Raw genomic sequence first — 71,672 nt, forward strand, 5'->3', positions numbered from 1 at the left:
CATTGAACTTGTTTCTTTCTTTGTAAAGAAAAAAAAAAAAAAAAAAAAAAAAAAAGAAGTAGTTGGGCCTGTGTGCAGTGAAGAAGCCCCCACATTCCCTTCAGGACATTGAAGACAATACCGGACTCCCTCACATAGCACTGCCTATCCTTTTGTCTCAGAGGATCACTGAGTAAAAGACTGCCAGTGCAACTGTCAAATTCCAATGGGTTGCTACCATCAAAGAGGAAATACTATTTTGTATCAAAGAAGCACAGTGCTTGGATTGGAAGAGTAAACTACTAACAACTGCACCAACGACTGGTGATATATTGAGTGATGATTGATGATATATGTGGTGGCTGACAGTGAGTGAGGGAGTTAAACAATTTTGTAAACTTGATTTCTATGATTTGCAATGTTTGAGGGCTGATAGGTGATCATTTTTCCCATAAAGCGATTGGCCTTTCAAAATTAGCCAAATTTGCCTGCATATCTACTCCTTTTTCCTCGGAGACCAGACCAGCCACTTTAGTTACTAAACACAAATCTACATAAAATACTCTAATTCTCTTTCTCTGTTTGTTCTTCAAAAGCAGTGCACTATATAGTTCTCCCTTGCTCAGTCTGAGACTGGGACAGTTAATTAGAATCAGGAGAAGGATGGAAGGACTTAGGGCAGGACTACCTCAACAGCTAGAAGGAGAAAGTTATCCACTTCACAGAAAAGCCATGATGATCATGATGATGATGAAGACTCTGATGCCTAGTACAGACTCAGCTCTATGGACTGGAGGGAGGTGCGTTGATTTGGGAAATGCTGCTGAGTGTATGTTTACTGCATTGATTGCTCAAACGTGAAACTCCCCTTTATGCTCTTGCTCTGCCTCTCAGGCTCCTTGACACACCCCTGACTACTCATGAAGGGTACCTTGCTTCCTTTTGTCATTCTCTTTTACTCTGTAACAGTTACTGTTTTTCAATACAGAGACCTTCTCCTAGTCCTCTACTGCACAAATAAAACTTGATGAAAGCTCAACACTCAGCTTAACTACTGGACAGGTTCAGTCAGTCAAACAAGAGAGACTGGCATTCTAAGAAGAAAGGAGATGCACCGCCCAATTTGCCAATACAGTATCAATTTCCTTTTAAAAATCATAATTGTTTAAAACTGGGTAGTTTAATTCATTCCTCCATAAATTTGTACTTTTTAAACCTAAAAGGCATAACATTTAGAGATATACTATCTTGGGTCTCTCTGGGGTAGAAAAACTGTTCACAATCCATTTATCTGCCCTATGTCTTACTTATCCCGTCATTGATCCCTTCCACAACAGACTCATGATGTGCTGCTCAGATCCCCAATGAATAATGCCATGGTTTCTTTTATGTAGTGTTTGTCTTTATCACATCGTTCCCCAGATCCCATTTCCCATCCATTTATCGGTCCCCTAACCCTCTTCCCCTGCGCTGTGTAATTTTACACCATAAATGAATTACACACTTGTTGCGGCGGATGTGGTGAAAATGACACCAACTCACTGCATGACCTTCTATTACCTCAGCAATATTCCAAACCAGCCCCATCAACATCATCATGAAGGCCTTGTGTTGTGTGTTGGGTAAACGTTTAACCTTGTCCAACCACTCCTGACTATTAGTCCACTTCTCTTGAATCAAGGATTTCATTTCCTAAGTTTAGTTTTTAAATACTACCTCCCCATTGCTCAGAAGAAGTTGATACTGATAGTTTTTATTATCATATCAGCTCTTCTTTGTTGTGTGTCAAATACTGTCATTGTGGTAGTCTGGTTTCAGTTTTCCTAAAGTTATAACATATGACCCACTAACTCTCTATTTTCTTTACTCTATTTGGCAGTGGTGGATAACCCTTTGATTAACCCTGCAGGTGGAGTTTGCATAGGTGGGAATGGCACCTTGTGTCTTACCTGTTAGCATGCTAGCCTGCTATCCCTCCTACCACCCCCTTAAGTTAAGATGCCACCTTTGGGAAATCCTGCAGAAAGAAGATGGAGGTATCAGCCGTCACTTCATCTATTCAGGTAAGAGAAGAAGAATGGATTTAAGTGAACTTGTTTAGTTAGTAATTAACTTCTACAGAAGAAGATGTTTGTCTGTATCTACGTTTTTGCAGACAGAATAGGCAATGTAAGCATCCCCGATTGTCAATATAGTTACAGAGGGCAGTAGAGCAAGGGTATAAGTAAATGACATACACTTTTTTTTTTTTTAGCAGATTTGAAACACAGGATACAAAAAAAGCCAGTAGTGCAAACTAAAGCACCAAAATAATAATCTGAGACATAACTGAAGTAAAATAAATATTTCCCTTTTATTATTAACAAATAAAAAATAAACACTCTTTCCACCCACAACTGGTCCACGCTTCTCCCCAAATAGCCTTGTCCCCAAAAAGACCAAGGAAACTCATAAGTGAAACCTGCTCCTAAATCCCTTTCCACCCTCTCCACACACAAGTCCCTCCCACGAAAACAAAAAATCAAACAAGCATTGGCAAAGCCAATAGTTTTCGCTTTTGTCTTTTTTCTATCTAACTGCCCTAAAAATATTTGGAAAATGTTATAATAATGTCTGTTGTATATTTTGTAAAACAAACATTATTATAACATTTTTCTAATATTTGTAAGCCAGTTAGATTTAAAAAAAAAGTCAACGACATCTACTGGTTGTGGCATAAAAGAAAGAAGAGAAAGGACAGCATGCAGGACAGAAAACAGGATATGGAAGGAAAGACAGAAGACAAGCGAAGACAGGAATGAAGAGAGAAGAAGGCATGCGGTAAAGAAGACAGCAAAGAAAGAAGACTGAATAAGGCATGTGGTAAAGAAGAAAGAAGACACAGAAGACGGCATGCAGAAAGAAAAAAAAAGACAGAAGGCAATGGCAGTGAAGACAGAAGGCATGCGGTACAGAAGAAAGGAGGCAGCAAAGAAAGAAGACAGAAGACGGCATGTGGTAAAGAAGAAAGAAGACACTGAAGACAGAAGACGGCATGCAGAAAGAAAAAATGAAGACGGAAGGCAACAACAGTGAAGCCAGAAGAAGGCATGCAGTTAAGAAGAAAAAAAAGAAAGACACAAGACGGCATGCGGTAATGAAGAAAGAAGACAGCATGCAGAAAGAAAAAAAGAAGATGGATGGCAATAGAAACGAAGACAGAAGTATCGGTAGAGAAGAAAGAAGACAGTGAAGAAAGAAGACGGCATGCAGTAAAGAAGAAAGAAGACAGACAATGGCATGCAGAAGAAAGAAAGACGAACGGAAAAGGCAGTGAAGACAGAAGAAGGCATGAGGTAATGAAGAAAGAAGGAAGGAGACAGCGAAGACAGAAGACGGCATGCAGTAACGAAGACACCAAAGACAGAAGACGGCATGCAGAAAGAAAAAAAAGAAGACGGACGGCAACAGCAGTGAAGACAGAAGAAGGCATGCGGTACAGAAGAAAGAAGAAAAGAGACAGCGAAGACAGGAGACAGAAGACTGCATTGGTAAAGAAGAAAGAAGACACCAAAGAGAAGATGGCATGCAGAAAGAAAAAAAGAAAACTGACGGCAATAAAGAAAGAAAACATCAGTGAAGTAAGAACACAGCATGCAGGAAGAAAAAAGAAGACAGCATTGAAGAAATAAAAGAGGGAAGACAGCAGAAAAGAAAGAAGACATCAACGAAGACAGAAGATAGCATGCAAGAAGAAAAAAAGACGTATCTTCAGCATCGCAGCCAGCAGGAAGGACACTGGCCAGTGTCCAATACAAAGTGACCGGAAGGAGTATTGAGTCCACAGGCAACTCGACGGAAAGATTGGCAAAGAAGATGACGAAGTGACATGAAGACGACGTGCTGGCCAAGCCGAAGCGTGTAAATCAGAGCGACGTTGGAGTAAGCCAATGGTAAGTTCAGGTAAGCAACTGGTTCCAAACCCCTTTTAAGTTTTTTAATAAGAAAAGATTTTGCAAGTGTGCGCATAAGCTCACTTGGAGGCGAGACCTAAAAAGGACTCAGAAAAGGGACTGTGTATTTTTGTCTGGGGCTGATCCAGACTCTGCTCGATCCTGACGAGCCGGCTCTCCATACTGTCCATCCACTGCAGGATACGGTGGAATAATGCCCTGTCAGAGGCAGAGGGGGCAGCAGCAGGTGCAGTCAGTGCCCATGACAGTTGGAAACGGCGTCGGTGATGTGATGGCTGACAAGTTGGGATTGGTGTGCTGCTGATGGCCTGGATCCTGGATCAGAGGCAGCTATTTCAGCCTTTTTATCCTCCAGGATTACCAGCTGCCGGCATTCGGCCTGGATGTTCTTTAACCTGTGCAGCCGCCGATGGGCCATTATCACCTGCCTGGTTGGTGGTGCTGGTCGACCAGCAGAACTAGCTATATTGAGAAAAAACAAAACAAAAAGGGACAAATTGTTAACAATACTCTGAGAAAACACTTTTTCAAAAGCAAATAGTGGGTAGTACAGTAGCAGTATATTGCGGGTCCCCTACGGACACTGGAATTTGATGTGATTATGATTAGGAGAGTCACAGTGCCAATTTTATTTCTTTACCAACATATACCTCACATAAAAGCGTTCACTGTCTGGTAGAAAATAATTAAGGCAGATTAACATCAGATAAAAAAAAAAAAACTGTGGTTTAATATTTTTCTTTTAAAGACTTTTCTCGTTACTAAACAGACACTTTTAGCGAAAAAAAATTACCTCTCATTTATGAGTATAGTATTATGCGTTAAAAAGTACAAAAATGTAGGCATGCTAGCTAATGCTTTGGGTACTTTGCTACTGTCCGCAGTTGGGGCAGCTGTAGTTGACAATTATCTATCTTTAATTCCAAGAGTAATAAACATGATACTACACCACACATGTTGTGTATAAAATGCAGATATATTGTAGATGGTGGGGAAAATGATGCACTGGACTACAAGGAAAGAAATGGGCTAGATTATATTTGACACATTCATCATTGAGTATCTCTTACACCAAACTTGAAATCAAACCAGACACTTACTACTTCCACTTTAATCATTGGCCTCGCCCACCACCACAAATTATTTCCAACAAATTCATTCACTGGGCAGTAAGGCAGGGAAGCTTGCCATACTTTACTGCATGATAGGGCAAAGGGATTAGGCCTGCTGGTAGAGCTTTTGCTATAGAATAGAGAGGGTGTCAATGACCATAGATTCATCATGTGCCTAAGCTTTGGCTTATTTGGTCATTGTAATAGATGCAGGGGACCACTTGGAAAAGTTCTGCAAAGTTGATTTTAAAGATGGATCCTGGGTGCCCTCTTGGAAGGGCGAAGTTGCAAGGGATGGGGAACGCACAGCTGGTTCCTCAATGCAAGCCATAGAACGGCCGAGTACAGAGCGAGTTGGTGATCCAGGAGCTGTGCGCAAAGATGCCCTCAGAAGAAGGATGTATTTCGGAACAAGAGTCGACTGTATGACAACAGGGGCAATCTAGGGGGAAGTCCGGGTTGTTTCTTGAGTCCCTCAACTGGGGCTTTTTCCTGGTCCTTTTACAGTCCAGGGTGGGCTGTTTTTCTCGGTGTTAGACGTCAGATGACCAATACACAGGGTATTGGTACAGTTCCGGCGCTAGAGAGCGCATTGTCACCAAAATTAGCGCACAATGGCAGGGTGTGTTCTCAGGGTGAAGTTTGGACAGGCTGTGGCATCCGGTTCCAGAGTTAGCAACCGGTCAGTGAAGTGGACCTCACTGGCTTGTTGGTTTCTTGTGGGTTTAGAGTGGTACCTCCCCTCTGGAGGGAGTTCTCTGGTGATTTGTGGAACCTGAACATCCTCTGGGGTTTTTGCAGAGTTTTCCAGTGGTCTAGCAGCTCCTCTTTGGCGATTGTCGGTCCTGGGTGCAGCAGGCAGGGTTTGGCTCCTTTTCTTTGTGCAGCAGGTCCACGTGCCTTTGAATCTTCTTGTTGGTCTTCTTCTGTTCGTCAACTCTGATTTCTTTGTCTAGGGATGCCCACTAAATACTGTATTTAGTGGGTGTTTTAGGGGGAACCCGGCAGTGGCCAATGGGCCAACAACTTTAGGGTGGCTACACACATTAAGTGACCACTTCCTGTGGGCAGAGGTCACGTCCCTACACCCAATTGGCTAGTCTCCTTCCATCCAAGATGGAGGAAAATGAAATGTAAATGTAAATGTTGCATGCAACACCTTAGTGCATTCTAGGAGGGGCCACTCCTCCTGTTCCTTGTTTAATTTCCCAGCCGTTGCTTCTGCCAAAAGTGGTGTGTTTGAAACTAGGCAGCCATCTGCTGCTAGCAGCAGGCCTGGGGGTTGAGTTTTCAGGGTGGTAAGCCCTTTGAAGCTCACAAGCAGGAAGGTGCACATACCTGCAGGAGGGGGAGTTGGCACCTCCACCCACGAAGGGCTTTGTTCTGAATCCCACAGGACAGACATCGTCACCCCTGGGATGCAGACTTGGGTCTGCAGGTGGCAGGCTGGATGTGACCGTCCAGCAACCATGTCAGGGTACTAGTGTTTGCAGGGGGCACCTCTAAGGTGACCCATGGATATATTTTTATATTAAATCCAACAGTAGTACCAGTTTGGATTTATCATTCTGAGTTGTTTGATACCAAACAACCCAGTGTTCGGAGTGGCTATCATGTGGCTGTGAAACTCATATTGACCAGTGTCCAGCACACGTATTTAAAATGGTGCTCTGTTCGCTCACTATGTCCAAGGTTTGGTAAGGACACAGTTGGGGCAAATTGTTCATGAAACTATGTTCTCACATACAGTATAGTGCACCCTGCCTTAGGGCTGGAAACCCTGCCATAGTGGGGTCTTACCTATTTTGCATGCAGTGTATAGTGAACAGGGCACACAGGTAGAGTGCCATGTCGAGTTTGCCATTGGAGGCCTCCAATGGCAGTGCTGGAGGCACCTGAATGCATGGCCCTAGAGGGTGGCACTGTTTCTGCCCGACTGCCACCGTGACGCTGGCGGTCTCAAGACAGCCAGGGTCATAATGACCCCCAATGTGAGCTTTCGCTAAGTTGTGGATAGAAGAGGCCAGAACTCTACCACCACTGTAGCTGGTAAAGCGCGGGGGGAAATCACTCGTCACAATGATGCCCTTGTAGTATAATAGTAATTGTCAATAAGCAAGCGGCAGCAGGTACAAGCAGTGGTAAGTGACACCACTGCACGGCCCTGCTGCGGCTTCTACCCCTGCTCCTTCTGCTCCTGCAGGGGAACTGAGTCCGCAGCACTCTATGTGGCTAGAAAGAAACATTATACAAGTTTTACATGCCAGATACCCCTCCACAACACAACCACAATACATTACTACAGTCTGTTTCCACTGCAGTATCTCCTATCAAAAATATCATTTGGGAAATTTTTTTGGTTCACAATGTTAGAAAAGCCAGGTAGTCAGCCAAACTTTTCGGAATGCAGGGGCAGAGCTGTATGGCCTGTGATGATGATGAGTCAATCACTGAAGCCCAATAAAGGGTTGGAATAATAATGGTCAATGAAAGGCAGATGGTGTTGGCTGGCAAATGCAATGGGACCTCATATTTTCCAGCCATGCTGCACTGCCATGGGAACTGCTGGTATACTGTATAAATGAACTACACAGCACTGGGGTTTTGGGAGTGGGGGGGGTTCAAGACCAAGGCCACTCTCTCGTTGAGCATGAGCAAGAAAAAGAAAGTGTTCTCAACAACCAAACATGGTGATTATTATTAATAATACTAGCTTACTTGAGCCTGCAATCTTCTCAGTAGACAGTAGAGTACCAAAAATCTGTTCTTAGTCTTACAATACAAGATATATAGGGGAGTGGGAAAGATTACTAACAAAGAAGAAATCTGAAGACTAGTACAGACCGAAAAAAGTCAGCTACCAAAAAAACAAAAAATAACAACAACAAAACATGAAATAAGAAACAAAAACTATATTGCAGGAATAACAGGAATTAAACAGAAATTGGATAGGGGAGCTAGAAAAAAAAAAGGAGACAGTATAAAAAAAAAAAAAATAAACAAGGCAAAATGAAAAGCATTATAATAGTGGGCAGAGATAAAAGTTAGGAAAATATCAATAATAATAGGACTTACTGGGGTGAGCAGAGCCCTCAGCAGAGGTGCTGAGGTCGGTGCCTCATCCCTAGCTCTTCTAGGACCCGCCTTGTTGCTGCCCCTCTTCTTGCCCTTGGGTTCTAATGTAAGAAATAAAGAAGATATAAAAAGTAGAATAGCGGTACAGCTAATCTCCACAAAATTATTATAACAGACAAACAGAGTAACAATGTACTCATCTAAATCAGATCGCCTATGGTATTGGTATCGACTATCGTTGAGTTGGCCATACTAATCCTAAAGATCCTATCCCAAATTTCCTTAACAAAAAGTACATATGGAACTAATGCATTGCAGTGAATAATCTTTGATTATATTCTCATTTCTCAACCCCCTTGATGGACCAATTCAGTCTCCCTTTTTCACAATGCATACTAGTACTACACATCACTATAAAATTGCCTGGTACAGAGAACACTAATTTGCTGATATCACTAAAGCAGATAGTGACAGGAGGACAGAGGAGTCTGCATTGCAATGACTATTTGAATAATCAGCCAAAGTGAGCATCGATGAGTGCGATGAGGTAGCGTTGAGCACCTGCCTAGTTCTAACTGGATCACATAATAATATTCTTAAACATAAACTAAACATAATTTACCTCCGAGTGTGAGCAGCATATACCTCGGGAAAATAAAGTTAACATTATAGAACACAAACACAATAATATAGTTAATACTCACCGAGCCCCGGAATCTCTATGCCTTGCAGATCAAGCAGGTCCTGCTCGTGTTCGATGATACCCACCCAGCAGAGAGTCAGCGGCTGGGTGGGGTGCGGGACATGGGTGGTGTGCTGAAGGCACCTGCGCTGAAGGCACCCGCGCAACCTCCCTCAATGCAGATGATGCTCCTTCAGGGGGTAATTGATGCCTAACCTACTGCCTGTTGCCAGCAGGAGGTGGTGCTGTACAGAAAAAACCAGTGCTCGCACCTCTGCCTAACAGAAGATGTGCCAGGGCTGCACTCCTTGGTGTTGCTGCTGACCCACAGATAGACAGGGGGCCTGGAGCTGACGCTCCCCTATTTGCCGGTGCCACCCTGCTCTACCATGGCGCTGGGGAGAAGAAAAAAGCAATAGAAGGAAGAAATAACTGAGAAGTTAAAAGGAACTATAAACAAAAATACAAAAAGTCACACAAAGCACAAAAAAATTAAAACAACATAAAAATACGCAGACACAAAAAGACACACTAATACAATAAACACAAATGAGGGGTAGGTGAACTAGAAGGGTGGAAGATTGAAAAGATTATCAAGGGATTAAAAAAAAACAGGCCTGCACCATAAACACAGTAAAAAAAACAAGATGGCCAGGCCCATGCGAATCGTGTGGGGCAGTTTGCACACAATTTTAAATGTGAGAACGTTGCGTTTGATGTACAATGCAACGCAAATGGGTGCGATGGGGAAACTCCACCCACCCGTGGAACTCCGCATAGTGCGGCAGAGTATTTTTACCACTTTGCGGCATTCCACATAGCGCAACTCCACCTACCCCTAATATTGATAACTATGCTTCATTTTGAGTTTTGTGATGACCATCTACCTCTGGATGGCAAGGAGCTGCCTTCTTGTTGCTGTCTCTAAACTGCAATGTGACTGACTTAAAAGTTAGATACAACCAATATTCAAGCATTATTTAGTTTAGTAGTTTGCAGTCTTTAATGCTTTTTAAGTTTTATAATTATAATATTAGTGTGGGTAAAATGTTAAACTAACTAAAACTGCATTCAATCATGAATGAGTTATTGGAGAATAGTGCCTCCCATGAAAGTAACATTTCCTGTATCATATTAGGGAATGTTTTTACCATTAAGTTAGGTGATTTCCAAAATGAATGTGCTCTCTTGACTAAAACTTGATTCATTAATACTACATTGAGCTCAGTCGCAGCACTGAGGCATAGAAAAAAGTGGAGCTCCACCTATAACTGTAATCATGAATATTGTGTGCACACATGTAATATATATAAAACACACACTATATATATATATATATATATATATATGGAAAATGTCACTTACCCAGTGTACATCTGTTCGTGGCATTAGTCGCTGCAGATTCACATGCTGTGCACAGTCCGCCTTCTGGTGTTGGGCTCGGAGTGTTACAAATTGTTTTTCTTCGAAGAAGTCTTTTCGAGTCACGAGACCGAGGGACTCCTCCCATTTCGGTTCCATTGCGCATGGGCGTCGACTCCATCTTAGATTGTTTTCCCCGCAGAGGGTGAGGTAGGAGTTGTGTATGTTAGTAATAGTGCCCATGCATTGGAATGAATACGTATGTACAAAATAAAGGTTAAAGTAATATATTTACAAATGTACAAATGTTCAAGATCTACTTCTAAACGGCTACAGGCTCCCGGGGAGGCGGGTGGGCGCATGTGAATCTGCAGCGACTAATGCCACGAACAGATGTACACTGGGTAAGTGACATTTTCCGTTCGATGGCATGTGTAGCTGCAGATACACATGCTGTGCATAGACTAGTTAGCAGTTATCTCCCCAAAAGCGGTGGTTCAGCCTGTAGGAGTTGAAGTAGTTTGAAATAATGTTCTTAGTACAGCTTGACCTACTGTGGCTTGTTGTGCAGTTAACACATCTACACAGTAGTGCTTAGTAAATGTATGAGGCGTAGACCATGTGGCTGCCTTACATATTTCGTTCATTGGAATATTTCCTAGAAAGGCCATGGTAGTACCTTTCTTTCTGGTTGAGTGTGCCCTTGGTGTAATAGGCAGCTCTCTCTTTGCTTTTAGATAGCAGGTTTGAATACACCTAACTATCCACCTAGCAATGCCTTGTTTTGAAATTGGATTTCCTGTATGAGGTTTTTGAAAGGCAATAAATAGTTGTTTTGTTTTTCTAATTAGTTTTGTTCTGTCAATGTAGTACATTAGTGCGCTTTTGATGTCTAATGTATGTAGTGCTCTTTCAGCTACAGAATCTGGCTGTGGGAAGAACACTGGTAATTCTACTGTTTGATTTAAGTGGAACGGTGAGATAACCTATGGTAAAAATTTTGGATTTGTCCTTAGAACTACGTTATTCTTATGTATTTGAATAAATGGTTCTTGTATGGTAAATGCCTGAATCTCACTCACTCTTCTAAGAGATGTGATGGCAATCAAAAATGGAACTTTCCACGTTAAGTATTGCATTTCACAAGAATGCATGGGCTCGAAAGGTGGACCCATGAGTCTTGTTAAGACAATGTTGAGGTTCCATGAAGGAACAGGTGGTGTTCTTGGTGATATAATTCTCTTTAGGCCTTCCATAAACGCTTTAATGACTGGTATTCTAAATAGTGAAGTTGAATGAGTAATTTGCAGGTAAGCTGATATTGCGGTGAGATGTATCTTTATGGAAGAGAAAGCTAGATTTGATTTTTGCAAATGTAGTAAATATTCTACTATATCTTTTGGAGATGCATGTAATGGTTGAATTTGATTATTATGGCAGTAATAAACAAATCTTTTCCATTTATTTGCATAGCAGTGTCTAGTGGTAGGTTTCCTAGCTTGTCTTATGACCTCCGTACATTCTTGTGTGAGGTTTAAGTGTCCGAATTCTATGATTTCAGGAGCCAAATTGCTAATTTCAGAGATGCTGGATTTGGATGTCTGATCTGTTGTTTGTGTTGTGTTAACAGATCTGGTCTGTTGGGTAGTTTGACATGAGGTACTACTGAAAGGTCTAGTAGTGTTGTGTACGAAGGTTGCCTTGCCCATGTTGGTGCTATTAGTATGAGTTTGAGTTTGTTTTGACTCAACATGTTTACTAGATATGGAAGGAGAGGGAGAGGGGGAAAAGCGTACGCAAATATCCCTGACCAGTTCATCCATAGAGCATTGCCTTGGGATTGATCTTGTGGGTACCTGGATGCGAAGTTTTGGCATTTTGAGTTTTCCTTTGTTGCAAATAGATCTATTTGAGGTGTTCCCCAAATTTGAAAGTAAGTGTTTAGTATTTGGGGGTGAATTTCCCATTCGTGGGTTTGTTGGTGATCTCGAGAGAGATTGTCTGCTAACTGGTTCTGAATCCCTGGAATAAATTGTGCTATTAGGCGAATGTGGTTGTGAATCGCCCAATGCCATATTTTTTGTGTTAGGAGGCACAACTGTGTCGAGTGTGTCCCTCCTTGTTTGTTTAGATAATACATTGTTGTCATGTTGTCTGTTTTGACAAGAATGTATTTTTGGGTTATTATGGGTTGAAATGCTTTCAGCGCTAGAAATACTGCTAACAGTTCTAAGTGATTTATGTGAAACTGCCTCTGATGTATGTCCCATTGTCCTTGGATGCTGTGTTGATTGAGGTGTGCTCCCCACCCTGTCATGGAAGCATCCGTCGTTATGACGTATTGTGGCACTGGGTCTTGGAAAGGCCGCCCTTTGTTTAAATTTGTACTGTTCCACCATAGAAGCGAGATGTATGTTTGGCGGTCTATCAACACCAGATCTAGAAGTTGACCCTGTGCTTGTGACCATTGTGATGCTAGGCACTGTTGTAAGGGCCGCATGTGCAATCTTGCGTTTGGGACAATGGCTATGCATGAAGACATCATGCCTAGGAGTTTCATTACCATTTTGACTTGTATCTTTTGTGTTGGATACATGGTCTGTAATACCTTGTGAAATGTTTGAACTCTTTGTGGACTTGGAGTGGCAATCCCTTCTGCTGTGTTGATTGTCGCTCCTAAGTATTGCTGTGTTTGACACGGCAATAGGTGTGACTTTGCGTAGTTGATGGAGAAACCTAGCTCGTGAAGGGTCTGTATGACATATTTTGTGTGCTGTGAACACCTTCTTATCGTGTTGGTTTTGATTACCAGTTGTCTAAGTACGGGAACACATGTATTTGCTGCCTTCTGATATGTGCAGCTACTACTGCCAGGCATTTTGTAAAAACTCTTGGCGCAGTTGTTATTCCGAATGGCAACACTTTGAATTGGTAATGTATTGTAGTGGGATTACGTCTTGTAACGTGACCATGTGAAAGTGGTCTGATTTGATGTAGGTATTTAGTGTTCTGAGATCTAGTATTGGTCTTAGAGTTTTGTCTTTTTTCGGTATTAGAAAGTACAGTGAGTAAACTCCTGTGTTTTTCTGTAGACTTGGTACTAATTCTATTGCGTCCTTTTGTAGTAATGCTTGAACTTCTAGTCCTAGAAGATCTATATGTTGTTTTGACATATTGTGTGTTTTCGGTGGGACGTTTGGAGGGAATTGGAGAAATTCTATGCAATAACCATGCTGGATAATTGCTAAGACCCAAGTGTCTGTTGTTATTTCCTCCCAAAGTTTGTAAAATTAGCTTAGTCTTCCCCCCACAGGTGTTATGTGACGGGGTTGTGTGACTTGTGAGTCACTGTTTATTTTGAGGAGTTTTGGGGCCTTGGAATTTTCCTCGATTTCTTGGGAATTGGCCCCCTCTATATTGTCCCCGAAAACCTCCCCTCTGATATTGACCCTGGTAAGTAGGTGGTCTTGTTTGTGAAGTGTTGGTTTCTGTGGGTTGACCTCGAAACCCTCCCCTAAAAGGTGTTTTCCGAAATGTGCCTCTGCTCTGCGGGGAGTAGAGTGCGCCCACGGCTTTGGCTGTGTCGGTGTCCTTTTTGAGTTTTTCAATGGCAGTGTCTACCTCCGGCCCAAACAATTGCTGTTCATTAAACGGCATGTTGAGCACAGCCTGCTGGATTTCAGGTTTGAACCCAGAAGTGCGCAGCCATGCGTGCCTTCGTATTGTGACTGCAGTGTTTATTGTCCTTGCAGCTGTATCTGCTGCATCCATGGAAGACCGTATCTGATTGTTTGAGATACTTTGTACCTCTTCCACCACCTGTTGCGCTCTTTTTTGGAACTCCTTGGGTAAGTGTTCGATGAAATGTTGCATTTCATCCCAATGAGCCCTGTCGTATCTTGCCAAAAGTGCTTGTGAATTGGCAATACGCCACTGATTTGCTGCTTGTGCTGCGACCCTTTTTCCCGCAGCATCAAATTTGCGGCTCTCCTTGTCTGGAGGTGGTGCGTCGCCTGAGGTATGAGAGTTGGCTCTCTTACGAGCTGCCCCCACAACTACTGAGTCTGGTGTTAGTTGTGTTGTAATATATATTGGATCTGTGGGCAGTGGCTTATATTTTTTCTCCACCCTTGGAGTTATGGCTCTGCCTTTAACTGGATCCTGAAATATTTGTTTTGAATGCCTTAGCATTCCTGGGAGCATGGGAAGGCTTTGGTACTGGCTATGGGTGGAGGATTGGGTGTTAAAGAGAAAGTAATCTTCAATTGGTTCCGAATGTAGTGAGACATTGTGAAACTCGGCTGCCCTTGCGACCACCTGTGTATATGATGTACTGTCCTCAGGTGGTGACGGTTTAGTAGGATACGAGTCTGGGCTATTGTCAGACGCTGGAGCATCGTAGAGGTCCCATGCATCAGGTCATCCTGACTCATTGTGGTATGAGCTGGTGAGTGCATTAGCGGTGGAGTTGGCGCTGGTGATGCATGTGTTGGTGGTGGAGAAGGTGGTGAGGTTGCTTTCTTTGCCACCTTTGCGTGTGGTTGCTTGTCCCCTTGTTGAAAGGCAAGTTTCCTTTTAATCTTGATTGGGGGAAGAGTGGTTATCTTCCCTGTGTCTTCATGAATATGAAGCCTTCTCTGCGTGTAGTCAGTCTCTACAGCTTGAAGCTCCTCTCCAAATTTATGTAATTGGGTGGTTAACCCTTGTTCCTCTGTATAGGAACTAGTTTTCGGCTCCGAGGCTGGATGTTTCGGGACCGAAACCTTTTCGGAAGTCTTTTTCGGCTCCGAAGAAATTTTCTTTGATTTTGGCGCGGTGTCTCGGTGCCGAATCTCTTCGGTGCCGCTGTCTCTGTGCCGAAGTTTCTCGGAGCCGCTGTCTCGGCTCAGAGGTTGCTGTGTGGCGGTATCACGACCGGAGTCGGATGACCTCGACACCAGCATGCCCTTTTTTGGTGCCTTGGGTCGGTCACCTAGTTTTTGGGTTAAGCCATGGCCTGTTGGCAGTGGCGTCCCCTGGGCTTTTGTGGACTTTTCGTGAGTCCTTATTTTCGACGTCTTACTCACGGTTGTTATTTCTTCGGCGTCGAGTTCTTCTGAATCCGACTCGTGGATGGAGAAAGCTTCTTCTTCCTCCTCGAACCGTTGTTGACCTGTCGGCGTGGATGCCATTTGTAATCTCCTGGTTCTTCGGTCTCTCAGCGTCTTCCTCGACCGAAACGCTCGACAGGCTTCACACGTATCCTCCTTGTGCTCGGGGGACAGGCACAAGTTACAGACCAGATGCTGATCTGTATACGGATATTTGTTATGGCATTTTGGACAGAAGCGGAACGGGGTCCGTTCCATCAGTCTTGAAGTCGCACGCGGTCGGGCCGACCAGGCCCCGACGGGGGATCGAAATTACCCCGAAGGGCCACCGGAGCGCTTTAAAATTCGGTGTCGATTTGTTCTAACTAACCCGATACCGAACGCAACAATACCGACGTTTTTTCCCGAGATTCTAACTAACTTTCCGACCCGAAACACGGAGCGAAAAGGAACACGTCCGAACCCGATGGCGGAAAAAAAACAATCTAAGATGGAGTCGACGCCCATGCGCAATGGAACCGAAATGGGAGGAGTCCCTCGGTCTCGTGACTCGAAAAGACTTCTTCGAAGAAAAACAACTTGTAACACTCCGAGCCCAACACCAGACGGCGGACTGTGCACAGCATGTGTATCTGCAGCTACACATGCCACCGAACATATATATATACATATATACACATATATACCTGTGTATATATAGCTCAGTTTGTCCATGCAACGTTTTGGGGTGATCCCGTGGGGGGTGGGGAGGGGCAAAATGCAAAATGCTCATACATTTACTACAGACTTTTCTAAGAAGCTCTATCGCAAAACCTGCTAAACGTAACACCACCAAATTTGGTTAGAACCTAGACATTGGTCCAGAAAGCGTGCTTTTTGTGGTTTGTTGTAAATTTATTCAGTAGTGTTTGAGATATTCCGTTCCAAAACTATTTGTAAATATGTAAGATTGGGTTTGCGGGACTCTTGCAAAAGTCCCTCAACTCAATTAAAAAAAAAACTTCTCTTGGGCCACTTACCTCTCATGGGAGATGAGCACTGATAGGATTTCAGCACCTAGTCTCCTGTCCTGAGTTGAATTCAAAACAAAAATGTAAGGGGACAGGACAAGGATACCATGGCACCCTGTGCCTGTGGTGGGACGCAGAGTGACTCCCCTTGGAGTTAACACACATATATAAATATATATATGTGGTTCTTTTTTCATAAATATATTGAGGAAGGGACATGAATGAGGCCCTCCTCATTTTGGGCCCTGGGGACACCATCCCCAGGTTGTTTAATTAAAGGGAGGGAGCACATCCCCCCAATGCCAATTTGAACAAAATAGGGGAGTTGACCACACGGCCCCATCCCCGAGCTTTAAGAGGTCCCGGGCACACCATTCTCTGGGGATGGCCCCTATTACTCTGTCCCAGGAACCCACCCAGGGGACAGAATACTTTAAAAGCAGTTTTTAAATGTTCCGCCAGGCGAGAGCAAACATGTCTTCCTTGCCTCCAATAGTGTGGGAGGGGCAGGGAGGTCTGCTCCCACCCGGTGGGAGATTTGAAAATGTTCTCAATGGATGGAGCAGACTACTGTTTCCCTGCCTACACTCCTGTAGGCAGGGAAATACACATTGCTCCTTCTTGGAAGGAGAATGCAGACAGCGGCTCCCTCCAAGTGGGAGCAATGTGGGTTTCTGCACTATGTGGTGAGTCAGCTGGGGGCATTTGGACCCTGGAGCTCCCCTAACTGTCCCTAACTAGTGATTTGTGGGGGCCCTGGGTGGGCACCCACTTCTGAGCCCGAGGCATGATGTCACATGCCCCTTTCCCTTAATAATGCAATTTGGCCCCTGGTAAGGGGTCCCAGAGGCCTAATAAGGCTCGTAAGAATGGCCATGCGCACCCCTTTTTTAGGTCGAGCATTCGAGTTCTCTTGTATATACTTTAGTATATACTTCTATACTTCTTTGTGGGGTCTCTGCTTCATGGATTGGGGTCCCCAGGGTCTAATAAGGCTCAGGAAGGGGGGCCTCTTGGCTCCTCCTCTTTTTTAGGTCAAGAGCGCAAGCGTTTTGACCTATTGTAAGTACTGCGGACTTTTAGCCACGCCCACCTCATGCCCATCACTTTCATTCATATGTGGGCTTACTTTAAAAAAAATACTTGATGTTGTTGGTAATTGCTTTAGGTCTGCCCTGCCTTTGCGTGGTTTTGTTTATGTCTTGCAGGCTGACCCTGTTACATGGATAACTGAATGATTGCCAATATACTTCAGCATGGGTAACCTATTTTTTTCTTTTTTCTCTCCCCTTCTTGCTCCATGACAACCATGGCCTCAACGTGCAAACAGCGTGAACTCCATCAGTGGTATTGGAGCGCTGGTCACACTGTTCACACTGTTACTTAATTCGAGTCATTTCTTTTTGGCTCCTCCCTTCACAAGTCACAACTTTCCCAAAAATACATAATTAATAAATGCTTTACTAAAAAACACAGAAATCCACAATGGGCTCTCCCAACACAGCAGGACAGCCGATACTACAATATTTACTGCACTCAGGAAAAGTCACCCCAATGATTTGCAAGCATTCTTTTTCAAAACATTGGTGGTCCTAGCAATGGGACCGCCAGCAAAACGTACAGCAAAATGCACTCTGTTTATGCCATCTCTGGTTCCCCACACTAGGTTAGTGTGGACCCCCAAAATAATAATCTCTCCCACCATTCAGTCCCTTTTTTAACTCTCTTATGGCTGGAACTTTTATTTTACAGATTGGAGTAGTTTGTGTTCTAAGAGCCTTAGTATTGCAGTAGGCCTGAAAATATGTAAGGCACTACACAGTCTAGGGGCTAAATAAATGGTTTCACTACATTACATTGTGCCATTCTATTTTCATGTGATTAAGCCCCCTAGGGGCTTATTAAATGGTTACATAACCATGTTTCCTACAAATTATATTTGTATTGTGCTGCCCTCCAGGGGCTGTTCTGAGCATTACAGTCACCATACTACAATATTTGCTGAACTCTGTCATCCCTTAATGCTTTGCAGGGCATCAACAACCTGCTCTGTCTAGTTCATCTCTGGGTCCCCACACTAAATGACCATATTTCTTACAAATGCTATTTTGATTGTGGTGTCCTCTAGGGGCTGTTCTGAGAATTACAGTCTAATGCAAAACGTTTATTTCTGATAAAGATTTTTATTGGTTTATATGATGATTGTATAGGTTTTATTATTCTCTCCTTATTGTAATTATGACCATGATTCAGGCCAACTTAACATCCTTATTACACTATGACTGTTTGAACACTCTTGATATGTTTGGGTGACCCACTAGTTTATTTCTCGCATTACTCCTCCATGACTGTTTTGTTTTGGGAATTGTGTTAGCCAGCCAGCAACTCTGATGGTGGAGTGGTGAAAGTGGTATTCTTTGGAATTAGCATGGCAGACTTAAATTAGGATGCTAAATGGCAACATTTTCATTTCTGGCTGCAGACGGAGGAAAAGGGTAAATGGAAGTGCTTTAGTTCTATGAAGGTCCTCTGGAAATATAAAGGCAAGAAAAGACCAAATTATGAGGCAGGGTTGACTAATTTATGTGGCATGAAAAGTCCAGTTATAAATTTACAATGCAAAAAGCTCTCATGTATACAAAAGCGAGACCCACTGCATTGCAAATGCTTGTTTCAAATGCATTTATCCCTGGGGTCACAGGGCCTCCTAAGGTTCGAGAAGCAGGGAAGCACCACCCCCTATAGTTTGTGTACGGTTCCAAGGGATGGGGCCCCAAGAGTCCACTTGTACTCGGGGAAGGGGGTTCACATGCCCCTGTTTCCTAATATACATATGTTTTTCATGTATAGAGGCAGCTCTTTTTACTGTACACACTATACATGAGTAATCTGTTACATGGAAAAACATTACAAAACACAATATATCGTTATATGGAGAAAAAAAAAGCACAAATATTCCCGGGGAATTCAGGAGAGTACAACATGAAATGTAAATTGGAACAACATTACTGTTTATCAGGCTTAGAGGTAGGGTCTGTTTTTCCAAACAGCAGCTGTCATCTGGTGGTGGGGCATAACAGATGTACAGAGAAGAGGTCACACTCTGAGGTCACCATAGAAGGGGGAAGAAGAGTACATTGGGGTTTAATGAACTCTAACTTGGTCTCGGGAAATGTGTTCTACCAAGCTTTTCTCAAAAGGGAATCGGTAACGACGCCGATTTTAGTAAAGTTTATGATTTGATTGTGCATGCAATTAGGTGAGCAATAAGCTCTTTCGCTAGCAGGAGAAAACCAAAATCCTAAATTAGGTGATTTGACAGCTGCTACAATAGGGCTAATCCTAATCTTAGGGTGGCCTTGAATAGTTCTAGGAAAATGGAAGAAGTGAAACGGTGTGGACTGCAATGTAAAGAAGTGGTTAGCGATCACCCATGTTATCTGGAGGATAAGTTTTGGGGATGACTAGCTGCTGGCTCTCTCTTAGGAGAGTCAGTGATTTATTACAGACGTTTAATGGTCAATAATTTATGGGCAACATATTACCTTTGAAGTGAATTATTACAGCTTTAAGAATCAGTACTTTAAATGAAGCTCCTGTTCAAGATGTGGAACCTGCAGATTTTTTTTCTTTTTTAAAAACCCTTCAATTGAGGGCTTCCCTTGTTATCTGTATTTATGTTGAATATTCCAACTTTTTGGACCATTTCTATTATTGTCTGTTTTTGAAAAGGACATAGAGCTGGTCCTTCTGATACAATCCAAGTTCACTCATGGACTTAACTGTCAAAATCATTAGAAGAGTATTGGATAGAATTCAGGCCCAAGCTTCTGCAAACAATATTATTGTTATAAGTCATTATGGAGTTAGAGCTGGCCTAGGGCAACAGAGCAGTTCTTAAACTTACATCTACTTGCTAGCACGTTTGCCTGTTCTTCAAGCGGGCCACAAACAAAGAAACTCCCCCTCAACCTGTGTTTCTTCCACTGAGATTAACATCTATATCAACTATGATTTCACCCTGAGGATTAACGTCATTGCAACCTATTTTTGATACAAAAATATATTATTGTATTTACAATTTACATCTTACATACACTGCGCTGTTCATTGCTCTAACAGAATAAATTTTCTCTACAAGATTTCATTTTTCCAAATAGGAATGACCCAAAAAAAAACATTACCAACGCGGTCTGGTACAACATTCTTCCGCACACTCATACTCTGTGACAGACATCCTAATCAGTACCCAACACAAGTTACTATTTGCCGTAACTAATGCACATATAGTGCGAACAGATGAATGGTGTGTTCTAAGTGCACATTACCGGAGCTCTCCCTACAATCAACAACCTACAAGCACCACATTTACCAACATCTCAACACTCCTAGCTCAGGTAGGCGAGTTGAAAGAATCCAGGCATGATTCTGTTCACACCCTTTTGCTCCCATTTACTGGAGCAAGGCCAACATGGTGATGAACAATATCCACAGTAACACAACATAATCTACCCTAAGAAGTAATCAGGTGCATTACGACGCTTGTAAATCATATAACATGCAGAGCGTGTCAAGCAATTGCAGGAGTTCCGCATTACTCCAAGATAGTCCCAGCAGGACCGCCCAATAACATCGGGCTACCAAAGGATCAGGCTTGGCCAGCAGGGCTTTTTCCAAACTTGCTGGACTTTAGATGACCACCCCCAACAAGGTGTGTGCACCTGCACAAGCTACATCCTTCTGATGCCTGGAAGACAACTGGTTGTGAAGCACGTAGTGGCTCTAGGGTTGCAATAGCACCCATCTGGGCAGAGAGGGAAGCTGACAGGAGCTCAGGCAAGTATCACAAAATTGCATATTCTTTGCAGTTTGGGTGGCCTGGTGCAGGCTTTCCACATCCCTCATTTGCTTGAAAAGTAGTGATCGGGCAATCAAGCAAGGTTGTTCCACAACTGGTAAATGTGGCAGGCGGGGGACAGGAGTATAGAGTAGTCCTGAAGCCAGTTGAGTGAAGGACCAACAGGGCCAAGATAATTTGAGGTTATCATGTGTGCCCCAGGCTGGTTTTCTCTTATCCATCAAATTGAAAGTTGAGGCTCCTGTACGGAAATTCATTGCTTATTGCAGGTGCACCCCCTTTAAAACCAAAAAGTATTGTGGTTTAACTCCCAGCTGTAATCCTCCAGGTCCAAAAAAGAAGGTAGATGATTTACCTGCTCCAATGCCTGTAATCATTTACTTTCTTACACATAAGCTTTTAAAGCAGGCAAGGCTTCAGTAGGAAGGTTAAGCGTAATCCAATAGCCATGGGGTACAAAAGATAAGCCTCAAAGCCCTTGGTTTGCAAGGTATGGGTTCAATGCAGTAGAAAGGCCAGTATAATTACAAATCTTACCATCTTCAATGTTAAGTCATTTTTAGGTGTATGTGTGTCTAATATAAAGTGGGAGAGATGGTGCAACGGTATCAGAGAGGCATCAGATTGGGCAGCAATGATTAAAGCCAAACTGCTGACAGACACCAACCATTGTTCTAGTTATGCAGCGAGGTCTTCAATGGAGTGAATCCCACAACCTTTACTAACAGAAATAACTTCATAAACCAACAAGCTTCCACCCACAGAGAACATACATTCCATACCTTCATTTGTGTTTAAGAGGCAGGCAAAAGTGTAATTCAGAAAGGACTAAAGGAATCACGGGAGGCAAGACTGTTTTATAGCACACAATTTCAGTATCATATGTGCATGTGGTAGTGTACAAAGTTGTTTGTTGATTTAGTGATCCTTTCCCATATTTGAGGTCACATTTATTCAAAACAGTGGGTTCGCCGATGAGTTCTCATGCTGGCTGACTGACTAAAGCTTTTCCCACAGTCACTACAGGTGTACGGTTTCTCACCTGTGTGAGTTCGCTTGTGAACTGTTAGGTGTGATAAACGACTAAAACACTTTCCACATTGACTACATGTGTGTGGTTTCTCGCCAGTGTGTATTCGCTGATGTCGGATTAGGTTTGATGAGTCACTGAAGCTCCTGCCACATTCACAACAAATGTTTGGCCTCTCTCCGGTATGAGTTCGCCGGTGCGTTATCAGGCTAGAAGACTGACTGAAGGCCTTGCCACAGTAATTACACACAAAAGGTTTCTTTCTGGTGTGTGTTCGCTGGTGTACTAGTAATACCGACGAATGCTTGAAATGCTTGCCACACTCAACACATCTGTATGGTTTATTATCTTGTTTTAAAGGTTGATGTGTGATCACGGATGACAAATCGTTAACATTATTCCCACTTTGGGCATCTAGGCTCAGTCTTTGGTGGGTCATTGGATTACTATCCAAATGTAGCGTGCAGCTACTCCTTTTACTGCATTCACTGCAAACACGTTTCTTCTGTTCCCAGTCAATATCGCAACAGTCAGCATGTTCTGCAGGCAGAGCAAAGTTTCTACCGCATTCAGTGCAATTGGATGTCCTCTCCTGTCTGGAAGATTCTTGCTGTTCTTTTAGCTTTGCTGATTTGCAAATACCTGCTCAAAAAATAAAAAATAGGATCTCATAAGCTTAGTACAAGCCATGACACAAAAGTAACAGAATCCAAGAGAATTTAGTGGAAGATAAAAAACTGGAAGAATGGCACCCAATCATGAGACAGGGATTCAAAGCAACTGGAACGTAAGAGTGAAGATTTCATGTTGTAGGCTGCAATAAACATTTCTAAACCTGAACTGTATACACTTTATAGAAATCTTACTGTTCATAAAACAAACAATAACAAGAATAGTTAACTACTGCAAAAAATACAACCCATTTGCACTTGAAGATAAATCATCAGGCAGGACTGTATATTGGCACAACCAGGCACGCACAATTCATTTAGGCCCTTATGTATCAATGCATTTCATCACAGACACAAAATGGGGGAAAGCCTTTGATACACCAGGTGCATGGTGTCATAATTAATGGTGCTGCCTCCCTGCAGCAAAGCAAAAACCACACCTACCAGACAAAGGACATTGCCTAAATGCCTACTCGTGGCAAATGCACCTCACTGTCAGTAAGAAAATCCCAGTCCATCTGTACAATTGCAAAATTCCAGCCAGATTTCTTTTTAATGCTTACATTACCCCGAGTATTTTATGAAGCCATTGTGTGGAATGCCCAATCCTGAGCAACCCACCAAATTGCGAATGCAGTGTCTATTCGGGACACCCTTTAGTGTGCTCGGAAGTTGGTCTCCCCATCCTTGGTTTTCAAGGGGGCAGCCCCCTTAAACCATTATAGCTTGTGGCAGCAATCATACATTGGGGTGCACTAGCAACACCCTGAAGGGGTGCATCTGAAATTAAGGGACTGCACAGACAGGAGAAGTGCAGGTTTGATTATTTGCATGGTAGGAGGTGTTTGAGTATAATAAATGCACTAGTTTAGCATTAATGACAATAAACACTGTAAAGCACATAAACAGGTGGCAAGTCATTTGTTAGAATAGCATTTGCAAGATGGAGGATAGATTCTACTCACAGAACACAAATAGCCCATCACCCACATCATCCTACTTCTTTGTCTCCAGAATCTGTCGGCACTGACCCTACCAGACCAGCCTCAAAGACAGTGTACACAGTTAACTGCCACCACAGTAGATTCTGCAAGGCAACTAGGGTGACATTTCAAGAATCCCATCCGAGGAGGAAACCTGGTTGACTGAAACCTTAAACTTTAAAGATGAAACACGACTCGCAGTGGATTGCTGAGCAACTGCCAGGCCTTGGCAAAATAAGTTGGTGCTGCCCCGCAGATTACTAACATTCAACAAAAGGCCTGCTTGAATCCTGTCGCTGGTGCTTCTAGACAGAGGAGCATAAAGCTGCCTACTTCCTGTTACTTGGAACTAGGCTGAAGGTACTGGCCAGCTGAAGGACCTAACCTGCAACTGCTGATATCTTGCCTGCAAGGAAGACCCTAGCGAGAACAATTGGTACTGCGGTGTGGAAAGTGTCTAAAGGTCTTGCCTTAAAAATTGAGCTTTACATGTAGAGATGAGCCATATAGTGAGCACCTTCACTGTATCGACTGTTGTTCTTTTTGTGTGCAAAGGTCGAGCATGTTGTTAGCATGTACAGTGGCCACACTGCAAGGGTCTCAGTGGTCAGCTTGGTGCCCTATGGGCCCAATTCACAAAAGTTTAACTTAGACCAAAACTCTAACTTACGGTATTCACAAAGATAAAGTTAGACTAAATGTCTAACTTAGACCAAAATTCTAACTTTACTACTTTTCACTATTCACAAAGATAAAGTTAGTCCAAAAGTATAATATTACTAGTAGAAAAGTTAAACTGCTTGTCTAAGTTAGACGTCCGTCTAAGTTAGACTTCTGGTCTAACTTTACCTTTGTGAATAACAAAAATTAGGAAAGTCAGACTTTTGGTCTAACTTTACCATTATGAACTGGGCCCTTTGAGTTCTGTGGACGTATACACCATGCCTTTGGATGAGACTACGGTATACCACCCTCAACCCAAACCACTTGGGTTAGCTTTGAATCAGTGTTTAGCCACTGACCAAACCTATACAGTCCTTAAGACATATGGAAGCACCTTTTTAAGGATCAACTATTTTTATAAGAAAATATACTGTGCCAACATTCCCCCTCGGGCAGGCAGAAAAAGAAAGACATAAGAAAAAAGAACACCATCACAAATCTGTCTCAGATCATGAGCCATTATTTAACAAAAACAACTGCTGGACTGAAAAGGGAACAATGCAAACACAACAAAAATTAACAGAATGATCTTCCAGTGTATGTACTCACTTCCCCAATGAAACATCGATCCAGGCCACCATTCCCCTGCTGGAGTCTCTCCTCTACAACAGACACATACTACATCTACTCTTCCCTGTTCTCTCCCCAAACTCTTTATGGAAGGTTCTCGCAGATTCTAGCTGGAAAAATCAATATCCCTTATCTCAGTATTACACTTTCAACCTCACCGGCCTGGCGTAAACATTTTGGTTGCTGAGGTTTCTCTAAATAAAAAGCAGTACCATTTCCCTCTTTGAGTGACAGGAATAACATCCATGAGATCAGCAGATCCAACGAACACCATCACAATGCTTTCAGCTTCTTATCCAGACATTGAGTACTTCTTTGCTATCATATAGGCTTTTTATACCAGGGGCCAAGCACCATCACTATGGGCTCTAAAAAGTGGTTGTAAGAGGCATAATCTACTTTTAGGTCACTAATCTCCATCTTGGTAAGGACTCCTAGGATACACAACACCATTCATTACCAGAGGATTTCCAGCACCTCTAATCTGTAGCCTGTTCTCAGTAAGGCATCGTTTATGAGAGGTTGCTGCAGTCTAAATCTCTAACCCTATGTTCCAAAGTACCAAATCCCATTGCCACCTTCTCCCGAGACTCTGGCCGTAAGCAGATCCCAGGTTTTATGGTCCAGAGACACCCACAGCAAAGGGAGGGAGGAGACAGCACCAGAACCTAGAAGCGGGCCAGCACCCTACATTGAGTATCAGGAGCTGGAATTCCCCCAGAAGGTGTGCCATTCTCTTCCTGGGCAATTCCATCCAAGTCCAACACTAAGCCCCTTGGGATTTTATATTAAATTTCAGCTTTGGTTATACCACATGCTGTCCCATACCATTTCCATTCTTGCTGTGTCACTGGCGTCGTCAGCCCTAACCCACCACACCTTTGGGGGACGGTCAACTCTTCGATTGTGGAGGCTACACTTCCTGAACCGCAGGTGAATGGGGAGACCAAAAGCTGCAAAGCCTCTGAGAGCTCAGAAAGTCAATGTTCCTGTCCATCCGGTCCGAAAAAAGTTTTTTCTGTCTTTAATCTCCTGTGCTCACATCCATTGGATCATGGCATCAATTATTTTAATATGGGAAGGTGGAGTTGTGGAGGTCAAGAGTGTCCAATGATGTTTGTTTAAGAGGGGGGGGGAAATCAGACCCATCTTAATGGCTCCTGGGACTGTTACTTGGCTTAGGAAGACACTGGTGTGCATATGAGGGTGTGAGGGCCTCTCCTTGGAGAGATTTAATGACAGAAGAAGGAAGGGTGGCATCTCCATTGCGGGTTACCGTGGGAGAGTGCAGGATATTGGTGAGATCAATGTGCAGGACTGGATTGAAGGCGGTCCACGTGGTGGTGAAGTACTGGTGAGAAGCCCTGGAAGTGGCAATGAAGTTGGATCTGATTATGTCGATATCAGTAAAAAAAAAAAAAAGGGGGAAGTTGATGGCATTGCATTTGGTTGGCTCACTGATGGTGGTCTTGTATTAAGAGTTTTTATTGTGATAATGAGGGATTGGAAATTAGAGCAGAGTGTTTTGAGTAGGGTGAGGTCATTTGGTAGTTTTAATCGTTGTCATTTCTTCTGTCTTTGTATAGAATGCTTATTTTAATTACACTCTTGAGTGTAGTAGGGTGCTGAGGGCTTTGGCTTGGTGGAATGGGTTTTCACTGGAACAAAGCAAAAGTTCTCACAGTGGTCTTGTAAATGTAAAGGTTCTATGGGGCAACAATGGCAGCGATGTTTGGAGCATACATGACTGCAGAGGGTGGATTGATGAGCATTAATTGAGTGTGCTGTGTTGGGGTAGTGTTGTGTGTTGTAGTGAGCATGTGTATGAGGTTAGAGCAGCGGTCTTCAAACTTATTAATGTTGCTACCCCCCCCTCACCCACACAGTAGGGGGGAAAAACAGTCAACTGGCCACCCTCTGAATTTTTCACAATTATTCTATTAAATTGGCAATGTTTAAATATGTCTACACTTATTTGAACATTGCAATTAGGTTCTCCTACTGTTTTAAAAATGTAATCAAATACATGATGCCAACATACTATTCTCATCATACAGGCCTTACTCGTGTGTAAAAGTGTCCACAGTGTGATTATTAGATGCAGGGATGGTGGTTTTGAAGAGTATTGGGAGTCCTTTACCTTTTGACACATACTCCCAGCTTGGATATAAATGACAAAATGTTAGTGATGGCACATTGCAGAGTGGTTTACTGCTGCTATTTTGTTTCAGATTAAAGCAAAGCCCAGTTATTAGCATAATACTTCTTCTGGCCAGAGCCTGCCCCCCCCCCCGAATCGCTTGAGGCCCCCCTAGGGGGACCCACCCCCCCACTTTGAAGACCTCTGGGTTAGAAGCACTAGATGTGTGAATCTGGTGAAAATGTTTGTGTGGTCCAGGAGAGTGGGTGAGAGAATTGGATGAAATGTATCGTCTGCAAGGCATATGATGAAGCTAGCGTTCCCGGAGTAGAGAATCTAGCGCCAGGTTAGCACTGGGAGGCTTCTGGCTAGCCATGCGCTTTACAAGAACTTTTGAATGGACTAGAATTGGTCCTTCTAAGTTTGAACAGCTGTAAAAAGGTGATGCCCTTGTCTGTATCTACCATTAGATGGGGGAATACCCGGAAGAGCCGACTAAAGTAGGTGAGGTGGTGGAAAATGACAGATGGAAACCAGTGATGTTGCTTCCTGCAAGGAAGGATGCTAGGTCTGTTCTCTCAAAATTCCTACTGCTTCACCACTTAAAGCTACATTTTCAAACATTTTTTATTTTATTTTCCCCTGTCTTGCTCTTACCACAGAGATTAATACTATTGCTAAGCAACTTGATACCTCTCAGCGACCACCACTGACCTTACACAGCAGACACCATTCCCTGTTTTGTATCTGAAACATATTCACTCTGCTTGAGGCATACACCTCTGCTGGATGGGGTATCAGAGGAGAGAAAGGGACAGGAGTTCTCCTTTGCCCTAGAGATTGCTCTGACAGAGGAGCTTCTGCAGTGATGGGCATCATCTGGCTTATGTGAAATCCTCAAAACAAGGCGATGCTGCAGGAATGGGAGCAGAAAGTAATCGGAGTAGCACAAGACCAGGCTCTTTCTTTGGCAAGGAGCATTTGGAGAACACCGCAAAAGCCACTAATTCAAATGAGCTCGGGGATTATGGAGAAATGAGCGAAGACTGACCAAACATTTTCCGTTGTTGGACGTAAACTCTGGGGACGGGGGGGACGTATGGGAGCTATTAGTCTAATCGTGGAAAACCAGATGGGTGAAGTGATGTCATGGAAGTTGATCATGAGACAATACACAGGGTTCAAGACAAAAGGGTGTGGCGAGACAGAAGAGAAAAGTGGAAACGCAAGATTCGGGTGAACTCCGTGTGACAGGGAAAAGGTGGGAGGAGAGATGGGGGATAGCAGATTCATACAAATAAATGAGTAGAAGAATTAGGTATGGAATGTATTATTTAACAGCCCTTTTCTAAAGGGCCAGGGATATTACGTTTCAGGTGTTAAACTTGTGTGTCTTGAAGTCCTATTATGAGGCACTGAAAAGAGGCACTGAAAAGCGGCACAATTTGGGACAGGCATTTATTTAGAAGCTACTGTGCTAATAGCTGAGTGACGTCCTCATGCAGGATGGGCTAGCGCCATTGGAGACAGTTAATGTAGTTTGCAAGTTAGATTATACCAGATGCCTGCAATAATGTGGTGGTTAAGATTGTACGTAACAACGATTGTGCAAGAAGCCATCGAGGAACTACAGTTATGAAGTAGCAGTTGGAAAGAAGGTGTAACCTATTTTGCAAGTATGTTTTATACTTCTATCATGAAACACTGTTCTTGTCTAGCACATCTGGAAAGGTGAACTTACTGCTCTGATATTCAGATGAATCATGAAGACATGCAAGTGAGTCTGAGACAGTCTTCATGAACCTCAGACTGTACCTATATCCCCTAATGCTTCAAGATATGCTCAAGAAATTGTAGTTATTGGAGACAGTGTTTACATCTGAATAAGAACACTTTTCTTTCCTTCATGCATACCTGCAGTTCTCCAGTGTTCGCTAATGTTTACCACTTTGCAAAAAGGAGGTTATCTACAAGTTATGCTCAGAAGCTATAGATTTCCTACTCTCTACATGCATGTCTTTAGCAAAAAACACAATCTCACCACTGATTCTTGACTCTGGAGTTTCAATCTCCTGGAAATGAGTTTCATCCTCCTCTGTAATGCTTAGGGAATACACAGATGTAACTAATGGATCACCTGAATAAAATATATTTAAAAAGGTCTCAGATTAAACAGTGAAACACTACAACACCCTTCTATGTGGTGAATCAAAAAATGTTTCCCCTCACAAAGATTCAAACATTTCACTAAGCCCCAATCACATTTAAACGTATGAAGAACTATGTGGACTGTTTCCTTGACACTGAATGCAATGATTTAGATCACTCAGAGTGGCAATCCCTCACCTCAGTTTACAGATTCCACTGGCATGCACAAGCAGATCTAAGAGTACGACTGGAAATCTATGATTTTCGTGGGCTTCTGTGTTTACATCTTGAAGTGTTTTGGTAGGTGTAGTGGACACAAACATGGATAAACTCAGGGCTGCGGTGGCAGTCTCACTGCCGACGGGCCGACGGTGAAGACCGCCACATTACAGGTGTAGCAGTTTGGCCTCTGCCGAACAGCCATATCCCCGCTGGTACCGCCAGGGTGGTAGGACAGCCGGACTGGAGGACAGCACCTCCGGGCCGGCTGCCCACTGAAGACTGCCGGCGGTATTAGGAGTTGCCTGTCCGTCAGGTTTTCCGCAGTAGTAGCAGCTCCACGAAAACCCTGCCGGAAAGGGTGCCGGCGACAGGAAACTCCTTTCCTGTAGCAGGCAGATGACTCCTCCCTCACCCCCCTTCCAAGACAGCACCTGCCTCCCCCCACCCTCCCCACATACACACACCCACATGCACCCCGCATAAACGCATTCACCAACATGCATACAGAAGCGCATTCACTCGCACCAACGGACAAGTACTCACTTACATTCACACACAACACCTCCACCCCCCTCAGACGATCAACTTAGCTTGACCGGCGAGGTCGTCTGCCAGGGAACGGGATCAGGCACTTCCACCGCCAGCAGCGCCTCGCCATCAGGACACCGCCACCCTGTATTACTGCTCGTAATACAGCGGGTAGAGTCCTTGTGGCGACTGCTGTGGAACCGCCTCTGCGCCACCGACTGCCAGCATGACTCCTGAAGGATTTCCACCCAAATTGTGGCGAAAGTCCTTCAGTACTCATAATACAGTGGTCTTCTGGCACCCATGGCTTCGGTGGTCTGTGTAAAAGACAGCCAAAGTCAAAATGACCACCTCAATCTGGATCACTTCAGCTTTGTTCCATGGTGGAAAAACCGTAATTGAAACGTGAACTGATATGCTGGGTATTTGCAAATTGATAAGATATCAAGACTTATTTACTTTGTGAACTATCATGCATGCTGGACAGCATGCTTAATGATCCTGCACAGGTATATAGGATTGGACGCATCACAACCCTCTATTTGGAAGAGGTGGTGCCAATGAAACCTACTGTTGTGATCTGACAACCTGGAAAAGAGATCTGCCTCTGAAGGTGGAGCAACAGAAATTGGTCTTTTGTGAGAATCACTCCTCACTGAAAAAACGAAAATAAAGTTAATTTATTCCCCTAGTATGCAGCAGGTATCACTTTTTAGAGCTGCTGGGCTGGCATGCAAGTGTTACATAGTGTGAAAAGAAATGTCGAACCAGCATTTTTACTCACAAACAATGGCATGTCAAAACTTGAGAAAACTCACCTACGCTGGGAAATGGCTTCATTTTTAATTCATCAGAGGCACGATTTACATCCATCTCTTTCTCGTGGTCAATCCTTATCAAGAGGTCAGGAAAAATGGCTAAACGACAAGACATATAATGAAATATTTTATTCAGTGAGGCCATAACTAAAACGGTTACCATCTGCAACTAAAAGAAACATTGCAAATCTTCTTTCTGGACACATCATCTAGGCCCTTTTCCACCCCACCCCCCTCCGCATATGTAAAAACGAGGTTCACTTCCTACTGTAATCCTCTCTTGGCATGCCAATTATCCTGCCCACTCTAGTTTGTTCCACCCCCTTCAATATAAATCTATAAAAATACAAGTCTCCCTACTGTCCAGTAAGGTGGTGAAGGCCACCCCTTCATCTCAACACCAGATGACAGCAACAGCCTCTGCTCAGCTCTTCTTCTGCTGCTGCAGAGATGCACAAGGCCCAACCTTGTTTCATTTCTTATGCCCTCACCTCTTTTACGTCAATTAAAAAATGCAGATTATAATGAATATTTGATCTCTTGTGCACCTCAAAACTCCCATCATCCAGTTCCATTTTTATCTGAATTTCCCCTCCTAAGCTTTCTACGACATAGTTGCTCCATTTTTTAGGCCCGACTGCGGAATCCCACTCCATAAATTCAGAGATAAAGGGGATATCAGGACCGCTCCAGTGACAGTCAAGAACTTCACTACTTTACGTCACAGGCCCATCGCTTACTCAGTCTAGAATCATTAACCTATCACAGCTTTGTTACTTTTAATGCAGTTTTCCTCCATGTTGATCTGCCAAAAGACAGACCTACTGGTGTATTTCACATTGCAGCAAAACTCAAAATGCATAAATTTAGTTTAAGAGGACAGGTCAATATAACACTGAACAAATAGTGTACTTTTTTGGTAGCAGTCTCTTAGCAGGCACTGCTGTGATGGAGGGAGCGCTCTACTTACACGAGTTGGGTTCTTCAAAGTCTGCCCGCCTCGCTTCACCCTTGTCCGTTCTGATGTACAAGTCATTGCCTTCGTGAATTCGAAGTAATGTGCTGGTGTTGGCGATTTTGTAGCCTTTCACCATAAAGAGACAGAAAATACAGCATCATTAGAGAGCGAAATGACGCATTCGTCCTTGCAATAAGAACATAAGATGCACAGAAAGCGGGTTAGATTTTGAAAAATAACTGTCATTCTACCAGAAATGTATTTGCTAGCAATCTATAAGCAAGGAAATCTTTCACACTGGAAAATATCTCAACTGCATCAGAAGAGTCTTGGTGTGGGGGTGGGGGGTTCCAAAAATCAATCACTCAACGCTTTACACTAATAGGAACACTTCTTAGTTTTAAAAAGCATATATACTGGAATATTCTGCAATACCCTAATACATGACTGTTGGATTTGTAATGTACATCAAGACGGTTCTGAATGATAACCCCCACATTTAAAAATAAAATCTATGAATAAGGTACTGGTGGACTCCTTTACCCAGCAACAGCAGTGCCTGGTGAATCTCTTTCATTACACTGATGTAAAGTTCCTTCTGCCAGTCATCAATGAACCTCCACTCGTCCTCTGAGAAACAGGCAACAACATCACGGAAAGTAACTGGTGTCTAGAACGAGATACACATCCTTGAGTCAAAAACTGTGCTTGCATCTTTAAAAAATGCAGGTTTTCACTCTTGGTAGCTTGCGTCCTAGTCGCCTTGAACCTCACTTGTAGAGGTTACCTCTAATCCCTCTATATAGACAACAGAGAGGAGGTCTGGTGGCTAAAATGAAAAACAAAAAGAAATCAGGAAGCTGGAATCTTCCAGTTATCACCAGCGATCACTTATGTCATAAACATCAAATCAATAGGTTTCTGTACTTCAGTTAATTTACATGGAAATATTGTGAATTCTTCAAAGAGGTAAACTCCTTGTTTTGAGCGGTTTGTAACACAAGCAATGGCTATCTTAAATAGCTAGTTTCTCAAGTTAAACTGGCACTTCATTGTGTGTGCAAAAATGAGTGAATGGATGACTGAACGTGTGTTAGCCTAAACGAATGAGTGACTATGTTGATACACTCTGGATAAATTGGTGAGTGGACAGATAGACAAGCGTGAGCAGCTGGATAAAAGTGTGTTGGGTGAGTGGATGGACAAAGGGCCCACTCATGCCGCCACCCCTGTGGATTTAATATCATAGCCAGCTATGTTAACATCTACTCGCACACTAAACTCTTTAACAACTCACACGCCAATATACAACTCACAAACCAAATTATCCACGAATACTCACATCGTCCAACTTTACAGCCATTTATCCACCGATATATGCCGATTAACAGTCCGGCATCAATAATGCCCTGATCATCTTCCTGCAATCATGTGTGTATGTGTGACTACGTGCAAGAAATCTGTGACTGTATGTGCGCCTACTCCTAGGCATTTTAAAAAGATAATAAAACTATGTGCCAACTAAGCCGACCGAGTGATCTATTCTACTGAACAGCATGCCTGGAGAGACCAATGAACATACAAAACATTATCAGACAACCATGCACAAGCAGTGCCATGCATGTCCGCAGTGAAGCACATCAACCAAAAGAAATACAGGCATGTGCATCCCTGCCTTTCACCGGTGCTCCGTTTCAGAAGAGGCGTGAAAGATGTCTGAATAACTAATGACACACAGACCGATGCACAGAGGCCACGCCCAGGAGCAGAGGGGCACAAAGCTCACTGCTCAGAGGCCACGCCCAGCAGCACTCACCTTCTCTGGGTCGAAGGGGGGCATGTCCGCGCTGCCTGTCATCGCAAGGTGCGGATGAACCGTCAGGGGCTGGTGGGTGTGGAGGGGGCACCACAGCACCGTCTGCAGAGAGGACCCTGCTGCAAAGAAACAGCTACTAATCCACCACTACTTCCTCTTGGGTTGTGCAGTAGCGTGCTCCTCGCCGAAAAGCGCTTCGACGCCTCCTCAGGGGCAGTAAGCGGTATATAAATAAAATTGCACTATCCGCCGCACGCAGGGCAAGCGCGAGGCTCCGCTAAAGTCAATCAGGGCTCCCAGGCAAAGCAGAGGGCCGGGAGTCTGTGCAGAGCTGCCCTGAGAACACCCCGTCCAGCTGCCACACCAACCCCGCTGACATCAACACCAGGAAGGACGCCACTGCGCGTGCGCAGATAGGATCCGTGGCCTGGGGTGGGTCACAGCGCATGCGTAGATGGGATCCGAGGGACGAAATGGGTCACAGCGCATGCGCATAGGGGACCCGGGGGAAGGGGTGGTCAGGTATGGAGGAATAGTATGATTATCATTCTTCAACCATACAGCCAACACAATTTCATTGATGATTCTGAAACTCAGCACCACAAATCTTAATCTAATGAAAGCAAAATAGAAAAAACGTTGCAGGCCCGGTATAAGTGCCGCTTCTCTCTCTGTTGATCCGCAGGCTGCTAGCTTGCGATTTCTTCCGGTCCCGTGCTTCCGGGTATGCGCGCGCAGCACGGTTGCCTGGGCACCGCCCGTGACGCGGCCCTCTGCGCATGCGCCCGAAGCAGTGTCCCAGGACAGACATTTCCCCCCCTCGTCTTCTCTGGGACCCCGGGCCCCTGGCCTCCGCGCATGGAGCTCTCGTAGCTGAGCCCGAAGTCTGTGTCCAGGCCACCCTGCCTCTGCACAGGTACCAGGCCTCCTCCTGGCAGCTCCAATGAGAAGCAGGAACAACGTGTCCATGGAGCCAGTGCAGGTGAGCCGTCCCTGCCAGCGCAGTGTCGTGTGTTGTGCAATGCACAGCCCCCCTCCTGCAACACGGCCTGCAGCCGCCGCCTCCATCGCGTGCCAGCGCCCTCCCTTCACCTGCTCTGGGGTGCACGGCCCTGCTGTCCCCGTGGCACCTCTTCTACCCGCAGTCAGCACGTTTCCATCCCTCTCTTGTGTTTTTCATTTATTTTAAAGTTCTACATCGCCTCCATGTGAAAGAGGAATGCTGCAGGGACACCCAGGAGGAGGGAAGGAGGACAGGCGAAGAAGAGGTTCCAGCTGCTTGCCTCGAGAATAACTTATGTTGGCACTTTTACCTATTTTAATTTATATAGATTTACTCGTCATTGCTGATTCCCATCTAATGATTTAACGAACAACTTTTTGCTTCATGTAATGAACTTAATTTTGAACAAACCCTTATGGTTTTGACCTGAATTATTGACATGGGAAGATTTATTTTATTGGCAATGGACTTAGCCGTATGAAGGCTCAGACAGTCCAGATCCTAGAGACTACCCTCTTAATTCATTTAATTTTAGTTGACATAGGAATGTATTATGTAGGTAAGCGCTATTCGTATAGTGCAAACCTACTCCCAAGCAAGCAAGTTGCTCTACAGGGTCAAAGGCAATGATATGTAGGGCCACATGTCCTATCGCATGGATTTGCGTCTTCCTAGTTGCAACCTTCTTCCGACTCGCAACCTTCTTCCGACTCGCAATTAGGAAGTCACAAAATGCGATGTACAATGGTGTCTGAGACACCGCAATGCCCAAATGGGTCGCAAGGGACCTGCCTCATTAATATTCATAGGGCAGGTCAGAATTTGGAGCCCATTGGGAATGGCTGCACTCACATGTCAGACCAAGGTGTCTGTAACTGCTTTTCAAATAAAGCATTTTTTTAAAAAATGCAGTCAGTTTTCCTTATAGGAGAACAGGGTGCATTTCAAACAAAAAAGAGAAACGTTTTATTTTTATTTTTGAACAGTAGGTAGTAATCCGTGGGACCACTGCTGCTCTGAATTTTTTTTGCCACTGCCATTCCACTGAGGACAACTTCCCCTTTGTTAATGGCTTACCACCAATTTGCAATTGGTGGTAATCTGTGAATGTTTTGCGACTGCATTCCAGTGGAAAAAACATTCATACACGGCCCTGTGAGTAGCTGTTAGGAAGGGACTCCCTTTACACGCCCCTTCTTAATACCTAATCGCAAACTCTATTTTGTGAGTCGATAATAGGTTAATAACTCACCAAATAGGGTTGGAACGTGTCAGAACACCATTTAGCAGTCGCAAGTGGCCCAATTCGCCGTTTGCGACTGATAAATGTGTTCGTACATGTGACCTGTAGCCAATGAGTGGTTGGAGGGTGGCTTGGTTGTGCCAGGAAGACTAGACTGTTTCTCCATTGTGATGTAGTGTTGTTTAAAGTTGCATGTCTATAGATATTCCATAAATTAGAGGAGAATTATGGTGGTCCTTATTGATATTGGGATGTCCTTGTAGATCTGGATGCATAGATGAACAAGCATTTACAATGCAACGTGTCTTGCGTTTGCTCATGTTAGAGCTGATCGCGCTGTAAACTCCTAACCCGACTTTTCACCTATCGGGCAAAAGTGCATTTATGTACATAACCCGAAAAAGTGAAATTAACTACGTAAAGCGCTTGCCTTCTGCCAAGCGCGATCGCGCTCGTAAATTAGAGAAAAAGAAGTCCACGAGCCAGATGGAAAACAGCGAGCCTCGCATGTTTTCTGTACTTGGTCGCTGCGCTCGAGGCAAGCCCACGAACCAATAAAAACACTGACTTGAAGTTGACAGGGCTCCGAGCCCTTTTCTAAATACTAAAGCGCCTCGCTGCGATACGCATGTGCGAGCGCATGCAACGCAGACTCGACCCTAAAAAGGCCTGTTGCCTACATTTTTTTTCTCAGTCTGATGGTGAATTGGCTGCAAGTGTCCCAAGAGCCAGCATAAGTTGTGAACTTGTCAGCCAGATATGTGGAAATCGCTATTGTGATGAGCTTTTAGATGGTGCAGCTCATTTTGGAAAGGGAGTGGGCCCGCAAGGCGATTCAGTAGAGATCCTTGTAGGTGGCGGTGGCAAGCTAGGGTAACAGCTAATATAAGTGAAAAGCTTGATCACACAACCAGCACTGGTGGAATCATAGCATTATTTCCCCCTAACTTTTAGCCATGCTGCACAGCAGCCACACTACTGTGCAACATGGCTAAACAATGCTGACAAAGACAATAGCTTTCGCAGTGGCTTTGCCAGTGCTTGTTTATTTAAACCTTTTCCCTGGTCTGCTAACAACAACTGTTCACAACATGCTTGGAATCAGAAACCTCTATGACCTGGCATGGAAGTGGGGTGTGTATTGGAAAGCTCTGTGTTTTTGCCTGCAACTTCACCCCTGTGCTTTCATCAACATTTTTTTTTTTTGTGTGGGATTCCTTTTGAAGTCCAGGTGCTGCTTGTTTCAAGCCTGTGAGAGATTAGGTGTGGCCGAGGTGACTTAAAGGAGGCAGGTGAGTAATGTGGCGGATGTGTTAACGAACACTGCACCTGGATAAACCCTTATTGGTAATTGTCAGACCCCTTTCAGAGGTCCACAAGGCAATCAGGATTTACTGGGCCCAACCATGGTGGTCGAGGTCTTTTACTGCTGGGGTACACTTCTTCCCTATGCGCAGGGCTTTTACATCCCAAGATAAATCGCAATCTTATATTACATTACTCTCTGTTCGGATCACCTTTGCACTGCTATTTTAGTTTGAATAGAGTTCATGCCTCAATAAATCTACTCCCTCACTCGCTATGACTAGTCATATTTTATCAGGGAGAGCTATTTTTTTTTTTTAGGCCTGCTGGTCGAGTCTGCGGAGAGAGCTTGAGCTGGCAAAGAAGTGCTGTCCTGTTCATTCAGAAAGCGAATGAGCAATAATAATGCCTTCAAATCTTGGTTTTATCTTGTCACTGCTGCGCTTTTGAAAGAAAGAGGTAAAATGTCCGCTTATGTCTTTTTTCTACAAACTGGTGTTTATTTAATCCTGCAGATTGACAGCAAAGTTTGAGATTTTTGGAAAGTGAACTGTCTGACAATTGAGCTGGGTACACAACATTTAGATAGGTTGTATATGGACTGTGCAAATGTTTCAAAATATATTTTAGTAGTTAGGAAAGCACTTTTTTTGTGATTTTGACTTGAGATGGAAACAAAAAAATTATTAGGATCAAAACAAATCAGAATACTCGGTGATGTGTAAATGATAAATATTTACTGAAACACCATTTCCACATATTATAGTTTGTACGCTGTAGGGATTTATCAATTAAACTATATGTGAGAGGGCAAGTTTGTGGCCATTTTAAAGGAAAATGTCTCCAAACAATAGTATACTACCACATTGAGCTTTAGTAATATATTTATTAAAAGTGAGAGTTTTAAAAACTGAACTGAGAAACATTCCGGCCCGCTCTAACGACAATGCTATTAGTAAACTAAGAAGAAAGTCAAGAGTCTTGTGTACCCTATATGTGGAGTAGATTTTTACTATACCTGGAGCAACAATGTATTCTATTAAATCAAACAAAATAGCTTTTTGTACAACAGACATGCTGATCTTGCATATTTGAAGTTGCTCTCATATGTGATAATGAAGAAAAAGGCGACTCAGTGAAATAAAATATTTACCTAGGATCAACCAGTTCAAGGCTAGTTTATCAGTAAAGCACAATACAGTTAGGTTGAGTAGATTTTTCAAGTTACTAGACCTGCTGGTCTGGTAACATTTCTCTGATTTTGGAGGGCTGAAGTTCTTGCATCCAGGTTAGAGAAAATGTTTTAATCTTATTTTCACATTTTACAGCATGCTTTGCAGCCAGCCTGGCTGCAACAAACATGTTCCCTGGAGCATGTTATATTTTGTAGGTGCAAATGGGGAAGACATTATTTCTAGCCATAGTGGAAATTCATAAATCTGCACAAAACGTATGTCCACAAATATGAGTGCAAAAGTGCCAGTGTGACCTCTTTAGGGTTCAAATGCTTTTAGTTTTAAAGAAGGACACATGCATCTAAGGTTTGGTAAGCAGAGCACAACTAACCTACAGCTCAAAATATTGGATGTCCAGAGAAAAGAAAAGGACCACACAGTTAAAGGATAGATTTCTCACATGCATGAAATCAAGGATGTAAGGAATACTTTGGAAGAAAAGGTATCATAGATGCAGAGTAAATATTGATGTCAATGTATAGATGTCCCTAGTTCAAATGATCATTAGAAAAGGCATTTGCAAGACAATTGAAATTAGGAATAAATGGATAAATCAGAAATGACATGTTTTGTCATTGTTGGGATTGTAGCTCATTGTATACTTGAAAGATAAATTAGAAAGAAGAGATACTACAAAAGTAGTTTTAGGTTCTCTACAGACCTTCAAATGTGTATTGTGAGATATTGTGAAAAAAGCTAAGCATGTGATGTACTACTTTTCACAGGTTCCAATCATATTCAAAGATGTTGCTGCCTATTTCTCGGAAGAGGAGTGGAATGTTTTACAGGGATGGCAGAAGGACCTTTATAAGAATGTGGTGAAAGAAATACACAGATCCATGATTGCGCTAGGTAAAGATTTGTTTAATAAGATTTCAATGATCTTTAAAAATACCCATCTTTGAGCTTGCTAACCACAGTGTATTTCTTTTGTATCACAATGTCACTGTAGTTACAACGTGAAAGATAGTAATAGACATTTTCACTCATACCGGAGTCTATTCTCCCATCCTGTTTACTAAGCAATGTTGCTGGTGTCAGGAACTACTATTGAAAACAACTTTTAGACAACAGATTCATTGCTCGTCCTATCTTCCTGCACCCGCTGCCTCGCGTTATCCTCCTTTCATCTACCTGCTCATCTGCTGTGAGGAAAGCCTGCAAGAGTTGGAGTAAACGTGTGGAAGGACCTGTGACTCTTTAAACTTTGAACGGCTGTGGTGACTTGGGATTCTCTTTGACATGTGGCACTTAGAGGTGTAGAGGAGACGTAGGGAACTTGTGGAGAAGAAGACACTTGCCTGCTTGGCATCTTTTGAATCCCATTTGCTTACTCAAAAAATCTCAGTAGAATCAGTATGAAGCTTTGCCTAGATGTGGAGCTTTGAAACCCACTACCATAGAGTTTGAATGACTAATGAAATGTATCAGGTGTGTAAGTCAACATTTCCAAATGCTTCTTCTTCTTCTCATTAACTGCAGAAAATATCTCTCCCATGTTTTTTTTTTGTGCAAGTTAGTGCACAAAATTGAGAGATCTTACGTAGGATAGTCCCTGTTGTGAATATCCAGTGAACATTTCTTAAAGTTCTGTTGGAAAACTTTACAAATATCTTTGCGTTTCTTTTTTTAAACTTACTGGAAACAAAGTATACAAATATAGGGTTTGTAGAGGAAAACATAAAAAGTGAGTTTGTATATGCTTTTCTTTCTATTATAATATCTTTTACAAATTGGGTTCTAAATGCTTAGATTCAGACAAAGAAATGAGTAGTGCCTTGAAGATAATCTCTTTGACATCTCTGGGGATTTAAGATAATATTTTGTGGGGAAAAAACATGCAGATTAACAGAATTTATTTTTTTGATTCTCTTAAAGTCGACTATTATTAGCAGGATAGAATTTCTGCAAAAATACTAACATTTTACAAGATGCATAATTGAAAATAGTTCATCATACTGGTACAGTTATTATTTTTTACATCCAGGACTCCCTGCTACCCTGCTTAGAAGCTATGTTGTAGTAACACTTTGACAGATACTATTATTCGTCTCCATTTCCTGTCTCTGAATTTAGGCTTCCAAATTGTCAATCCTAGCGCGCTACTGCGGATAAGAAGAAGCGAAGCTTTGAACACCCGGGACAAAAAACGAAGACTCGATATCCGAGACCCCATTACATGTAAGTACAAGTGTTTGATATCCACCTTGTGAAGTTATCTGGGCTCGGCTTTGCCCTCTTCCTTTATAAGTAGTACCAACAGGTTTGTTGGAATCAGCAGTTGTTTCCGTATTAAAAAGTCAAGTTTTGTGAAAATAACACCATTGAAACTGCACCGCGGGTCTACTTTGAAGCCAATCGCATACCAGAAATGCGTTTGCCGGCTTGTAAACTGAATTTGGTACTAAGGCGTGTCTGGCACGTGAAGGTTGAGTAAAGTGGACTGGATTAGACATGCTGCAGGGCAGTGGTTCCCAACCTTTTGACTTTTGTGGACCCCCACTTTATCATTAATGGAACCCGAGGACCCCCACTGAATCATAATTCAAATCTGGGGACCCCCCATTGAGTCATTACTGAAAGTTAGGGGCCTAATCTATTAAACATATTTTAATTTTTTAAACCGTCGCGAACCCCTGAAGAGGCTTCGCGGACCCCCAGAGGTCCCCGGACCACAGGTTGGGAACCACCGCTGTAGGGCCCTTGAACTCCTCCTCTAGGCTGCGCTTCATGTTACTGGGCTCTTCTTCAAAGATGCACGGGTACACTGCGGTTCTACCGCCCTTTTCTAGCCAGTACATTTTAAGACAGTCTGCTACACACGTATGTCTTTCTTGGACCAGCACAGCAACACACCCTTCACTTAACAACTGTGTTTAGTTGAAGTGTTAATTTTTCTCTTTGTGATGTGAGCTTTTCTGGGTGTTACAGACTGAGCGACCTGGTGTGCTCCACTTCCTTTGCTGCTGTACACCTTCTAGCAGAGACTGCTGCCGGCTCTGCGGTGCATGTTGTGTAGTGGTTGCCTCTGGTTAAGGCCTCGTTCTGGCGCTCAACACAGGCTTGACTTAAACACGCCAAGCACTGTGCCATGAGCTTGTTTGGAACAATTGACGTAATAAATTATTATGTTTATGCTTAGCTTGCTTGGAATCCGTCAACCCAGACATTTTATTAAGGATCACAGCAGATGAGGACGCCTGTGACCGAGTACAGTGTGCCGCAGTGGGATCCGGAAATAATAGTGGTCGCAATGCAGGTGAGCCGGACTGATATTAAAAACGATGACTGTGAATAAAATATTCACCAACTCCCTCCTACTCTGCACCCCTCTGCACTCCACTGCTTGTAATGTTCTGCCGGCCAGTGATGCCAGCAAACACTTCTAAAGATTGAGCCTTACTCCTGGACAAGTGAGGTGCATTTTGATCAGTCCTCCGCATGTGTGCATGATGCCCCGCATCCATTGTGTAATTACATTGAGGTTAGCGATATCATTGTATCAGCACCTAACAGAGAACCTTGTAAGCCAGTTACCCAATCAGAAAACTTTCTTTACTGGCAGAAGTTAGCTGCCTATGTAAGTGCCAACTCCCTGTCCCTTCTGTATGCCCTTTCCCATTGGTTGGCACCCAGCCATATGTAATTGCCCCGCCCCTTTGTTGTCCACCTACGTCAGACCTATCGTTGACGTGAATGGAAGAATCCAGCACAGTGAGGTTGCTTTAAATCATTTAATTGATGCTTTATTCATGCATATTCAATCATACAACAGCACCAGGGTTCACAAAGCACCATTTATTTGAAGAGGCCACCTGAGTGCAGAAAAACCCCAAGCATTTAATTCTCAAAGGTCTGGGTTTGTGTAGCTTACAGAGCTTTTAGTGAGACTTGCAGTGTACATATGCAATCCAAAAGTCTGATTTTTAACAGATATAGATGCTTCTACAACCTCTCAGTCTTGGGTTTATTCTGTATACACACCGTGTTTAGTGTGGATACCGAGTAAAGCCCAAACCGGAGACTGGTTCTAAAATAGCTGTGATTTGCAGATTAAAGAAGTCACACCCTTTATTGCATGAAGCGTGAATGCAGCGGCTTATTTACAGCTGAGTCCATTTACAAAAACAATTTTGCTTTTGGGTGTTATGGTGGGCAGCGCTAATTAAATAGTTTCTCTGATTTACTGCAAAAAACATTTGTAGGGAATTGCATTTTCAATAGCATCTTGTGTGTACATTCCTTCCTTTAGAAACCTTTGTATTTTGTACGAACACTTTTTCCCATAGACACAGAATGGGTAAAAACCTTTGCTACATCTGGCCCTAAGTGTGTTAAAACTTCAAAATAGCCTTGTGACAAACTATTGCTTCAAAATGTATCACTTTTTCTTGACCTCGTGTGATATGCCAAATAGTTTGGACCTCCAGTACTGCATATTTACACTGGTCTGGAGTGTAGTATATTCACAGGTAACATGAATGGGCCTGGCTAAGGGCACTCTTGAAGTAACTGTAACTTTCAGATCAATATGTGTGATGCAAACTTAAATTTGTGAGGCGAGTGAAATAAATAATTTCTATCACCACAATTGAACCCTTCTTACCATAATGCTTCAATGATATATTAACACTTATGGTTTATGTTTCGTGCCATAGACAAAACTTCTTCCCTGTCCTTTGGTTGATGATGTTTATCCTAAATATGTGAGCTAAGCAGTCACCTCTTTAAATGCCTTAAAACCGAGATCAGCAGCAGTTTTGCCGAGTGCCGGTGGTGTGTTGCACTTTCTATGTAAAACTTCAAAAACATTAAAGTCATTTGAGCTAAAACTTGCAGCAGATGCAGGTGGCAGATTAGTTGTTATGCCAGACAGCCTCACATGTGGGAGGAGCAGCAGTATCTTTCTAATAGCCCCCCCACCCCTTGAGTGACATGTCTGGTTTAACATTCTTCTTGTCTCAACATTTCTTTCCCTCGAATGTGTTTTAGCACTAAGGCTTTTACCACTTTTCCTTTTAACCCAGGAGATGTAGTAATTACATCTGTGGTGTCCTGTACTATAAAAGAAGAGTTGGAGACCTCCTCTATGGATGGTGAGTTTTCTGAAAGTGGCCAACACGTCAGAAGTCCTACAGGTGGGTAAGCTTTGGCACTAGTGCACAGAGGCCTCAACTTCAACTGTGAGTTCTTTTTTTCAGTGTTACATGCATAATTTTAGTAAAGTCATATGTTCTTGGCTAACGCAGACTTACGTAAGCCAATCAGTCTGGCATTGGCTGTAAGCCTCTCACCTTTGAGAAAGAAAGAACGGAGGAAAGAAGGAAGGCAGCCGAGGAATAAGGCATGAAAAAAGGAAGGAAAGTGAAAAAAAGAAAGGCACTAAGTGAAAGAGAATGGAAAAAATAGAAGGAAAGAAAGAGAAAAGAAAAAAGAAGGAAAGGAATAAAGAAAAGAGAAAGAAGGAATGAAAGAAGGAAAAATGAAATAGCAAGAGAGAAAAAGCAAAACAAAGAAAGATTGAAAAGCAAGAATGAAAGTCAGGAAAGAAAAAGAAAGAAAGAAATTAGGAAATAAGAAGCAAAGAAAGGAGGGAAAGAAACACAGAACAGCTTCAAATTGGCGCAATCATGTTATGTTGTGCAATAGCAGCAGCGTAAAAGCAAAACACTCCAAAAGGGATTTACAACAGTACTTTCTGGCTGTAAACACAAATGCCAAACCAAAATAATTATAAAGTAAAAACAAAATCACATCCACTGAATGGAAGTAACTTGTATGCGGATGCGCTCCTTTTAAGAGAGCAAAATGCAGACACTTAAAGCGAAGTTAAGCAGTTCCTTAAGTAGACTGACCCGCTGCCCCATGCTATATGGTTAGGGGGTGGAAGCAGAATGTGAGTGACACAACAACAGACAAATAGATGAAAAGAGGTGGCTGAATGCCCCATTATGTAAATCAGCCTTCTCCTGTCCTTCGCCTAGATTGCGAACTTGTATACTGAAAAACATGAGTGCCAACTTTAACCTTTTGCCCTTCAGAAACTACTTGAAGACCCACCTTGATAGTTCACCTTCCACACTGCCTCTTTTCGTGTCTCTTCTCATCATTATCTAGTGCCCCTTCTGTTATTGTTGTGTTTTGTTTTGCTTTGCCTAAAGCAGACTGTGCCGTCTTGGTTAGCTTTGCATGTTAATAATACTACAAATAAATGAATAAAGTTATATTAATTTGTGTAGTCTGACGCAAGATCTATGAACATTAATATGGATACATGTACGTAGTTTCATGCTTCCTCCTCTATGAAAAAGCTTTTAAAAACAGGTGGCAATATATGCAGACATTGAGTAAGCTTGATATAGATTTGGCAGGATTACTTTATTCCAATGTTCACACTTTGCTTTCAAATAACGAATCGGATTGATGACTCGTGCGGTCCCCTTTTCTATAGGATATAATGGAACTTGTAATACGGCGTTTGTGACGGAGTATCCCATCCACCAAGTTCGTAATCCGGCCCTCAGTCAGGATAACATTTGTTACTGTTTTGCCAAAATCTGTAAAATTTACAAAAATGTGCATTTTCCATAGACAATCTATATTACATGTTTTGTCTGTCAACGCCTGTCACTGATCCCACTTTTATCCTAGGCGAGATCTGCATCAGTCCAACAAGTCACACCTCTAAATCACCAGACTGTTGGTTAGAAACTTATGTGCAAACATAGGACAGAAGAGCAATGAGCACATACTTGACAGTCCTTATCTGCTGTTATGTGTTGGTCAAATGTAAAATAGTACAGACATTTAAGAAAACTGGCCTGAAATGCACTGAAGTGTTTATTTCAACATCCAGCACTTGAAATTAGAAATGTTGAAACCTTTATCTCGGCTATACAAATTAGTTTGGAGAAAAATTTATTTTGAAGTTCCTAGTAATCATGATTCTTTCCCTTCAAATGGCATATGATTTATCTCTTCTACCAGGATTCAAACTTTCTAATATAAAACATTTGCTGGCAACCGAACAGGAGTCCGGGGGAATGTTGCGAGATCACAACTTTGAAGCAAACAAAAGAAGCCCCAGCTCCATCTCAGGTCACTTTTTAATGCTCCTGATTTGGTACTTTGTTGTGTTTGCATAGCACAAAACACCTCTAGGTTGCCCTACCTGAAACTGGAGTTTTGAAACCTGCTGAATACTTCTGATGAGCCCCTTTGATATGCAGCTAATTTGCATTTAGTTCTTATTACACTATCTGGGAATGGCCTTTTCATTATGTTACTAGATGAACATATTGATCTTTGCACTATGCGCATTCTCATGCTTCCCCGATTGCGAACAGTTGTTTTTTTGTGGTCTCATGTCATACCATTCCTTATTGTCCTTTCCATCTTTCTTTATTAAAATAGTTATGGTTATCAGATCTTCAGAACATTGCCCGCTGTTGTAATTCATGGATCAGGTCTATACATCTCGCTCGCACGCTCTTGTTGAGACACTTTGCAGTATGTTCAAGCCTCCTCCTTCTCCTTTACAATTTCCTGATGCCGCCGTCTGATGGTTAAACCAGACGCCCCTGTCTTCACGGTTTCTCAAAGGATAAACATCCTTGTTTTTGTGTGTGTTTTCTTTTTGCATGTCTTTGATATCAGAACATGTGATAACAAAGGCACCCATCTCACCCATCTTTGAAAAGGAAAAGGAGGAAGAGAAAGAGACCCATTGTGAAGAGAATCCAGTCTTTGAAACCACAGAATGCAGCACAGGTGAATAATGCTTCTTTCTCTCATTTACCTGGCTTTTCCCTGTTTAAAATGCTGATCATTTTAGATCTTTTGGATTTTTTTGGGCGATGAAACTACTTACGAACTATTTCTCTGTCGAGTCATAATACCGTCCCGAAGCCTGTCTTGTAATCTTGATTCCCTTATTTTAAATTAGCACTGTAACTTTGTCTTGTTCAACTTGTCTACTTATGCTTGCTTTTCCAAATGTACTCAACATTTCTGCTACCGTTCTTTTTTCCTTTGAAATGCAGACCTTTTTCTTACATTTTTGTCTGTTATCTTTATGTATATTTTTGTTTATTTTTATACTTTTTGTTATTTGCCACCATGGGAGTAAATCAGGAAGGAGCAGTTAAACTTGAGGTTATACTGGACTAACCAGGTGCTGATAGAATAGAAGAAAGATTGTGAGAGCATTATACAAAGTTTCAGATTGTTGGATAAATAATTTTACAGTCTCTGGTGGTGTCCCAGAGCTAAGACTGTTAGTATGATTCAGAGTTCCAGCAGTCCTGATTAATTGCCACTGCTATTTTTATGTCATTGTGATAAAGTGCAGCATTTTACCTTTTTGCTGGTTTGTTTGTCATCAAACATGAGGGTGAAATCCGTTCCTGATTTCTACAAGACAGTAGTGCCGCTATGAATTGAGTGGATGCTTGACATGAGTGTAATTTGTTGCTCTGCTCACTTTGGCCAATTATATTACTTCCGACTTTGCTAAATGCTGTTTCAGTAAACTTGTGTCTCATCCATGTCTGGATGTCATGAAGGCATTCCTTCTGAGTCATTCAGCATTGGGCCCCAAATAAAAGTTGGTGGTTGGAGATTGGAGATTTTTTAACACAGTGTCTGATCTTGTGCATGTGGATGGCCTCATTGCCTAAGCTCTTCCGAAGCATTTCAGTACAGAGGACAGGGATCAGCATACCTTGAACCAACAGATATAAAGAAAATAAAACCAATGGACGACTCCATAAAATAGAGCACCATCACCAGTTGTTGTCTTTACTATAGTCTGGTCACCTTCAGCAACTAGTTGCATGTATGCTTATGCCTATGTGCAAATCGCAAACCTATCTTGAAAGTAAAGGAGCGCCCATAACTGTCTGAACAGCTTACTCCTGTGGGCCTCAGACTTTGACAGGCTGAAGTCTCCACTGCTGCTGTGGTACCACTCCTTCTCTGCCTCTGCTTCTTCAGAGCTAACTGGGGGGCTGATGCCTAGACTTTCAAACAGTTCCAACATTAATTAAAAGACCAGCTTGTTATTTTTGGCATCTCAGATCGTAAACTTAATTATACTGAAAGCTCTTCTGAAGTCCTGAGAAATTCACTTTAGTGAGGTTGTACTTAGCTCACCATGACCCTGGGTACCATTAAGACGAGTTGAGATTAAACCGGGCATCCTTTGTCTAGTATTTGGTTGATGCATGGAGGAAGGAGAATTGCCGAACCCTGAAGTGATGCAGGCCTTGAAAAGCTTCGGGGACGGAGTTCTGGTAGCAGGACTCTAATTCTGTCAGATCTGGGGGTGTTAACAGGGATGTCTTTGCAATTTATAATTGTATAGAAAATGTATTCAAGGGCATTGTATCTGCTTGGACTGTTACAGCTTTCAGTTAGGACTGTCCGTTGTGTGGGATTCATTCTTTCTATGGCTAAACACAAACATTTCCAATATAGTCTCCCCCAAAGGGTTATGCAGAATGCAGAGAAATGTCACCCAGAAGCACACAAAAAAGAGAAATGCACATATAGGCAATAGAACCTTCTAAGTTCAAAAGGAGAGCGATGGGGTGGGAGGAGGGTGAGGGGCGAAGGTGTGGGGATCTGCCTTGGCTTTAAGAGCCAGAGAAGGAGCCGAGCTATCACAGAACACATCAGATCATTCACACAAATTCACACAAGAGAAGGCATCTAAAAATATAACAAGCACTTAAAATATTTTGTGTTTCATTTAATAAATTACAAATGGTTACTCTATTGAGTAACATTTATTACATTTATAGCTTCTAATGATAAAACTTAATCATAAACTTAGAAGGCTGTCTAGACTTTGCCATTAGTAAGTCAACAGTTATGGTTTTGGTCAGCGCAATATGAGTGATCAGCCATATAATAATTTTTTTTATATTCTACTCACCCTTCCGCACCTGGCTTCAGGAATGAAACAATATATGAAGTGCAAATGCTACATTTGGAGCACCATTTCACCCTATTAAGTTTTATATATTAATTGGTTTGTTGTTACTGGGCTGACCAATTTACTGTGGCAGTTCGGTGGCAGTGTGGTGTAGTGCCATGAAGTTGTTTGCCCAATACCACACTTTTCAAAGTAATAAGGACAAAGCCTGGAGATCAGTCCAGCTTTTTTGGTCGTGTTGTCTGCAGCTCAGCTACCAGACTTACCTCCTCTTTTTTTCTGATTTTGAAATAAAAGATAATGCTTTGTGAATAGTTGTTTATTGAGATCTAAGTTAGAATTGTTCTTCGATATGTTCAGTAAAACTGACTTGCAAATTATACAGCTAGCCCCGTAAATCTGTCCTGCACTAAGATTTACTTCTTGAGTGAACAAGCCCGACTCTCAAAGAATTCTAAATTCGCATAAGGCACAATAGCAGACACACTTGTTTTAAAAAGATGCGTATCCCTTAGTTTTCATAGAACAACATTAGTGTAAGGGAAGTGCTGCCCTCAAGTTACCTTTTAATGTCATTGGCCTTACCTTACCTAACACAAACAACCTTTTCTGAAGACACCCCATACCACAATGGAACCAATAACATAGGTTAGCGATAAACCCAGGTGCTAGAAAGTGGTGTCAAGGTTTCTCTCGGGTCTTAGGGGTGCAGCACGAAATTAAACTCGCTACGTTTTACTAGACATACAATACATTTCTTCTACTGCATTTGATTTTAAATGCAACGTTGATCGAAGGAGGAACCAGGCGCTTCAAATATGTCTTGCTCATACCTAGTCACTCCAGCTCTCCTTCATTTTGTAGGTGACGTGTGTTTTCTTTCTTTCTGAAAAAACATCTTAATGATGGGGCGAGAGCACAGTGCATTTGTAGCACCTCCCTTGGCCCACCCACCTATAGTTACTGTATACTTACTGGCAATGTGGCAGCAATGTCCCTGACCCCATGAGAGGGTCCCTCCAGTCCCTTGTCATAAATGAATCCAAAGGTCCCTTTTTCACTGGCACCTAAGAGTATCCCCAGGCAGCAATGGCAAGAGTCTCCTGCCACCAAAACCCCCAGATCTGCACCTTGTTAATACCAAGAGCAGGACTAAACTTTAGCTGCAAAGCCTTGCTTGTTAGTGTGCTGCATTTGTGTGTGTGTCTCTTCTAATGATAACCATGGGCAGAAGAGGAACATGCACCGTCATGCCCTACAGTGAAAATATGTGGTGGGCACTGGGTGATGGCCCTAGGTGAACTGTCTTTCAGGGCTGTTCAACTGCCCCATCCCCTGCTTTGTAGCGCTTCACTAACCTCTCCTGCCTGTCCCTGGGTGCACAGCTTGGCACAGGAGATCAAGTTTTCTGAGGTTCCCTGTGAGAGTATTTGAGCAGAACATTACGGTTGCACTAGAAAAGTGGAGCAAGCAGGTTCTCTACTAGAAGCACTCCCAATTCTCAGATCTCCACCTCTGGATTACCCTTGTTAACCCCTTTGCTTTAGAAGTCCCATGAAACATGCTTAGTATTGTGAATTCTATCCTCAACTTAACATGTCCTAAACACACTCACCGGAGTACTTTCGGAGCAGGCTGTATATGTTTTATTTTGTTACATTGGACCATATTATGTCTACTGAGCTTCTCCTCTGGACTACCTTCAGCTGACTAGTCTGTGCATGTTTTGCGAGAGTAAAGTGTTTCTTCTCCTTGTTCAGTGACTCTCCTTGCAGTGGGGGCAACACCGCCACCATTCTCCTTGTCATCTACTTCACAAGTGCGCATCTCACTCGCATTCTGCTGGTGAATTAGTTAATCCCTTAGCTGATGGGCGTCCCACCTTTTCCTTTCCTCCCAGTGCTGAGCCCTTTTTTGGCTCTTTGGGGTAGTTCGGGCTTAGGCTTTCAACTTTTTGTCCACATAAGCTATTCACGCCAAATTTGCGTCCTTTTTTTCCAACATCCTAGGGATTCTAAAGGTGCCCAGAGTTTGTGGGTTCCCCTGAAGGCGACCAAGAAATTAGCCAAAATACAGGTAAAATTTGTTTTTTTTCAAAAAAATGGGAAAAAAGCGCTGCGGAAGAAAGCATGTGTTTTTTTTCCCCCTGAAAATGGCACCAACAAAGGGTTTGTGGTTCTAAAATCACCATCTTCCCAGCTTTGAGGAACGGGCAGACTTGAAACAGAAAAACACATTTTCAATGCAATTTTGGCATTTTACTGGGACATATACCCCATTATTACTATTTTTTGTGCTTTTAGCTTCCTTCCAGTTAGTGACAGAAATGGGTGTGAAACCAATGCTGGATTCTGGCTAAACATTTCTGAAAAATAGACAACATTCTGAATTCAGCAAGGGGTCATTTGTGTAGATACTACAAGGTTTTCCTTCGGAAAATAACAGGTGAAGTAAAACAAAAATATTGAATTGAGGTGAAAAAACCAGCCATTTTTCTCCACGTTTTACTCTGTAACTTTTTCCTGTGATGTCATATTTTCAAAAGTAATATACGGTTACGTCTGCTGGACTCTTCTAGTTGGGAGGATATATAGGGCTTGTAGGTTCAGCAAGAACCCTAGGTACCCAAAGCCAATCAAGGAGCTGCACCTTACAGTGGATTTTCATTGTATACCAGGTGTACAGCAATTCATTTGGTGAAATATATAGAGTGAAAAATAGGCATCAAGGAAACCTTTGCATTTCCAAAATGGGCACAAGATAAGGTGTTGAAAAGCAGTGGTTATTTGCACATCTCTGTATTCTGGGGTGCCCATACTAGCATGTGAATTACAGGGCATTTCTCAAATAGATGTCTTTTTTACACACTGTCTTACATTTGGAAGGAACAAATGTAGAGAAAGACAAGGGTAATAACACTTGTTCTGCTATTCTGTGTTCCCCCAAGTCTTCTGATAAAAATGGTACCTCACTTGCGTGGGTAGGCCTAATGCTGTGACAGGAAATGCAAAATGGACACATCACATTTTTACATTGAAATCTGACATGTTATTTGGAAAGTGCCTAGCTGTGGATTTTGGCCTCTAGCTCAGCCGGCACCTAGGGAAACCTACCAAACCTGTGCATGTATGAAAACTAGCCACCTAGGGGAATCATGGATGGGGTGACTTGTGGGGCTCTTACCAGGTTCTGTTACCCAGAATCCTTTGCAAACCTCAAAATTTGGCAAAAAAAAAACACTTTCTCCTCACACTTCGGTGATGGAAAGTTTTGGAATCTGAGAGGAGCCACACAAACTTCTTTCCACCCAGCATTCCCATAAGTCTCCCGATAAAAATTATTCCTCATTTGTGTGGGTAGGCCTAGTGTCCGCGACAGGACTAGATCACACAACAGTCAATGTTGGTCCTTACATGAGGGCAACTGTTGACCCTGGGGTGATCCATTCCTGAGACAGGCGCTAGGTACAGACACTCAAGTGGGGTAGTGTTTTTATCCTGACAGGTGGGGAAACACTGGGTGGTAGGAATTTTGTGGATCCCAGCATATTCCTGTAGTTTGTGTGACAGAAATGCAAATAAAGATTGAGATAATTTTGATGTCTCCACAATATGATTTGGGCGGTGTAATTTGGGGCTGAACTAAATTGGGGAGCTCCCAAGAGAGCACTCTCTCTAGGCTTGCCGCTGCATGCGCCTCTTCTCTGGGTTGGGCTAACCCGCTATTGTCCCGCTGCACAGGCTGTGCTTGCGAAGGGAAAGTAGGACTGTCATCATCACCTCCCTCATCAATGGAAGAGGAGTTATCGAATGGGACTCCTCCGACCAACAAGTCACTCCCAGAGTCTGCACCATTGTCCTATCCCTCAGATGTTGTCTCAGTATCTGATCCTACGTCAGAGCTGTCCTCTATGACCCGAGCGAGGCCTTGAGCAGCAGTCATCCAACAAGATGCCACCTCTGCTACTGGCTCAACTGTCGCTCTAAAACACTAGCCTACGTAGACAGTCACAAAATTACTGGTGTGTGTGTGTGTGTGTGATACTTGCAACAGTGGAGGTCACCTTACCTTCGCTTCTTCCCTCACTCAGCACGTTCTTTCAAAACACTTAAAAAAAAAAAAAGACACACTATTACTTCACCTTGTCACATTCCAGTCATCAGTCTTTAGCGCCTCTTGCGCCCAGTCCAACAGTCATTATTGGTGCTCCCACTCCCATGATCTCCTCCTTGGATTCCCTCACTACCACCCAGCAAAAGTGCCCTTCATCTCTCCATAACCCCCCCCCCCCCCCCCAATCCATTTCATTTGTACTATAGCACAGGTAATGGCTGACTTTACTAATCTACTCAGCTATTTACATAAAATATCACTTTTATATATGGGTGTGGTTTTCCTGGGGGCCGATCACCGCTCCAAGGGAACCCACACACATGTTGACAAAAGTGATATATATATATATATATATATATATCTATATATAGATAGATATCTACATAGACATGTCTATATATAGATATATATATATAATTGTTTTTATTTTTATTAGCTGTATGGTTTCCTTGGGGGCCATAGTGACCCCCAGGTAAACCATACAACTATAAAAATAAAAAAAATTACTGCCCACACATGGGGTTGCCCTACTCGCGGGTGACCCCCTGTCAATTTCTTTTTTGTAATTTGTTTTTACTTCTTTCATTTTTAAAAAATTTTAAACCCCTGGGGGGCGCGATCGGACGCGAATGCCCCCACCCCCTACACAGGGCTAATCCTATCTTTAAAAAAAAAAAAAAACCCGGGGTTGGGGGGGGGGGGGGGGCTGTTTTCCGATGGGACCAAACCCCACCCCTTTAAGTGAAATCCCTGTTTGAAAGGGGAGAATCTCCCCTTTCAAACGAGGCCTTATCAAACATCGGGGAGGCCGTTTGGTCCTATTTTCCCCACCGGAGCAGGAAGCGGCCACAAGGCTGCTTCCTGCTCCAGTGGAGAAAACAAACAGTGATGTCAGCAGTGGGGGAGACACCGAAGATCTTCTGTGTCTCCTGGGTCTTTTTAAAATAAAAAATCCTCTGGTGCAACGCACCTGAGGATTTTTTGACCCCCTCCCTGGTGTCGGCCACTAGTCGTGACCCGCACCAGGGAGGTAGTGCGGGCGTCTGTCAGTCACCAACGCCCGCACTAAAGCGGTTAACACAACACTTGCATCTTGTTCAGTAATATGCATGTGTGTATTTCAAGTCTGGAACCATAATGTACTGATTTTTATTCCAACAGAATGTAGAAGTATGAGCAAAAAAAATAACTTAAAATGTTATGACAAACCGAGACTGCGAAGAGTGTTGTCAAGAAGGAGCGTCTCCAGGATGACCAATGTCTCAGAGGATGAAGCACATACTGAAACTCGCTCACAAGCAGGAATCAACAAGCAACTTGGAGAAGAACAGACTATTCACTGTGAAAGTAGGTCCAGTTTTGAAGTGCCTTCTAGTTTATATTCCCAAACATATAATGGTGCAAGTTCCGAAAACAACATATTAATGAACATTCAGCCAAGGAATGCAAAGGTTTTTGCAAGCCAACCAAACTTATTTAAGGGATGGAGTTCGCCTGTGTTTGATGAATATGATGACAATACCAGTGACATTGTGGGTCATATTCCAAGTGAAAAAGTAACAGATGCTCACATTAGTAGTGAAGTTGAATCCTATGCGTCTCAGGGTTACAAAATAAACATTGTTATGCCACCAAAAGTACCAAAACTAAATAATAATGGGAAGTCTTTTGTATGTGCTGAATGTGAAAAGGTCTTCAGACATAAGGATAGCCTTATAAAACACCAGCGAATTCACACAGGTGAGAGGCCTTACCAGTGTACTGATTGTGAAAGAGGGTTTGCTAGGAAGGAATCACTTATTATCCACACCAGAACACACACAGGAGAAAGACCTTTTACATGCGCTGAATGTGACCTAAGCTTCATCAATAAAGGAAATCTGATAACACACCAGAGGACGCATACTGGAGATAAGCCCTATAAATGTAGCGAATGTAGAAAATGCTTCAGTGTGAAAATAGGCCTCATAAGGCACAAACTAACTCATACTGGTGAAAAACCATATAAATGTACTGAGTGTGAGAAATGCTTCACTCAGAAACAAAATCTCATTAAACATCAGAGAACGCATTCAGGTGAAAAACCGTATCGATGTTCTGAATGGCAAAATGTTATAATGAAAAAATAAGCTTTTTTTTGGCCCCAGAGATCTCGTTCAGAAGAAAGACTTACACCGAATCAACAGTGTGCTTCAGTCTAGAGGTGGTGTGCATGCAAACAAGGTTGAACGTCAGTAACCTTTCCAAAAGAAATGTTGGAAACTTTTTATTGTTGACAAAATCTACACCAACATACTACTTCATGAAGCTGAACTGTTTGAAGAAAGATGCTTATTTGGAGGCTCATGGACAGATTTGATATACCAATGATAAGCATACTTGACAATAACCTATAGCTAATATGCCAGCTATGGTCGTGTAATGGTCTGAGTTAACAACCTGGAAAAATGAACGAGAGATGTCTCAAAGCAAAGAACTGTACTGAATTGTTGAGTGAAATATGTGATATTCTTCATGAACTATTACAATAAGATCAAAGGATACTTTACCACGCTATTTACAAAACAATGCAGATTTGTGAACAATTAGAAATATATATATATATATATATATATATGTACCATTTTCAGACGAACATGGGTGTTAAAAATAGAGGCCACATATTTCTACAGAAAAGGAATACATTAAAGGAAACCAAAGGGATATTGATGAAAAGAGTAGTAAGAGCAGACCAAGAAGATAAGCAACATCACTAATAGCTGACAGAAGCTAAATGTTATGAATATAATGTGTAGCTCAGGGCAGAACTAGAGTCCTGGTGTTAATGGTTGTCACAACAGTTATGGAGTATTGTTAAAATAATAGACTGTTCCACTTCTCAGACCAACTTGGCTAGAAATGCTGTAGAGTATCTGGCTCATTGGCCCTTGAAAAAACAAATTCAGACAACATCGATAAGCAGAATGCAATTTGCCGGTGTCACACGCATGAGGAATACCATTACTATTGCACCCATCTCTTTTACTCAGTGGTAACCTTTTTTTTTTATTTCCTTATCTCTGAATTTGATTCGTTTTATACTGTCTCGAAATACATACAACGATGTTTCAGTAATCTTTTGTAGCTCTTTTCAAACTGCTCTACTACCACATTTCCCCTTATAAGAGGAAAAGAGTGACCATGATGTGTATCTTTTTACTGTTAATTTCATTTCACCATGTGGATCTGTTTAAGAAATGTGAGATACCTATTCCAGAGTGAAATAGCAGAATTATTATATTGCAAAGATATACTTGTGGACAATTCCTAGCAAAATAATGAAACCTACAATGAGAAAAAAAACATTGATTTAAGATGATGAGTGAAAACCCACTTAAAGGAAAATATGCCAGAGTTCTCAGTGGTAGTGCACCTATTAAGGTAATTGTGAAAGATAAGCCTCTGCATAATAGCCGAAGTTTCAGTCATGGCAATTTATTTGGCTCAGCAAAATCCTGTCAGATACAACATAGAATTGGCTTGGGCACGGAATTGCAAATAAACATTCACATGTGCATTCGGTTTCCAAATGCTTCTTTTTGTTGTGGTATGCTGAGTAAAGGGGCAAGCCAGGAGGGTATATGAGGCTTAAATCAGCCATCATTGTTTATTAGCATTGTCATACCACTCCGGGATGGTGCGGGTGCCCAGGGGAAGGTAGGGGCTACAGGACCCTAGCTATGGTGACTAAACAGTTAGCCAGCTGTACTCTACTGGCCAGACAAATATGGCTGTGCAAACTAGGATAAGTACAACCTTTTCCACACTTGAATCTCATGATAGGCAAGGTGTGTTGTCACTGAATTGTCAGGAAGGTAATGTGGGGGACGAGAACTCAGAACTCAAAAGCCAACCAAGAGACATAACACATTGCCAATTTCAATGAGTATCTCATATGGAAAAATAAAGTACCTCGGTCTCATAGCGGGACTAAATGCTAAATAATCCATTCATAAATTTCCTACAGGCTTGTCTTAAGTTGTGCTATAACAGGGAGGCACTAAACACCCTCATCCTTCCCAGTATCCATACTCCCTCCCACTGTGGGGGAACCGCTGTTACTGATCCCCGTACATTCTGAGCATATGCAAAGATTAGGTCAGGAGCAGATTGGTTCTCACTAATGTGCTGTGGAAGTAAAATTGATGTTCTAGGTATATTGTTGAACTTATTGAAGAATGCTGTACGTTCTTAGGATTTGCAGAATGATGCCATATATGCAACTATTCTTTTTATGTTTATTTGAAGGCACTTTATGACCAGTCATAAAAGTATGCTGTTATGATAAATGCTTTTGTAGCATTTTCATATACATGTTAACCAAGGAACATATACATATTTATGTCTTGTACCTACTGTTTAATGTGTATTTATTGTTTTCCCTTTTACACCTGATTTAAGTTGTAAAGCTATTTAATTTTAATTAATTCCTGTTATACCAATCCGATAACTTCCATTGAGCAATATTATGATGCATCTAGACATTTTTCTACTGCATGTGGAATATTTTGTGGGAGGTCTTTACATGAATGTAACATGTTAGGTGTGCCTTAATATTATGTTTGACAAGGTTGAGACTGTTCAAAATGTGCAATATTATGCAAGGTGCAAAAGATGTTCCAGTGCTATGTGTATATAGCAAACGTCTTTAAAAGAAAATTGTACTACACTGATGCCTAGATTAAAAATGTGTACACATATTTTGTAATGCTATATCACTACCTGAAAAGCAAATTTGTTTTGTGTAATGTGAAACAGTTAAAGATGCCAGTCCCCTTGAAACATGAAGTCTTCTACAATTCAACACTGAGTGTTTTGATATTTACTCATGTTTGTTAAATGCATTTTTGTATTTTGTCCTCTGAGTTGTTCTAGTATGTAATTTTTTTAATAGTGGCAGAAAATATATTTTATTTGTGAGTCAACAAATAGGAGCTATCAATGGCTGCACGATGTTTATCTTGAATTCGATCCAAACTAATTTCTATATTGTTTTGAGTTTCATCTGGAAGGCATATAGACAGTATATCATCCTGCCCAAAACATCACCCTTCACTGTTGGATAGTTCTTCAGTATTCCTGTCTTTCACCCAGCACTGTCCACTCTCCTCTTCAGCACTCACCACTTTCCATCCGCCCCATTCAGAATCCCAATTGTGCAAGCCCCCATGAGCACCTTTTGAGTGAATGTGCTCAAATAAGATAAATAAGACCACAAGTTCAAGATGTATTATGGCAGTACACAATTGAAACACACAATTTATAGTATACTGATGTTTTCATCATTACATGGACAGAGGTTCTTTACCATAAACGTCGAGTGAAACCCTGATGCAGGTGACAGCCATCCTTTGTCTAATAACAATGTGTAGGAGTTAGTATGTTGTCTCCCTGATTGATTTTCCGTAAATAGATGTCCGCAGAAAGATGCTTCCAAGAGTACTGGACAAAGTTAGACACATCTTTGGAAATACATTTCTGATAGATTCTTCCAACCCAAGATTCCTCACCTTTAGAACATCGCCAGGTGACAAACTGGATCTGGAATCTTACCCACTGTGCTCAAGCACACCGCTAGGTGGCACATTGTGGCTCTGCATTGACTTCATACCTCACTAGAAGTGACAGGCCGGAGCTTCATATAAGTGCCACCCCAGTGTGCCAACTTCAGTTCCTTTCTTGTCATGCATTCAAATGCAAATCTGGAATGCTACTCCCCTTTTTGCGTTGAATTGACACATTTTTTCCTCACAAATAATGTTATCCAGTGTGCAAAGTGTGCCCCTGAATAAATATACAGAGTTCAAACAGTGTAACAACTATCTGAAACAGATTCGGTGAGAGACCTGAATGAGGTTTGCCTTTGTTGTGAACAATGCACCCTCGTAAACGCATGGTGCTCTGAGACTGTGAAGCAAAGCTGTATGTCACCAGGCATTGGAAAAAGACACACCAGTATCGCTCAAAGTTGAGGGCCATGACTCTTTCCTTCTCTTGAGAGTGTCCCTGTGACAGGTTCTGTTTTGGGTTGTGATTGTGCAGCAGGTTAAAGTCCAAATCAACACAGAAATACAAGAATGCCAGATCTGACTCTTTCTGCATCTCACCACTCTCTATCTTCCTCAAAGATGTGGCAAGGGCTTAAAGGTAGCACTCAATGACGCCACAATTATGATATCTATAGAAGAGCTGATTCTACAATTGACCCCTACGCACCTTGAGTGCCCCAGGTCATCTGTAACACTGCAGCAGTTAAAGGCTTTTAGGCAGGCCATGTTGCACTTTTTCCACTGTTCCTGTTCCCTCTGATGTGCCTTTAGGTACAAAGAATCTGCAGGCCCAATCAGTTAGGTTACTGTTGTAAATCTGTCCTCAGTTCCATCTCTGCCTCTCAAACAAACCTTGAATTCCTCGCAGACTCCAGTGATAACTTCTTCTCCAGTTCCAAGACCTGCACCAGTCCTTTCGACTCTGGTGCCACCAGAGGTGGGGCCCATTTGCTGATTCCAATGTCTGACTCTGACCCGAACTTGTCTCATCTCCAGCATAGGCCATTCAAACACACCAAGTACAGGTACAGTCCGATTCAGACAAACTACTTCCCTTAGCAAGGAACCACTTTGGTTCCGACTCTGATCAGAGTTTGTCACCACTAGTGGATCACAGTTGAGATGATGGGGATGATTCCCACCCCTCCAGCCCCATTAAGATGATGACTATTTAAATCTGATAGAGATTTCTAGTTGCTGATTCTTTACCTTAGAATTACAGCTAGGCATCAGTGTGGATCCTGAGATTTTCTTGAGCAGTACCCCAGCGCGCCTTAAGGTGGTGTTGATTGGCTCATGTCATCGTCAGTGTTGTCCGCGCCGGATATGACGTCACGGGTCTTATATAGGCACCACTCCAGTGCGCGGACATCATTTCTTTTCTTTCCCCGGTAGCCAGTACCAATTCAACTTTTTGTCAGAGATTTTTTTAGCTTAACAACTCTTGGTACGTCGAGGATGTCTTCAAGGAAGCCCCGATTCAAGCCCTGCAGTTCCTGTTATAGGGTGGTGTCTGTGATGGTTCAGCATCTCGTCTGGCTTTGGAGCCTAAAGTGTGACCTCAAGTCGTGCTCTGAGTGTCAGGCCTCGCATCTGAAGGCCTTGAGGGAGCGGTCCCTGAAGCTGATGGCGGCCCAACTCTCAACTCCATGCAGGTCGAGATCTTGGTCGAGAGTAAGATACAGGGAATGGCTGTGGAGTCCCCTGCATCGTCTTCCCACTCCAAGTCCTCGGGATGATCGGGTAAGTCGAGGCAAATGAAAAAGTACAAGAAGTCGAAGTGCACTTTGACTTCTCCTCCGTCAGCTGATGAGATGAGGAAGCGTCAGCATTCCAGGCCTCCCTCTTGGGAGCCTACACATGGGCCTACTCCACACCTCCCCCAGTTTCCAGGAGCAGGAGCGACACCTGCCCAACTCAAGGAGTTTCATTATGCCATGCGCCTCATTTTTGATCAGTCTGACACCGTTGGAGAGCCTTTGGGCCCTGCAGAGTCTGAAGAGGCCCCATTTGTTTCAGCACAGGGGGCTTCGGCCTCAGCACTGAGGAGCTTCCATGAATCCAGGCCATCTTGATCTTTCCTGACACCAGCCCCAACGCCTCTGAGCGGCTCTATCCCCATTCTTATTCTCTACTCCAACAAAGAGCTGGATGGGTGGGAGCCGATGCTGACGCCGACAGGAGCATTGCCTCCTCTGTCGAATCCTGAGCCTCTTTGTGGTAGGCTATGAAGAAGAATGAGAGGGGTCGCTGGACCCTTTGGAATGTCAGCTCTAAGACCCTCTGGACTGGTGTACAGGCTTGAGTGGAGCCAGCGGACTGGATACTTCTCCAGATACTGGCATGCTTTCTCCTCCGCTGTGGCTATGGATGAGGGATCCTCATACTCTATGGTGGTGAGAAGAGAGGCTTAGGTCCTGGACCTTGAGCTGCCTAAGGTGGCCCTCAAGGCTAACCTGACAGGTGCTTCAGCCTGGAGCTTCATCCGCCAACCCCCTGCTCCCCTTTAATGAAGCCCTTTTTGATGTCCTACTGGGTACCTGATCATACCCAGTATGGGGGCTCTTGTGAACAGGACAATTGCCCGCCACCATCTTGCCACTGTGCAGGACCCAGGCTTTCTGTCATGAGGGCTTGGTTATCCAAGCCTCCAAATCCCCAGGCGCGTTCCCTTCACAACCCTGGATAGGGAATCCAAAAGGCTGGACACTCTTGGGAAGATTTTTTTCCCCACCAGCCTTGCATTGTGATCCGCAAACATTTCATGCCTTTTGGGCCATAATTCCCACACTCTGTGGGATACAGTTCCACAAATATTGCCACATGTCTCAGAGGAGGCCCAGGCTGAACACTCTCAAACAGTTGCTGATGGGAGAGACATGACCGAATCGCAGGGCAGAGCGTTTTGTCAACAGTGGCCCTGAGGCGCCACTCCTGGTTGAGGACTTCTGGCTTTTTGGGGGATGTCCAAGGAAATTTGATAGGCATTCCCTTTGCTGGGAGCCATCTCTTAGGAGACAAGGCGGACTCTGCTCTTGAGTGCTTCAAGGATTCTCGTGCTACGGCTATGTCTTTTGACCTCGTGGTCACCCCTCAGTCTGCCTTTCGTGGGTATGGAGGGGCACCCATCCGCCTGCGTTCTCGACCAGCTATCATGCCACTCATGCTGCCAAGCCTCTGTGTGGCCGTGGGCATTGGATCCACCGACCTCATGGATCAGGGAACCAGTGAACTGGCCAGTCTGCCCCCACCCCTAGTCTGCAGCTGCCTCCAGTCCTTACTAGTCTGACTGTCCCTCACCAGGGATCAGTTAGAGGCAGGATTTGCCATCACCTGCTGGCAATCCGTCGCTTCAGACAGCTGGGTTCTTTCCTTTCATAACTACCTTTCCGTCCATGCCACCATCCTACAGTTGGATGACGGAGGATAACTTGCCACTCCTCCTAGAGGAAGTTAAGATTCTCTTGACCAAGGAAGCCATAGAGAGGTTTCCTGTGCCAGAAGTAGGTTGTGGTTGTTGTTCCCGCTACTTCCTAGTAAACAAAAAAAGGACAAGGGCCTCCGCCCTATCCTAGACTTTTGGTTTCTTCATCTCTTCCTCAAAAAGAAGAAGTTACAAATGCTCACTCTGGTTATATCTGCCTTGGATCCAGGTGACTGGATGGTAGCGTTGGGCGTGCAGGACACTTATTTACATATCCCCGTCCTGCCTGCCCACAGACGTTTCACGGTAGGCCCCAAGCAATTTCAGTTCACCCTGCTCCCTTTTGGCGTTACCAGCGCCCCTCGGGTGTTCACCAAGGTGATGCCAGTGGTTGCAGTTCAGCGGCACACATCAGGGGTTTCAATCTTCCCCTATCTTGACAACTAGCTGTTGAAGGCGGGCTCACCCCAGGCTGTCGTCTCCCACCTCCAGACTACTGTGGACCTCCTGCATTTGCTCACTCCCTCTCAAATGCTCTCTTTCATTGGAGCTGTTCTGGACAAAGTGCAGTTTTGGGCTTATCCTCCTGAGTGGCAAATCCAGGTTATTCAGGCTATGATACACATGTTACAGCCTCTATCCTGGATTTCGGTGAGAATGGCTAAGACTGCTGGTCCTCATGGCCTCCTGCATCCTGCTAGTGACATATGCCAGATGGCATATGCAGGCTATGTAGTGGGACCTGAAGTTTCAGTTGGCGCAGTATCACCGGAATCTTTGGACATGGCCCAGATCTCAGAAGGAACTGTGCGAGATCTGCATGGTGGTTAACAAATTGCGATTTGGTCAGAGGGAGATCACTATCCCTTCCCCAACCAGTAGTGACAGATGTGTCACTCCTGGGATGGAGCAGCTATCTGATAGGGGTGATCAGAGGCATCTGGTCTTTGGCAGAGTCTGGACTCCACACCAACCTGTTGGAGCTCTGTGCTATCTGGCTAGCATTCAGAGCATTTCTTCCCTCTCTCAAGGAAAAGGTAGTGTAGCTGTTCACTGCAACAAGCAGGGCAGGATGGGGTCGTAGACCCTTTGTCAGAAGGCTCTGCACCCCCAGACGTGACTGGAGCAGCAGGGAATTTTTCTGGTGGTTCAACATCTGGGGTGGAGAACGGGGGGGGGGTTCTCTGATCGGCAGAGTGACCACATTCAGCCATCAATGCTTAGCAATTCACCAATGGCGTCTCCATACGGAGGTGACGCAAGGTCTCTTTCAGCAGTGGAGAGAGCCTTGGTTACATCTGTTCGCCTCACAGAGAACATGCATTGTCAGCCGTTTTGCATGTAAGAGTTTCCATGGCGGCAGTCGCTCGGAGACGCTTATTGTCTCGAGTGGCGCTCAGTCCTCTACACCTTTCCTCCCATACTACTTCTGCCCAGAGTTCTGAAGAAGATCAATAACGACTGGGCCCAAGTAATCCTTGGGGTTCTGGACTGGGCATGGAAAGTCTGGTATCTCGAGCTACTGAGCATGACCATCGATCCTCCGATCAGACTTCCCCCTTTGGGAGGGTCTTGTGTGACAGCAGCTGGGGAGGTTTCTGTACCTGAACCTGTCCACAGTCTGCCTCCTTGCCTTAAGATTGAGCGGCAACAGATGTCCTTCCTTCCGAAGTCTGTAACGTAATTTTGTCTGCCAGGTGTCCCTCCACCAAGACAGTATACACATATTGTTGGAAGACATTGCTGGCATGGTGCACAGACAAGTCTGTTGACCCCCTTTCTGCCTCTCTTTCTGAGGTTATGTTGTTTATCCTTTCTCCGGCCAAGCTGGTATCTACTATGGACACTTAAATGTGATTTGTCTGCTATTTCTGCTTTTTTAAGGTTGCCTGATCAATCTTCCTTGTTTAAGTCTCCTGTTATCCATAAGTTCCTCAAAGGTCTTACACATAGGTTTCCTCCATCCCCATTCATTAGGCCCCAAAGGAATTTGTATTTAATTCTGAAATTCCTGAGGTGCGCTCTTTTTAAGTTTCCACAATTGTCTTCCCACACTTCTCACTTTGAAAGCAGCCTTCTTTGTGGCCATTACATCTGTCCACAGGGTGGGTGAGCTGCAGGCATTGTCATCTAAGCCACCCTACATTTCCTCTATCCTATTAAAGTTGTGCTTCGCACTGGGGCTTCCTTTTTGCCAAAACTGGTCATGCCTTTTCATGTCGGCCAATCCAGCACCTTGTCTACTTTTTACGCACTCCCACATCCTTCTAAGGAAGGCAAGAGACTCCATCGCCTGGACCCAAAAATAGTGTTGGTGCTCTACCTTAATCGTACAGAAGAGTTTCCGGTGGATGATTAACTGCATCAAGATCTACGCACTGGCTAAAAATCTAGATCGACGCCACCTAATGGCGCATAGGGGTATCACTTAACAAAAATCTTCGGATCCAGATTGATGCCTGGGGTAATTGTAAGGTAAGGAATCTCAACTATATATTGTCTCTACCAGATAAGGCGATACCAAAGGCAAATAACTTGTTCATATGGACTTTGGGGATGCCAGTGGGTTTTATACTTTCTCTGATGGGTCTCCAGTGGAAGAAAGTGCATCATTTGCAGTAGTAATTAAATGTGCTGCTGAGATTCTGGATTTACAATTTCTGTGGAGGTCAATACTAATGTTTTTTACTGACATATTACAGTATGGGCAGTTATCCTCTGAACTCTTACTGACATTTTACGTAGCCCTAACAAATATGTTTATAGACACCTGGTCTAAGCCCTAGTCTCCCCCACCAGTGACATGCAGGAAGCCAGTCTCCATAGACTGGCACCAAAGGGCCCTTTTTTTTATTTTGACTCAACAATGTACTCTTGAATGTTTGGTGGTCCTGGCTTCCACCAGCTAAGTAAATCCCAGTGCATTTCCTTTGACTACCCTCCCTCACTGAACAGTGACCAGGCTAGCTAAAACTATTCAAAATGGTTAGGTTGTTACCAAGTATGTGAACCTGGCTGGCTGGAACAGTACTGATTGTTTGGGGCAAGCAGTCAGCACTAATGTAGTGCTCTATTGCCACTCGTGGATAAGAGCCACATGCTTTCTGGTAATGTGCTTATGGAGTCTTGATGAGTCCTGCATTTTTGGTGAAAAAGCTGATAGTGCTCCAGAGCACTTGAAAGAAAGCTAGGTCACAGCTCATTCCTTGGACATTTTGAGACCTGCCAAACAATTCTCTCATAAGTTTCAGCCTTTTGAGGTCACTCCAGAGGTTTGGTGCTCAGGTAACTGCAGCCCTTGCCCCTTATCTCCCACTGCAGTCCTCCCAACCTTTTCCTGTTCTTAAGTCTCAATGGGACCAGCAATGAGGAAATGTGTTAGATGTCATCCAGGTTCAGGACGATACTGCACAAGATCTGAAGTGGTGACTACACCACCACAACCTGCAAAGTTTCACAGTGGTGAAATTGGCCCCATTTTCTTGGGTTGTCAGGCTCCAGGAGTCTTTGCCCTCTAAGGACCTCCACAAATATCAACCAGCTGGGCTCTAAAGAAGATATCTATGAAAACCTTTGCATCACTATAAAATATTATTCACAGGTATTTAAACTCCCAAATTCTGGAGAAATGCTGGTTAAACCAGATTGTCAAAACTGCTCATGGATAGCAGGAGATCTGGCAAGCAGCAGTAGAAGCATGATAAAAGGGGAGCTCAGTTGATTAATTGTGAACCAGCTTTCACCAGTTAATGCTAAGATTCTTACATGGCACCCAGAGACGACAAAGTGAGCTGCATCAAGAAGGATTGTTGGTATATTTTATCCTGGAACATAGCAGGTTGGGTCAGCAAGCTGGAGGACAGAGCATGGCTAGAATTTATAATCCAACAAGATATATGCTATTTTCAGGAAACCTGGGCTTTATCGCAAGTAACGTACATTTGTTCTTGGAAATAAGTGTACCGGCAAAATGCTCTAGAAAGGGGCGCTCATTAGGGCGTCTCTCCGTGTATGTGTCCTTCAAGTTAAAATAAGTTAGAGCAACTCAGTGCGGTGCTGCCCTCTTGTAATGTTTTGCATGTGAAGGTCTCTTGCTGGTCTAGAAACTGACGTGGTCTATATTCTGAATGTCTACATCCCACCTGGCTTGTCCCCTGAGGTTCAGGCAGATTGGGGGAACATTGTTACCTATAGTGAACGTAACAGAGAGGAAGTTGATGCCCCAACGGTATTTGGGGAAGGCAACCATCTGACCCCTTTGTCAATAGATAGGTATTGATTGAAGACCATTGCATAGGTGTTCCTGAGTGCGATATTAATTCTTTCAAAACAACCAGGAAAGGTGAAGCCTTTTTTATCATTCTTGATAAACCATCTACTATGTTTTATCAATGGTCGTATCACCTCAGATTAACCTGCGAAAGCAGCCTATGATAATGGTAGACGGGCATCATTAATATATTATAATGCTTGCTGAACACTGGAAGAGCGTTCTTGACATGGTTGTTACGAAAAGAATTGAGGGAAAGAGAGAGATAGAACACACTTCCACGAAGAACCTAGAAAGTTGTGACCTGTGTAAAGAAGGGGGCAGTAAACATACTGAATTGCCATATTGGCCCGGAGAAGTTCTGGGTCAAGCACTACAGTGCTTCGTATAGGGCTGATGCCAACAGCGCTTCCGATTCCCAGCAGCCTAGAGAGGACCTTTATAAGGAGCATTCTGTACGGAATATCCTGGTGCTAGAAGTAGAATGGGCACTGAGAAGTATGAAAAACATAAAGCACCATGCCCAGAAGTAGTGCCCATTGGCATTTACCAGGAGGACCCCCAAATATTGGCTAGAATCCCTGCAAAGGTATTTAACTCAGTCCCTTACTATCAAAAGTGTACCGTCTTCTTGCTGTTCAGAAAATGTGATACCCATATTCAAGAAGGACAAGCGAGGTAGTCCCTCCAGTTATCGTCCAATTTCTGTTTTGGATGGGATGGGAAAAATCCTTGGAAAAGGTGTGTCAAATAGGATGCAAGGTTGGGTTGGCAGCCAGAACATTTTAACTGAGGCCGAAGCTGGCTTCAGTGCACAGTTTGGAACCATCGATCAAACAGTATGGTGATATAGGATCTTGTACAAGTATATAAAACAGAAAAAAAAAACATTACACCTAAATTTTGTTGACCTCACACTAGCTTTTGATCTTGTGGATAGGGAGAAGTTCATGGAGATCACTGGTTGACCAAGAGGCCGATAGCACCCTTGTGCATGCAACCGTGGCTCTTCACACTGATTACACGGCTATGGGTAGGCACGCACCGGGGGGGTGAGTGCACTGAAATGTTCCCTGTAGAAAAGGGCTAACAGCAGGGTTCTATGTTATGCCCCTCTACTCAGCAACCTTTTTTAAAATGATGCAGTAGAACATCTACTGGAAGAAACCATTGATGTGTCTATTGCAGCAGGGAGAGATGTCACAATACTACTTTTTGCTGATAATGTAGTTAGACATATTTCAGACAGAAAATAATCTATAGATTATTAACAACATCTGTCAGTCACTGTCACCAGAAGTCCCTAACCATCGGTTGTAGATTATTAACAACATCTGTCAGTCACTGTCACCAGAAGTCCCTAACCATCGGTTGTAGATTATTAACAAGATCTGTAGGTCACTGTCACCAGAAGTCCCTAACCATCGGTTGTAGATTATTAACAAGATCTGCCGGTCACTGTCACAAGAAGTCCCTAACCATTGGTTGTAGATTATTAACAAGATCTGTAGGTCACTGTCACCAGAAGTCCCTAACCATCAGTTGTAGATTATTAACAAGATCTGTAGGTCACTGTCACCAGAAGTCACTGTCACAAGAAGTCCCTAACTATCGGTTGTAGGTTATTAACAAGATCTGTAGGTCACTGTCATCAGAAGTCACTGTCACAAGAAGTCCCTAACCATCGGTTGTAGGTTATTAACAAGATCTGTAGGTCACTGTCACCAGAAGTCCTTAACCATCGGTTGTAGATTATTAGCAAGATCTGTAGGTCACTGTCACCAGAAGTCCCTAACCATCGGTTGTAGATTATTAACAAGATCTGTAGGTCACTGTCACCAGAAGTCACTGTCACAAGAAGTCCCTAACCATCGGTTGTAGGTTATTAACAAGATCTGTAGGTCACTGTCACCAGAAGTCCCTAACCATCGGTTGTAGATTATTAGCAAGATCTGTAGGTCACTGTCACCAGAAGTCCCTAACCATCGGTTGTAGATTATTAACAAGATCTGTCGGTCACTGTCACCAGAAGTCCCTAACCATCGGTTGTAGGTTATTAACAAGATCTGTAGGTCACTGTCGCCAGAAGTCCCTAACCATCAGTTGTGTGGTGCAGAGTCATCCCCCAGTTTTAAGAGGAAGCTAAAGATGGATGCTGAGTCCATTGAGACAGTTAAGCAGTAGGATTATCTGGGGTTACAGTTTACTGGGCAGGTGCCAAGAGTTTCAGTACCACCCTCCATATCTCTGAGGCGAAGTCAGTAACAGCACTTTATGGGGCTAAGCTTTGGGGTTATGGGAACTTACACACACAAGTGGCTGAGAATAACTTTCTTAGAGCTTTGTTAAGACTGGGCCCTGGCACTTCTTGCTAGCACTTTATGCAGAACTCAGTCTTACGCCAAGAGCGGAAGTAGCACCCCTAAAACCAGTGTTCTACTGGATTAGAGTGGTGACGACCCCAAAGGCAAGAAGTTACCCAAAAACCTCGGAAGATGCCAACTGTTAGTGGTGGCGACGGGTATACTTGAGCAGCCTGTGTTAAACGTGCATTAATTGAATTGCAGCTGGGGTTCCTATGGAGTGACCCAAGGGTGCGAGGCGGGACATGTAGCGCGTGTGCAGGAGCTGCACTTTGGGGTCAGGTGGAGACCTCTCCACCATCAGACCAGGAGGTATATCGGGGGAAGCAGTTCAGTAACGGGCTACGCTATATATTAAGGTTGGGCTAGGCACTTTGCCCACCAGGGAATACCTAGGTAGATGCTTAGATTCCTACAGGTGGTGAATATTGTGATTGCAAGTTCGAAGGATAACCTCTAGCATTTTTTTCTGTTTTGCACAAAACGCGACCTAGCATTTAAGAGATTATATGAGACTACAGGTGTTGGGTCGGTATTGCCGTTTTGTTCCAGGACGGACGATGAATATGTTTTTAAGCCGACAGCTTCATGCTTATGGGCAGTCTGGGCACGCGCGAGGGTTTCAGCAAGGACGGGTCACAGGTGTTAATGTTTCTTTTATTTTCATACACTCGGACTGTGTTAGGACGCTGACAGGTACCAGCTGGTCACATAGCTACTACCGTTTGCACTTTATAGGCTAAAATGTCAGATTTGACACTTATTTTACGTAATTTTATGTACTTTTAAATAGTTATGTTTATTTTTGTGTGACTGGAACCTGAAACAACAAACAGTAAATTGACTGATTTTAGAAAACGCCTGAAACCCAACTTATCCCATCTCTGGGACATTATAGTTGAAAGGACTCTCCACTCGTAATTAGGGCGGCTGTTTATCCATTAATTGGCTTTGTTTTGCTCCTGCAGACGCGTGTTTGAAGTGATTGCATGTCCAGCTTTAGGGACGATGTCCCCAGAGACCTCGCGCTGATGGAGGTGCTCTCTCGCCCCTATAAAAGGTCTAGCGAGGAAGGCAGGCGAATGTGTCTCGAAGAACTGGCACCAGGCATCTTTGAGGATCCCTTTCGGGTTTGCTGACTCTTTCCTTTGTTGTTGTACCTTCTGTCTCCCTCCCAGAGCAGTCCCAGACCTCCCTGGCCAGAATCTGTTCCTCCCTCCCTGTGGACGAGCGGTACCTCTGCGCCGTCTTCTGACCTCACCTATGAACGATCTACTTCCTGAGTATGTTTGCAAACTCATCTACATGTCAAACGTTTAAAGTGATTTTCGATAAATGCGAATGCAAAATAGCTTTTTGATTAAAAGTAATATTTCCCTAAGGTAAGTGGTCCTCCTAAGATGTGTGATGACTGTGGAGATGCTGACATTGTTATTTGATGTCTCCTGGATACTCGTTGTCTTTTTTTAACCCCAAATTGTGCTACTGTTCGTAAACATTCACCCTAGTTGATTTTTTTTTCTATAAAATAAATGGCGGAGTCTAAAATTAAGTTGCAGCAACCCATACAGCAGTTAAGTTGGTTGAATCCTTTTTCCCTAAAAATGTGTTGTCTTGAATTGCTCCTAGCACTTGGAAGTTAAAAGATGTTCTCTAATTGGGGGTAAGGGGTGGTCGCCTACACAAGAGTGATTTTACAGCGTTTAACAGATGCGTTCTAGGGACCCCCTTAACATTCCATCTAGTTTGTGATAGATGAACAGTCAGGAAGTGACGTGAGCGCTTTTCTCACATCAGAGGTAGAACATATTCCCTAATGTCTATATTGAATTTCTTTCTAAGGTTGACTCAAGGGCCTGGCGCTATTCCCCTCAATGTATTATGTTCACCATGTAGGAAGTGTCCAAAGCTTTGCTTTGAAGATGGGTGAGTGAGAGGGGACGTCCCAACCTGGATCTCAAGTCCTGACTGGGTGTTTTCCCTACTAGAGTGTAGTTATCGAACTTTAAAGCCAGCTGTGCGACTGTGACTTTGGGGGCCGTGATGCCAGATTGCTGTTCTTTCTGTTCTGGCACAAAGTCTAAAGCCCCCGTCTTAGGTGGGTGCTGCCCTTATTCGAGCCTTTCTCTCTCTGATCCAGCGCTCGTGCACTTTGTTAGACTGATAGCCCTTTAAGTGAAATGACTCTAAAACCCTCAACCTGGGCTGCGTGGATTACCTGCAGAAAGCCAACCCCCGGAGTTTGTCCCAGGGCTATGAATTTGGGGAGTGTGCCACGTGATCCTGTTTCTCCCTGTTATTTTGAGCAGTGACCAAACACGCAGCGCTTTTAGGGTCATCCTTTATGCCCAAGATTTCCTCAGCCTCATTTTGCACTAAAGCACTTAGTTACAAATACATAGTTAAGGGAACTGTGCAATTGTGTCCTAGAGCGGGGGTGGAGCTGCCCTGAAAGGAAAACCTCCAAGCATCAGTATGGGCAGCTGGAGTCCTCTGCTTGCCAACACTGTGATGACTAAACTGCTCTGAAGAGACCTCTAGAATATTGTCCCTAAAGAAAAGCCTTTTGTTCAATGAATCTTGACTGTGGGATTGGTTTCCCTGTTTACCCATCTCCCTTTCTTCCCCTTTCTCCCAAATCTATTTTTAACTTCTTTTATTTGCAATTTAACTTCTGAATTTTAGTTTCCTGTGGGTTATTGAAAACTGATGGTCATGAAGTAAGCACGCGCTGCAGCTGAAGAATGAGTTGTTCTTCACGGTGGTATCACTCTTCCTGTTCTGACTAGTGATCCACAGCTATGGGAAGGGAACATTGAGGCTTATTTTTCCATATAAAAAGTGACGCACCAGCGGCACAAGGGGCTTGTTAATAAGCCCCAAAATGCACTTGTCGAGAGGAGATTTATGGGCAGGCATTTGTTGTGATGGCTGTGTGATCTGTATCCCTGACAAGGGATGGTGGCATCCTCATTTTCAGGGCCTGGCCCTCCTCTCTGTCTTTCAAACTTTTACACACTGCGAGGATACACTGCATAGAAACAATTGTCAGCAGGAACTTTGAAAAGATAAGGATAATTAATATTCTTAGAACAGTTTGAAAAAAAAAAACTTGCATCATGGTTCGTTTGGAATTTTTACAGATATTTCAACCAGACTCACTCACAGCAAACTCTTTGCATGTGTGTTGTATTGATTCTGCCTGCTGTTTCCTGCTCTTCCGTGTTGTTCTGCAGGAGTGGCCAGCGACGTGTTGTGTATTTTTGTGACAGACCATGAAAGCACATAACCACATTCGGGTTGTGGTCCTTCTCAAAGTAAAGTTAGGCAACATATCCACCGCTCTTCCACAGTTACCTGGAAGAACTGCATCATTTTTTCTTGGGGTGATGGGGGTCCCCCCAATCGTTTGCAGGCAAATACATTTTAGGTCGAGCCTGCAAGCTAAGGGCACGTGCTGTTG

General features: G+C 43.3%; 2 protein-coding genes and 1 long non-coding RNA gene across 13 annotated transcripts; 1 reads left to right on the forward strand and 2 right to left on the reverse strand.

Moving 5' to 3' along the window:
* Positions 1 to 2,308: 2,308 nt before the first annotated feature.
* Positions 2,309 to 10,024, reverse strand: LOC138303558 (uncharacterized). Of its 2 annotated transcripts, XR_011205414.1 has the most exons (3): positions 8,824 to 10,024; positions 8,120 to 8,220; positions 2,309 to 4,394 (listed from the first exon to the last, which is right to left on the reverse strand). It is a non-coding gene; the product is annotated as an uncharacterized lncRNA (long non-coding RNA). The 2 variants fall into 2 exon arrangements; XR_011205413.1 differs by having other exon boundaries at positions 8,120 to 10,024.
* Positions 10,025 to 21,958: 11,934 nt separating this feature from the next.
* LOC138303559 (zinc finger protein 436-like) lies at positions 21,959 to 34,138 on the reverse strand. Of its 3 annotated transcripts, none has more exons than XM_069242803.1 (6): positions 33,729 to 34,138; positions 32,456 to 32,582; positions 31,925 to 32,038; positions 30,955 to 31,053; positions 29,280 to 29,375; positions 21,959 to 22,793 (listed from the first exon to the last, which is right to left on the reverse strand). In XM_069242803.1, exons 1-6 carry the CDS (start codon positions 33,768 to 33,770, stop codon positions 22,072 to 22,074), a joined length of 1,200 nt encoding a protein of 399 aa, XP_069098904.1. In that variant the 5' UTR covers positions 33,771 to 34,138; the 3' UTR covers positions 21,959 to 22,071. The 3 variants fall into 3 exon arrangements, with proteins under 3 accessions (XP_069098904.1, XP_069098907.1, XP_069098905.1); XM_069242806.1 differs by having other exon boundaries at positions 32,456 to 32,741; positions 33,729 to 34,137; XM_069242804.1 differs by lacking the exon at positions 29,280 to 29,375 and having other exon boundaries at positions 33,729 to 34,137.
* Positions 34,139 to 34,454: 316 nt separating this feature from the next.
* LOC138303560 (zinc finger protein 300-like) lies at positions 34,455 to 57,407 on the forward strand. 8 transcript variants are annotated; one of them, XM_069242814.1, is made up of 9 exons: positions 34,455 to 34,710; positions 39,240 to 39,366; positions 40,591 to 40,695; positions 41,657 to 41,773; positions 43,542 to 43,652; positions 45,502 to 45,612; positions 46,171 to 46,284; positions 53,726 to 53,911; positions 54,712 to 57,407. In XM_069242814.1, the coding sequence occupies exons 1-9, from the start codon at positions 34,672 to 34,674 to the stop codon at positions 54,921 to 54,923; spliced, it is 1,122 nt and encodes a 373-aa protein (XP_069098915.1). In that variant the 5' UTR covers positions 34,455 to 34,671; the 3' UTR covers positions 54,924 to 57,407. The 8 variants fall into 8 exon arrangements, with proteins under 8 accessions (XP_069098915.1, XP_069098908.1, XP_069098910.1 ...); XM_069242807.1 differs by having other exon boundaries at positions 53,726 to 54,852; XM_069242809.1 differs by having other exon boundaries at positions 43,542 to 43,610; positions 53,726 to 54,852.
* Positions 57,408 to 71,672: the final 14,265 nt, after the last annotated feature.

Source organism: Pleurodeles waltl, chromosome 7, assembly GCF_031143425.1.
Source record: "Pleurodeles waltl isolate 20211129_DDA chromosome 7, aPleWal1.hap1.20221129, whole genome shotgun sequence".
Lineage (NCBI taxonomy): Eukaryota > Metazoa > Chordata > Amphibia > Caudata > Salamandridae > Pleurodeles > Pleurodeles waltl.

Coding starts and splice junctions, on each gene's coding strand:
- LOC138303559 (XM_069242803.1), bottom strand. CDS start 33,770: ATGACAGGCAGCGCGGACATGCCCCCCTTCGACCCAGAGAAG. Junction 31,054..31,924: donor CTTTGAAGAACCCAACTCGT/GTAAGTAGAGCG, acceptor CTTGTCGTTTAG/CCATTTTTCCTGACCTCTTG. Junction 29,376..30,954: donor GAAGCCATTTCCCAGCGTAG/GTGAGTTTTCTC, acceptor TATTTTATTCAG/GTGATCCATTAGTTACATCT.
- LOC138303560 (XM_069242807.1), top strand. CDS start 34,672: ATGAGAAGCAGGAACAACGTGTCCATGGAGCCAGTGCAG. Junction 43,653..45,501: donor ACACGTCAGAAGTCCTACAG/GTGGGTAAGCTT, acceptor CTCTTCTACCAG/GATTCAAACTTTCTAATATA. Junction 45,613..46,170: donor AAGCCCCAGCTCCATCTCAG/GTCACTTTTTAA, acceptor CTTTGATATCAG/AACATGTGATAACAAAGGCA.